The following is a 54071-nucleotide window of genomic DNA, read 5'->3' on the forward strand; positions in this document are numbered from 1 at the left end:
CCAGCACTTGTTATAAGTCTGGCTCATAACAGCTCTGGCGGATGGGGGGCCACATGGCCCCCAAAGAGTGCCAACCAGAGGTAAGGACCTGTGACCAGATGTCTTGTTCTAGGACAGAGGGCTCGCACTGCCTCCTGCTCCCTTTGCTCTGCAGTCTGTGGGACAGCTGAGTGCTGGGACCACCACGCAAATCTGGATGAAGCTTTGCAAAGACAGCTTTCAATTAAGTATCAAGGAGAGTGAAACGACCCAATGTTTTCAAAGATGAGTCACTTTGGGATTGGCCTTTGGACTTGCCTTAGAGGTCTGATCTCTCTTCTAGTACCTGGTGAAGGAAAGAATATACTCAGAATGTGGGCAAATCCCTGAGTCACAGGATTTGAAAGAACTTTTGCAGTGAGAGCAGAGACCTGCAGGGGAATGCTGGCTGCCCACTGCCAGGCGGCTTCATTACTTAGAAGACCTCTCCCAGTTCAGCTTTGGGCCTCGGTAACTAGGTGCTGGCACTTCCCCAGGATGGACTGGCTTGTGGAGGCTGATACACCATGTAACTTAAGACATCAGACACCAAATACCAATTGTCTGATTCAAAATATGACGAGTTTCATTTAAGAAAGGATTCAGGAGTCAGTCTGATGGGCATGTCTCTGCCTTTTCCCAGGAAAACACCTGGACACTAGGCGCCCAGTCAGGCTGCAGGTAACACTAACCGCCTCCACCTCCGTGATAAAGAGGTCCCCTCAGGAATGTGGGGACTTGACACACCTTTTTTCAGGTCCCCCTTGGCACTGTCACATTCTTTCTTTACACATGTTAATACCATTTACTCAGCAGAGGCTTTACACATGCTAACAGGCTCCTGGAGGCTATACTTAGATCTCAGAACAAGAAGAAACCTTAATCATCAGGTTACATTTTAATTTTCCATGACAGTAAAAGGTACAGTAACCCTGGAACAGTCCTCTCCTGCCTTACTAGAGCTAGCAATCATGAAAAACTTCTTGTGGGGCCAATGCAAGTTGAAAATGTCATCATTCATTTCAGTAGGAAAAAATTTTACACGTTCCCTGACTCCCAAAATTGATACCCACTCATGCTAAAACACCAAATCTCATTAAAATGGACACAATCACATCAATAATTGACATTGGCCATCATAAACACACACCTCAGGCATTTTCCCTTCACTAGTTATGACTAATTATATTATTATTCTATAATATGGTAATTTACCTGTTGTTTCTTAGCTTTCATGCCCTGTACATATAAAATTAAATTTATAACATACATACAAATGATACCCAATATTTATACAATTTAACCTTTGTTTATGAAAAGAAAATCAATGAAAACCACGTAAACGATATTACTTTTACTGAACAAGCTGAAATACAACAGACACATGTATAGGATTATCCCTGCTATAAATAAGCACAACTATGAGAAATCTGATGGGAGATCTTCAGGTAACATAGGCCAGCTACATTAGGATGACACGCGGTGGCTCTCTTCTTCATGTGCTCAGCGGCTCCAAGAAGCACACCCAACCAAATTCAGCCTGGCAGATGCAGAGAACTCCTTGGGTATCAGTTATCTTTGATTGCAAAACAAACCACCTCAAAACTTACTGAGTTAACTCTAAGACAATAAACATTATTTTTCGCTGGTCTATGGGTTCACTGGGGGTTGCTACTGGTCTGGGCCAGCACAGCTGGGCCTAGAAGGCCTATAACAGCCTGGCTCATGTACTTGGCAGGTGAGCTGGTCTAAGGGGCCACACTCCAGTCTGGCAGTTGGTTAGAAGTCAGACGGGATGATAACCACGTCTCTCATCGTCCTTCAGGTTAGCAGGAATTTTTCACAGCTGGTGGAAGCGTTCCCAGCAGCAGGAGAGAAGAGTTATAATTGTAAGCACTTTTTAAGATTCTCCTTGTATCAAATTTGCTAATGTCCCACAGAACAAGCACCGGTAAGGCAAGTCACATGGCCAAGCCTACATTCAGAGAATGGAGGAATACACTCCACCTCTTGATGGGAGAAACTGAAAAATACAGTAAGCACACACTTAATGTTCTGTGACTTTAAGCAAAACAATGTATAGCAAAACCAATTTTACCACAGGCTAATAAACAACAGTTAAGTTCTTACAGCATCTCATCAACGTTGTAATGAAACCTTATTCAAGGACCTGTTGTACTGTGGTTACTATGTTCAGTCTACCATACGTTGGAAGCCAAGATGGAGAGATTAAATGCTTTCCTTGTGACCAGAATGGGTGTATACCTTGAGGTTTAAACATATTTCTATGAAGGGGGTGGGGGCTCTTCTGATTTAACTACTGAGGTCATCCAGTAAGGCTGCCCTCTTGAGTCCTCTACTACACCTGCAGCAAAGAGATAAAACCAAAGAGGTAGGCAGAGGCTAGGGCTCTAAAGACCACGTGAAGGAATTTAGGTCTTGATCTCAAGAGCAGTGGGAAGCCACAGAGTGTTTTAAGGAGAGAGATAAGATCACTTGGGCTGCAGTGAGGACAGTAATTCTAGAAGCTTTGCTAGGAAGGGAAACAGTGAGATAAGGCTTTAAGTACAGAATATAGGGTCAAAGGACAGGCTTTTTTGTGGGGTTTTTGTTTTCTTTTTCAAAGCAAAATATGGTTGAAACTAGAGCCTGTTTGAATACTGATGGAAGGATCCAGTATTGCAACAGCCCTTAGAATTGGGAAGGGAAACTTCAGCACACATGGAAGTTTGGCTTAAAAAAATAACTATAAAATAAAACTGACTGCATTTTTGTTTTACAGTCCTATTAATTTGCCTACATGTATAAATTCATGTAACTGACACCACAGCCAGGATACAGAGGAGTAATCAACCCTGAAAAACCTCTTGTGGCCCAAACCCTCTGCTTTGCTATCCCCTTGTCACTTCACCCCTCACTCCTAGCAACCACTGCCTTATTCTCCATCGCTATAGTTTTAACCTTTTCAAGAGTGTCACTTTTCTTTCACTCAGCATAATGCCTTTATTGTTATGTTGTTGAGCATAATGTCTTTATTGTTATTTTCTTGTAATCCCAAATTGCTGGGTATATCAATGCTTTATTTCTTTTCATTGCTAAAGGATCAGATTCTGATCCGGGTCAATAAATGGTATCTTGATTCTACCAGTTACCTGGGTCAAACCTGTACATCCAATCTATTAGCAAATTCTGGTGGCTTTACTTTCAAATAACACCTGGAATCTGATCACTTCTTACCACGCCCACGGCTGTCATCTAGTTTAGGCCACCATCATCTTCTGCCAGGACTAGTGCTTCCACTCTTACCCCTCCACCCTCATTCTCCACACAAGACCCCTCTAGGGTCAGACTTAAGAGACTTAAGTCTGATCAAGTCACTCTTCTGCTCAAAACTCTCCAGTGGTAACAATCCAAAAATGTCATCACGGCCTACAAGGCCCTGAATGGCTGGGCCCCTGCCTACCTCCCTGATCTCCTCTCCTACCTCTCCCCTTCACTTACTCCCTATCAGCTACAGTGGTCTCCTTGCTATTCGTATAGCGTGTCAAGCATGCTCTTGCCTCAGATCATCTGCGTTTGCTGTCACCTCTGTCTGGAACACTCCTTAAATATTCACATATATTGCTCCCATCAAGTCAGTTCTAGTTTCTGCTTAAATATCTCATCAATGAGTCCTTCTTTAACATCTAAAATAGCAGCTTCCTGACACCACTCTCTCACCCTTACCCTGCTTTGTTCTTCTTCATAGCACATACAGATATTTGTTTCTGTCTCCCTACACTAGAAAGAGCCTTTAGGACAAAACATTTTTTTGTTCAACACTCAGCAAGCACCTACATGAATGCTTCACCTGGCTTAGAGTGGGAGTTTAATGAATACTTTTGATTGAATAAATTATAGGAAAAAAGGACAGGATGGGAATACATGTAGCTATTTAGACTTTAGGGCATTCAACATTTTCTGTCACTTATACGTACAGTAAGATAACCCGGGGAATGGGTACTAGAAGGGTCAGGTTAGAGATTTGCAGAGATAGAGGAGAGCGAGTTTTCTATAAAAATATAATGAAATTTCCAGACACTGTTCACAGCCCATTTAAGGTTGAAATCATTAACTTAGTGACGTCAATCAGTTCAGCAGGACAATTTTCTATGACAAGGTACATACAGGCACGGAGAAACATGTTGGTCCATCCAGGGTGGGAGACTTAGCTGAGAAAAAAGGAGTGTTGGGTAGGCTTAAGAATAAGTAAGAGCAGGATTGTAATGATCTAGCGTTGAATCTAAGATGAAATAAGGAGGGAAGAGAGAGGATTAAGAGTGAGGCTTTCAATAGGTTGGAGGTCCTGATAAAGTGCACAAGACAGCCGTGGTGAAGTTCCTGAGCAGTCAAGCTAAAAGGATACGGGGCTGTAGTTGGACAGAGGGCTGTTTCTATTATTGATTTGTGACGTGATAGCGGGCCCTGCTTCGAAAGCGTTTCTGGTGATATGATCCAGGTTTTTAACTGGGCTTGGGAGGCTGCCGTGAGGGTCGCTGGAGGTGAGGCCCAGATGTTAAATGGGTTGTCCACATTGACTATGAAATTAAGAAGACAGGAGACGGTTAGAGAGAAAGTAAGGCAAAGAGCTGGATGCACAAAGAAGCAGGTGCTCTCTACAGAGGCCGTTAAATGGCGGGCAGTCTTGAGAGTAAGCGTCGGAGAAGCAAGGGGTTTTACGAGGTGACACTATTCGGCAAAGAGTCCCCCACCTTTGGAACCTGGGAAGTGAGAATACTAAACCATGTGAGTGTGTTCCAGGGGATGCCTCAGCGTACAGCCAGCTCTGTCCATGGCTGATGTGGAAGGGGGAATCTCAAAAAGGCCGGTTTAAAGGTTGTTGGTTGGGGAGGCGACCGAAACCCTGACACTCCTTGTCCTTTATTTATCTTCCTCCCACTCTACCGCCCGCGCCACACCAACCTCCGCAACCAGAAAACGCGCAGAGAAAACTACGAGACCGGTTCTCTTCAACTCCCCGCGAAAAGCGCTCACACCGGAACTCCTCCGTGTCTCCACCTTCCCATTGGTAGAAGCCTCCGCCAGCTTCGACCCGCTTCCGCTCACGACTTAGGTGGGCGGGACCGTCCTAGGAGTCACTTCCGCCTGACCCCGCCCCTCGATCCCTTTTTGGCCGCTTCCGGCGTCAGGCCGCGCCCCACCTCGTGCGGCACCGCCCCCTCCCCGCCCAGGGCCGACTGACCGGCCCGCGGCGCCGCTTCCGGTGCGGGCCCCGCCCCGGCTGTGGCCCCCGGCTGCGGAGAAGTCCGAGACGCAGCTGCGGCGCGGGGGCCAGAGTGGCAGCCTCCACATCAGCCGGCGGACCCGGCGCGCCCCGCACAGGTAAGCCTCGCGGGCCCGGCTCCGGCAGCCGCGGCGGGAGCGGGGGCTGTGGCAGGTGGAGGGGACGGGGGTTGGGAGGGACGGAGGCAGGTGTGCTTGGGCAGACGTGAAGGCGCTGGCCGGCGGAGCGCGGGGGCCGCGGAGGAACAAGTGAGCGCTGGGAGGAGACCGGAGACGCCCTGTGCCCTTTAGGGTGGTTGGAGATAAAGGGATGCGCTGAGTAAAGACCCCCCGCCCCCGGGAACTGAGCGGGTAAGGATAGGCGGGGATGGGGGTTCAGAGAAGAGCCGGCGGGCGGGCTGGGAGAGTTTGGTAGAGGTGAAAGTGATAGGGCGGGATTGGGGGTGGTATAAAGAATGGGGGGTGGAATAACCAGATCTGGAGGTGTGGGGCTGGAAGGGGGCCGAGGCTGAAGAGATCCCGCAGCAAAGGTAGAGGGAATGTGGGCGAGGCCGTTGCTCCGAGCTCGGCGGTCGGGAACTTTAGGAGAAATGGGGGAGGGGGCCTTGTGAAGGGATGAAGTGGCTTAGATTTCTGAGACAAGTTTTCTAAACGTAGGCAGGTGGCATTGTTCGCATCGACCGGCTGCTTAGGGACGGGGAAGACGGGCTTTTGGAGGGCGGGTGAGTGTATGGAGTCGTAGAACTTAGTCATCTCAGTCGTGCTGAAGTGGTTGTGCGACACCTCGTCCTCTGCGGGGACAGCAGACGGAGAAGATGGTGCCAGGAGACAGGAGGCAGTTGTTCAATGACTGGCAGGACGTGGCTGAACATTTTCCTGCTTATGATTGATTGACTGTAATGATTATAAGGACAATGAAAATGACCACCGAATCATTTGTTTTATTCTTTTGTTTAATTTTCTCTGACGCAGATTGTTTTTATTTTAAATGAACACTTCAGCCAACTAACTGCGGGTGTAAATCTTTTCATGCTTTGTTGCTCTATAAAGAGGGCCAAAGCAGAATGAAGGTATTGCTGTGGGCATTACTCAGTTTCTGAGTGTTAAGAGAGGAAGTAAAGGCAGTAAGAGGCAAATTGGAATTTGAATCCCTCACAGAATGCAAAAAGGCAAAAGCAGTGCTTCTAAGATAAACAGAAAGTTAGAATTTTTTTTCTCTCTACTGTTTTGCCTACCATTTTTCTCTAACCCATTAAAATATTTATAAATCCAAGCAGTTTTTCTTGCTAGGGATGTGATTACTTCCCCCATGAATTTTTGAAGACTTTAAAGACATTTAGTTTTTTTAAATCTTTCTACCCAATGCTAAAACAATGGAACAATGCAAATATCAAGTCCCAACCTGTGCGTGCAGCTTCTCCTTTCCTGGGATAACATTGTGCGCCATATTGCAAGTGCTGTTCACCTAGAATTTGCCCAGGCATAGAGGTAATCCATTCAGTTATGGAGACTCGCGGAGGAAACGTAACTCAAGTGAGGGCGTTGGGGGTGGGGACTCGGAGAGGAGAAAGGGAAGGGGGGTTGTGAGAGGAGGAGAGCCTGTGAAAGGGGTGTGTGTTTGGAGACTGATTGGTAAGAATGCTGATAAACCAGCCCCCAGAATACTTTTGGCCTGAAAGCCTTTTCTTTTTTGTATTCATCATAGAATATAGTAGAAGTGAATCAGAAAGAAAGGGGATGTGAAGAGATTTACTTGGCTGTTTATAAAAAAGAAGCAGTAACTTGCTATAGAGACAATATTGATATCTGTTTCAAATTAATTAACTTGAAAATCTCCAGAGGAATTCCCCTTGTTTGTTTTTGAGTGACGATTGCAATTTGAAACTTGCCTCCTTGCTGGATTGGGGGGTATACATTCTTTCATGTTGTTGAAATTGGATTCTTTTTGAGGCTATAATGTCCAGTTGGCATGGCCCAGCCCACTTGAAAAGCAGGTTGGCAATTGGATCTGGAAAGTTTGAAAAGTTTAAAACCAAGAGCAGTTTGATAGGTTCTGCTTTTCTGTGAGAGAAATCAGTGTCTGCCTGATTGATAGCTGTGTCTAGCTTGGAGGATAATTTTTTTCTCTGGTGGGCCTGAGAACATAAGCGATGTGTTCTCTTTCATAGGCAAGACCTTTTCATTTATTATTGTGGTTTTCATACTCACAGCCTTTGTACAGTGCAAACCCAGTTGCTTTTTCAGTAATAAACACATTAATGTTTGGTGATGTTAATGGAGGAAGACAAAAATACAGAGGTTTGTAAGCAATATATCGTCTGGATTGACTTCTTTTAAACCCAAGTAGCCCGTCACTGCTGAGATTCATGCCATGTTTCCCCTCATAAATTCTCTTCTTCAACCCCTTTCCTACCCATCCACCCCCGAAAGTCTCAGCACTCCCTCATCCTAAAACTCAGGTTTAGGAGCATATGTTTAGAATTCATGCTTTTTACTGGAGAAAAGAAAGCCTTTTTATACCTGTTTTACATAGTCCCCCCTCCCCCTTTCTCCTTCTTTGTGGTTTCTGTTAATCACTTAAGGTTTAGACCAGTGTGCCTGCTGGGCTGTGCCCAGGTTCAGAGCCATGCCAATCAGTGGGTGAAGCTTGAGGCAGTGATGGAGCCGCTGCAGCAGAAGCCACAGCAGCAGCAGCAGCCACAGCAGCAGCCACCACACCAGGGTCCTCTGCAGATGGATGCCAGAGAGAAGCAGGGACAGCAGATGAGAGAAACCCAGTTCTTGTACGCCCAGAAGCTGGTCACACAGACTCTTCTTTCTGCCACACCTGGGAGGCCTTCTGGCAGCCCTGCCCTGGGTCCCTTAGCCAGGGTGGCCCCGGCCACAGCAGTGACCCGAGTGTTTGAACGGAGCAGCGTGAACTCAGAGCCTGAGGAAGAGGAAGGAGGTTTGGAAGATGAGGATGGGGACGATGACGTTACAGAGGTGGCTGGGAAAGAGGCCCAGGCTGCTTCGAAATATTTTCATGTGCAGAAAGGGGCTCTCCGAGACCCTAGAGCGGCACCCATCTCTGGTCTCCTTCCAGCAGCAGGCCTCCCACCACACGGACAGCAGGCTCAAGAAGACCCTACCAAAGACGCTGCCAAGGCCCCTGCTCCAGCCTCCGCCGCTGGGCAGCCAGGCTGGACCCTGGATGAGCAGCTCAAGCAGGTCAGTCTTTCCGGTGTGGGGCTCATTTGTTCTTCCTTAAAGGCCAGCCAGAGAGGGCTGCCGCACTGCCAGGCTGACACGCAGCCCAGACGTGAATAGACTTATGAAGCTTTTTGCCATCCTTGTTTCCTTGATTAAAGCACTGAAATGTGTAAGTTACTCCTCATATAGATTGTTCCGAGTTTGAAGTGAAAGAATGTCAGTACAATCTCTTTTTTTTTTTTTTAAAGGAAGGATGAGGTTGCAGTAGTGTTATGAGGGACATCTAAAAATGAGACATGGGACTCTAATTCCAGTAGTCACATAAAAGAACAGTCTGCCTAAGACAGTTTCCTGGCTCCAGGCTAACCCAGGATTTTGCTCTTTTAGGACAGTTTTGTTGTTTTGCAGCTAAACGGAACTGATGAGAAGCGCTTGCATTCTGTGTATTTTCTAACAAAGAGCCTAGTAGACATGATTTCATCTTACAGGAAAGGGTAGACCTCAGATTTCCCATTTTAGCCAAGACAACCTTAAGTGATTTTCAAACACAGCTAAGCATTGGTTATGTATGAAGCTTTTTAAAAAATACTAATGCCTGGGTCCTAATGAATTATCTCACAGGGTGGGGCCTACAGACTGTTCTCAGCCAAGCCTCTGACTTCTAGTTCCTCTTCTCTTTATGACCTGCACTGCCGGTTTTCCTCACCCATGAACAGGAGCGATGCTAAGTTGTTCCCGGCTCAGTGGCTTACTGGTGCTTAGGCAGGGCGCTCATGATAAAGCTGGTAATATCTGGGCACTCCCCATAAGCACATGCTCTTCGTGTGGTCCAGTAGTGCTGTTTAGAAATCCGTTGTGAAGAGCTGTGGGTTTTCGCAGGGCAACTAGAAGTCACATAAGAAAACATTTTGGAACCTGACAAATCAGTGTCTTGGTATAAAGGAACCTGTGCAGTTCATCTGAGTTTAAAATAGTCATGTTTGCAGTCGATTCCAGAGCCAACAAAGTGGGGTTCAGATCCCATCTCTTCCATTTATTACCCTTGTGATCTTTCGATGGGCTCTTCATCTCTGAGCCTGTGTCTTCTCGTCTGAGATAAAAATAATGAAGCCTGTCTCCCAGGGGTGTCGTAGGGATTAACAGCGAGCGCAGGGTGGGCAGTAGTGCACTGAGCTCTTTAATATAAACAGTGCCACCTCTGCTGCATCCACATACATGTGCTCTGAGACAGGGAGGATGCTGAGCTGCAGAGGTTTTCCCTAGATCACCAGAGAGCTCGCTAGTGGTGGAGCTAGGACGAGGATCAGAGAAACCCGCTTCCACGACAGCAGCAGCCTGGCCGCCCGCCCAGACCAGCCTCCAGGCTGATTGCTGTGCTTTAGCAAAACATCTGTGGTTGCCGGCAGCCCCCGCACTGCTGGGCGGTTGGCAGGGTTCCATGCCGGCCGCTGAGTCAGCGCCTAAGCTCCCGCCCCAACAGCACTGGGAAAGTTCAGGCCTGGCGGCTGGGCTGCCCCTGCCTTGGCAGCTCGCCAGCCTCTGCGTGTGTGCGGTTGTTCCTAGAAAGTGCAGCCGCGTGCGAGGAACAAGTGGAGCTCCAGAGCCTGTCTGTCTTCAGGAAGTGCAGCAGGTGTTGAGGTCAAGCCATTAGAGCTTTGAAAAAAGACTCTTCAGAACTGGCGTGTGCGTGCACATGTGCGCCCGGTGGCAGGCGCCCAGCGCCCTGCTCCACAGATCCGTGCTCAGGGGACTTCTGTTGGCTTCTGAAACCCTCTGAGTTCGTTTTAGTCTCTGAGGCGTACTCTCTAATTATAGCCTGCGTGGCAGAGCACTGCCAAAATGTGTTATAAACGCCTGCAAGCCGAGGCCTAATCTCACCCCTACATGTACCTTCTTCCTGGATTTGGAGATCAAGAACTGGGTTGGGGGCTATTAGGCAACAGTGACTTAAAACCTTAGATTTGTACCTCCTTTTCCTCCTGAATTTAATTTTGCAGAATCAGTTTGGTGTGTGCCCTCCTCCTTTGATCCTGCTTTTAAAGGAGTGAACAATATGCTTAGGGATTAAAAAACTGGTTTTTTCTTAAGTTGTGCTTTAGAAGAGGGGCTAAAAATTTAATACTGTTTGGAGAGCCTCTACAAACCATTAGGAACCATGAAACTAGCTTCTTTTTATTGTTCAAAGTCTTTTGTTTCCTATGTAGCTAATTTCTAGAGAGCAGAAGAGCAGAAATAGAGTAACCTCCAGGAACAATTACAAAGATTTTTTACAGTTGACACAAAATGACCTTACTGTTGGTGTGTTGCAGTGTCCATTTTGTTCTTTTACACAACGAACTTTTACAGAGGCCTCTCGGGGCCAGGCCTGTGCTCCGTGGGTGAAGATGTGCGTCTCTGGGGGCCTCACCCTCTAGCAGAGGCAGTGTGGGAACCCCACGGGAGATTGGGTCTTGGGTTGCAACAATTTCACTCTGTCCTAAGTCATCTGAAGCCCAACTGCTCAGTCTGAGCTATGCTGCAGATATTTATAAAAGGTTTTGTTTTAAAACATTAACACACCAAGGTAAAAAGTTAATTTTGTGTATAGCATAGCTGGCATAACTTAGTAAACTGACAGGAATACTCAAAAGTATTTTGCAAAATTTGGATGGGGAAGCGCCACGCATCTGCCAACTGAAAAGCAAAATTTGAAAAGCTTAAGGGTTCCACAGATTATCTTTTGTTTCTGAAATCCCTTTGTTAGAACACGTGAAGTCAAAATAATTTCATGGATTCTCTTTGAAGAAACTCTGAGAAAATAATTGCTTCTCAAGCCTGGATCCTCAGAAAGACTGTAGGATTTTCTGATACCAGAGCGATGGGAAGATGGATAACTGAGCCCAGTGTTCTAAAGCCCATCAGATTTCAATGAGCAGAGTAAATAATTGTAAAACAATACAGCAGACAAAGAGCTGAGTGTCCCTTCTCTCAGGAGATCAGCAGAGCTCTGCCAGCGTACAGCCAGCTGGTGGGGAATGTTGCTGGCCTTTTAGGAGTGGTCTTCTGTCCTCCTGAAAAGAGGCAGCATAGGCTTTGTCTGTCTTGAACCCATTCATGGAGCCATGTTTCCACAAGGGCATAAACTCCCATAGAATAGGAAGATGAGCAGTGGCTTGGTAGGCATGTGGGAGGAGAGTGTGCGCCTGATGTTCTGCATACTTTGACAGTCTCTTGGGTTACTGAGTGTGGGAAGGGAGAAGGGTGACTGCTTGGGCTCCAGAATCTATACCGAGAGTACCTCTAAGTAGTAAGGTGTGGTCTCTTGGGCTAAGCTTACTGTTCTTGATACAAACTGCATGTTTGGAACATTAGATGCTTTTTGTAAATACTATGCAAGCTATTGCCTGGAAAAAAATAAGGTCATACGCTTTCCCCACTTTCTTAGTAGGTTTATTTTGCATGCCCATAGTAGTTTCTATAATCAGTGGAATCCATGTAGGTAAGTGGTTCTCAATTAGAGGGATTACCCCCCCTTCCTGCCTCCAGGGAATGTTTGGTTATTACGACAGGAGGCGGGGCGGATATGCTACTGGCAGATAGTGGGTAGATACCAGGGTAGTGCTGAACAGCCTGCAGTGCTGGGGCAGTCCTCCACCACAAAGAATTACCTGGCTCTAAATGTCAGTAGTAGTGCCACGGTGGAGAACCCCTGCTTTAGATTTGTGTAATCAGAAAGGGACTATATGCTGTGCTTTCATCAGACGCTGCCTGAGGCTCTGTTGTTCCTTTGGGTTTTGGTCTCGGAAATGTAGAATCTGGCAGCCTTGAGTTTTTCACTTCTATTTTCAATGTTTGTGTTGAGTTCATGTCTTCACCTGTAGTCATCTGGGTGAACAGACTGTTAATTGGGAGACGATTGGAACCTAGAATTTGCACTTTCTATACGGCCCTGCCAGTGGTTCTCCAGCCCGTGTTCAGTGCTGTCTAAGATGTGAAACGGCTAATTTGTGAGAGGACTTGGTTGCTCTTTTAGGCTCTACTCAAAAAGTTAAGGCATAAATACTGAGCAAACTTGTTACTTAGTAACAGATTTCATTATTAAATCGGCCAAAAGACACAGGTTTAGATTCTAGGTCCATTCCACAGCTTGCTTGCTGTAGTGCTTGGAGCGGGTATCCTAACCTGCTCTTCTCAGCCCCTGCAGAAATCTGCCCCCCGCCATCCTCAGGGAGTGATTTTAAAGATATTGCAAAGGAGTGGGTTTTTCCTTTTGATTTATGATCTCCTTTCCTCCCAAGTTATAGCAAGCAACTAAAAGCCATCTTCCCATAAACACAAATTGTGTAACTTCTGTTTAGATTTGCTAGTACCAAAGCTTGTTGGCCATTTATCTGTACCCTCCCAGAGTCGTTCCTTCTGCATTGGATTCATTTATTTCACTTTCTCTCCCAAAGCTCAAAATTATCTGAAGACTTTGATGTATTTTTCATTTAGCTCTAGACCTTATATTTTAAAAATAAAGATATTACAAAGGTGGAAGAAGAATATGAGTGTGAAAGACCTTCGTAAAATTTATACCATCGTACAAAGTTTAGGTTGAATTGTCGTTAGCATCTAAATACTTTTTTTTTTTTTTTAAAGATTTTATTGGGGAAGGGGAACAGGACTTTATTGGAAAACAGTGTGTACGTCCAGGCCTTTTTTCCAAGTCAAGTTGTTGTCCTTTCAGTCTTAGTTGTGGAGGGCGCAGCTCAGCTCCAGGTCCAGTTGCCGTTGCTAGTTGCAGGGGGCACAGCCAACCATCCCTTGCGGGAGTCAAACCGGCAACCTTGTGGTTGAGAGGATGCGCTCCAACCAACTGAGCCATCTGGAAGCTCAGCGGCAGCTCAGCTTTGCAGGGGGCGCTGCCCACCATCCCTTGCGGGACTCGAGGAATTGAACTGGCAACCTTGTGGTTGAGAGCGCACTGGCCCATGTGGGAATCGAACCGACAGCCTTTGGAATTAGGAGCACGGAGCTCTAACTGCCTGAGCCACCAGGCCAACCCATAGCATCTAAATACTTCTTGAAGCTATAACTTTTCAGTGTTTACTACCTTTGTAGGTAAGGTGCTCCATAAATACTAGACACTGAAACTCCTTTTTTCTAGAGCTGTGACCAAACTCTAGTGTTCTCTCTGAAACATTTCAGGATTATGTAAGTTGAAAACATTGCCCTTTTGAGGCTGCTGCTTTCCATATTAAAATAGAGATATGTGCATATTTCTTCTTTAGGTAGAGGTAAGGTATTTGTTTTTAATATTCTTTTTAAAAAAGATTTTATTGGGGAAGGGGGACAGGACTTTATTGGGGAACAGTGTGTACTTCCAGGCCTTTTTTTTTCCATGTCAAGTTGTTGTCCTTTCAATCTTAGTTGTGGAGGGTGCCATTCAGCTTCAAGTTGTTGTCCTTTCAGTCTTAGTTGTGGAGGGCGCAGCTCAGCTCCAGGTCCAGTTGCCGTTGCGAGTTGCAGGGGGCACAGCCCACCATCCCTTGCGGGACTCTAGGAATTGAACCGGCAACCTTGTGGTTGAGAGCCTACTGGCCCATGTGGGAATCAAACCGGCAGCCTTCAGAGTTAGGAGCATGGAGGTCTAACCGCCTGAGCCACTGAGCCGGCCCTGTTCTTGTTTTTTGAAATTGAAATTTTCATTGGAGGTCATTGTATATTCAGGTGCTATTGTAAGAAATAATTCAGAGAGACCCCTGTACACCTGGTGCAATTTCCCTCAGTGGTAACATTTTATAAAACTATAGTATACTGGGGCCGGCCTGGTGGCTCAGGCGGTTAGAGCTCCGTGCTCCTAACTCCGAAGGCTGCCGGTTCGATTCCCACATGGGCCAGTGGGCTCTCAACCACAAGGTTGCCAGTTCAATTCCTCAAAGCCCGCAAGGGATGGTGGGCAGCGCCCCCTGCAACTAAAATTGAACACGGCACCTTGAGCTGAGCTGCCGCTGAGCTCCCGCTGAGCTCCCGATGGCTCAGTTGGTTGGAGCCTGTCCTCTCAACCACAAGGTTGCTGGTTTGACTCCCGCAAGGGATGGTGGGCTGTGCCCCCTGCAACTAGCAACGGCAACTGGACCTGGAGCTAAGCTGCACCCTCCACAACTAAGACTGAAAGAACAACAACTTGAAGCTGAACAGAACCCTCCACAACTAAGACTGAAAACAACAACTTGAAGCTGAACAGAACCCTCCACAACTAAGATTGAAAGGACAACAATTTGACCATTGTTCCCCAATAAAGTCCTGTTCCCCTTCCCCAATAAAATCTTAAAAAACAAACAAAAAAAACCTGCTTTAAAAAAAAAAGACAGATATCTTTAGAAATATGAAATCACTTTAAAAAAAAACAAAAAAAAAACTATAGTATACTATCACAACTCAGACTTGACATTGGTAAGATCCAATTATTATGTTTCATAATTTGTGCTAGTACGTATGTGTGTATTCTATTTTTAAGCCTATTTAGTTGTATGTTTAACACATCTCCTGAAATTCTTGTTACTTGATAAATGCATTTGAAGTTGTAGGTTTTTGTCAAGGTCGAACTTTTGCTGTATCTCATGAGTTTTGATATGTAATGCTTTTCATTGGTTAGTACTAAACATTTCTTAATTTCAGTTGTGATTGCTTCTTTAACTCATGGGTGGTTCAAGAGTGTTTTTTAGTTTCCAGGTATGTGGGGTTTATCTTTGTTTAAAACATTAATTTATAGTTTATAATTAAGCTCTAATCATTGTGGTTAGAGAACTAGTATGATGTCAATTTTCTGGAATCTGTTACAGTATTCTTTGTGTTGGCCTTGTATATGATCAACTTCGGTAAAATCTGCTTAGAAAGAATGTATACTCTTTATTTGATAATTGTGGGGTTATATATCTGTCTATTGGATCAAGCTTATTGTTGGTCAAATCTTCTTCATCCTTACTAAGTTTTGTTTGTGTGATCAATTTCAGAGAGAGGTGAATCCAAAATATTTTGGTGTAAGACTGGCTTTCTTTTGATTAGTATTAGTATGTTAATACTTTTTTTAAAATTACACCTTCCATTCTTTATGTTTTGAGACCACATTTAAAAAACCTGTAATCTGTCTTTTTTTATTAGGTTAATGTAATCCAGGTAGTTATTAGGATTGGTGATATATTTGGACTTATTTGTGCCCTCTAAATTTTGATTTTTGGTTTAACCATCCTTATTCTTTGCTTGTTTTCTCCTTTCCTGTCTTTTGTTCATTTAATTGAATTTTCTTTTTTCATTCTTTATCTCCTCCACCAATTTAGTAGTTATACTTTCTGTTTCTGTTCTTGGTTACTTTTAGATTTTAATTTGTATTCTTGACTTTTTATTATACATTACTTTCAAACAATGCTAGGACCTTAGAAATTCTAGTTTTACCTCCTGGTTCTTCTATCCCTTTCTTTAGCTCTTTGAACATCTTTAACTTTCCAAAAAAATGTTTTTGTGGAATTGTTGAAATTTTTTATTATGGAAATCTCAAACACACAAAAGAGAGAATGATAATGAACCATCTGTGTTCTTTACCCAGCTTTCAGCAATTACCAACACACTGCCGTTCTTTAAACGTGCTGATTATAAAGATGCTTTTAGGTTATTCTGTTATTATCTCTAATTCTTAGGGTGCACGTTCTCCTTATGTCATGTTACTCTCCCTTATGATGGTTTATTTCCTCTTGTGGTTTGTTTTTGTTTTTTCCCCCCATGTAAGCTCATTTTGAGTTGGGATTTGTTTCCATGGGAGTCCTATGTGCTTTGTCTTACTGAAGCATTCCTACGGGAGGTTTGTTTTCTCCTCGGCTAGGGCCCTACAAGTTTAGCTGGTTGTCATTGGTCGGGAATAATGTGAACTTGGGGTCTACATCTGTGCCTGGTGAGAGCCTGGGTTTCCATTTCTTATGGGCCCTCTTTTTCTGTGAGGACTCTCACCGATGGCATGGTTCCTGGCTGCTGCTGCAGGCTGGTGGGCAGTTTTTCTAGGCCCCAGTTCATAGGGGATGGGAGTGTAGTCCTTTAGGACCTCTGGCTTTCTGCATTTATGTCAGTTCTCGTTCCTGGGGTGCAAACCTGCAGCCCAGACTCCTCTCTCCCTGGTGGGTGAATCCCCAGCCCTCAGCCCTTAAGCCCTCAATCCAGGTCCTGTTTTCCCTGGAGCTCTTCATCTTCAGTGCCTCTCACTGCTCGCTGATCCCCTCCTTTTTGTTTCTGGCACTTTGGACTCTGCTATTTTTTCTTGGTTTCAAGCTTAAGAGGTGTGGAGTGTTAAATTTTATCTAGCATTTCTAAGTGAGGTTTTCTTTGGAGAGGGACAGAGGGCAGTGGTAGAGGACCTCCACATCAGATTATCCTCATTCGTGGGTTTTTTTTGCTTCTTTGTCTTTGATTTTTAGTAGCTTAGACTCTTTTGACCTCTTGTGTGCCAGATACTTACCATGTTTCCCAAAAATAAGACCTAGCCGGACAATCAGCTCTAATGTGTCTTTTGGAGCAAAAATTAATATAAGACCTGGTCTTATGTAATATAATATAATGTAATATAATATGACATAATATAATATTGGGTCTTATATTAGTTTTTGCTCCAACAGATGCATTAGAGCTGATGGTCCGGCTCGGTCTTATTTTGGGGGAAACAGGGTACTTGCCTGATTTCACTAAGTTGTGTGAGGCAGGCCCTGATATTTATCCCCCTTTCCGTGTTTATGTTCTTTTACAGATGAGGAAAGGAGGGTTCAGTGCGCTGCTTGCACTCACAGAAAGCTGGGCTATGAACGCAGGCCGTTTGGTTTCAGCCTCCGTGCATCCCAGGCTCCCTCTCGCTCCATTCTGGTGAGAGCAGGGCAAGGGTGATCTTTTTCTCAATGGTTTCATTGCTCTAAAAGTACTGATACATTTTTTCTCATTGTCAAAATAATTTCAGGCCTTTTAGAAAATATGGAAAATAAAGAAATTTGTAAAGAAGATATATAATTGTAACTTAGATTTAACTGTAAACGTTTTCTTGTATTCCCTTTGTGTTTTTTGAAAAATGCCTATTACAGGCATATTTTTTATTTTTGTGTCCAACTTTTATCATTTAACAGACCATAAGCAATTTTTATCATTAAAATTTATTTTAAAGTAGTTTAACTTTTAAAAAACATATTATAGAAGTTAATATTGAGTCAAATAATTTTAGAAATATAGAAATGTATAAAGTAAAAGCCTCTCCTTCCATCAGTCATTTTTAACAATTTGGTCTAAACCTTTTCAGAGCTCTTTCTCTTCAAAAATATGTATTGTTTGTTTTCAACAAAAATAGGAACGCTACATATTATTCTACAACTAGTCTTTTTACTCAGTGTTACAGCTACCCATCCATGTTCCATGTTCATAAAGATCTGTTTATTAATGTTTTTATAATCACTTATCTCAAAATCACATAAGTAATGTGAATTAGATGCTCATGAAAAATGGAAACAGTACAGGAAAGTACAGCGTCACAATGTATAGTTCTGAAAATACACCCTGCTGTCCTCTCGCCTGCTCCCTCCCTCCTACCCCCTTGCCCAGACGAAGCCAGTTAGGCATGAATCAGCTTCTAGGGTTGTTTGTGTGTGTTTACCTATTTAAATGTGCAGTCACGGAATATGTGAGAGTGTGTGTGTGTGTGTGTGGCATAAATACAGACTCTCTTTGTAGATGCTGTGCAACCCTGTGCCTTTCTGTCTCTATTTCTCTGGTAGGATAGATTATTCGAAAGGTTGAAATTTGCTGTATCATCATATTACTATCTTTTCATATGTTAACTTGCCTTTTTTGTTCTGTGCCTTAGCTGCTTGTAGCTTTTGTCTGTTTTCCCTTCTTTTTTATTGTAAAAAACACATGGGGTATATATACTCTCTTAACAGATTTTTAAGTGTACAGTACATGCTGCTAACTGTAAGCACAGTGTCGTATAGAAGCTCTCTAGAACTTTTTGCCTATGACTGGTTATTTCACTTTATTTATGTTTATTTACATTTTTGTTTAAATATTTAAATCATTTGGCATAATGTCCTGCAGGTTCATCTGTGTTATCACATATTTCAGGATCTCCTTTTTAATGACTGAATAATATTCCGCTGTATGTATATACGTTGTCTGCTTTATCCATTCCTTCATCGGGGGCACTTCGGGTGCTTCCATGTCTTGCTCATTGAGAGCAACGCTCCAGTGAACATGGGGTGTAGATATCTCTTCAAGATCCTAAGTTCAGTTCTTGTGGATAAATATCTAGAAGTGGGATTGCCGGATCATATGATAGTTCTGTTTTGTATTTTTTCAGAAACCTCCATACTGTTTGCCATATCTGCTCTACCACTTTACATTCCCACCAACAGTGCACAAGGATTCCAGTTTCTCTACAACCTCTCCCACACTTATTTTCTGTTTTTTGTTGTTTTTATAATAGCCATCCTAACACATGTGAGGTGATATCTCATGTGGTTTTCGTTTGAGTTTCCCTGATGACTAGTGATATTAAGCATTTTATATTAAGTTGCTATTAAGTTGTAGGAGTTCCTTATGTCTTTTGGATATTAATCCCTATTCAGATACTTGGTTTGCAAATATTTTCTCCCATTCTGTAGGTTGCCTTTTCATTCTGTTGATTGATTCCTTTACTGTGCAGAAACTTTTTAGTTATCCCATTTGTCTGTTTTTTGCTTTTGTTGTCTGTGTTTTTTGATGTCATATCCAAGAAATCATTGCCAAGACTAATATCATGAAGCTTTTACCATATGCTTTCTTCTAGGAGCTTTACAGTTGCAGGTATTATATTTACATTTTTAATCCATTTTGAGTTGATTTTTATGTATGGTGTAAGGTAAGGATCCAATTTCATTCTTTTGCACATGGATATCCAGTTTTACCAACATCATTTGTTGAAGAGACTGTCCTTTCTCCATTGTATATTATTGTTGGCTCTCTACTAAAGATCAGTTGACTGTATGTGTGTGGGTTTATTTCTGGGCTCTGTATTCTGTTCCATTGGTCTGTATGTCTGTCTTTATATCAGTACCATATTTTTGGTTACTGTAGCTTTGTATTATGTTTTTAAATCAGGAACTGTGAGGCTTCAGTGCGCTGCTTGCACTCACAGAAAGCTGGGCTATGAACGCAGGCCGTTTGGTTTCAGCCTCCGTGCATCCCAGGCTCCCTCTCGCTCCATTCTGGTGAGAGCAGGGCAAGGGTGATCTTTTTCTCAATGGTTTCATTGCTCTAAAAGTACTGATACATTTTTTCTCATTGTCAAAATAATTTCAGGCCTTTTAGAAAATATGGAAAATAAAGAAATTTGTAAAGAAGATATATAATTGTAACTTAGATTTAACTGTAAACGTTTTCTTGTATTCCCTTTGTGTTTTTTGAAAAATGCCTATTACAGGCATATTTTTTATTTTTGTGTCCAACTTTTATCATTTAACAGACCATAAGCAATTTTTATCATTAAAATTTATTTTAAAGTAGTTTAACTTTTAAAAAACATATTATAGAAGTTAATATTGAGTCAAATAATTTTAGAAATATAGAAATGTATAAAGTAAAAGCCTCTCCTTCCATCAGTCATTTTTAACAATTTGGTCTAAACCTTTTCAGAGCTCTTTCTCTTCAAAAATATGTATTGTTTGTTTTCAACAAAAATAGGAACGCTACATATTATTCTACAACTAGTCTTTTTACTCAGTGTTACAGCTACCCATCCATGTTCCATGTTCATAAAGATCTGTTTATTAATGTTTTTATAATCACTTATCTCAAAATCACATAAGTAATGTGAATTAGATGCTCATGAAAAATGGAAACAGTACAGGAAAGTACAGCGTCACAATGTATAGTTCTGAAAATACACCCTGCTGTCCTCTCGCCTGCTCCCTCCCTCCTACCCCCTTGCCCAGACGAAGCCAGTTAGGCATGAATCAGCTTCTAGGGTTGTTTGTGTGTGTTTACCTATTTAAATGTGCAGTCACGGAATATGTGAGAGTGTGTGTGTGTGTGTGTGTGGCATAAATACAGACTCTCTTTGTAGATGCTGTGCAACCCTGTGCCTTTCTGTCTCTATTTCTCTGGTAGGATAGATTATTCGAAAGGTTGAAATTTGCTGTATCATCATATTACTATCTTTTCATATGTTAACTTGCCTTTTTTGTTCTGTGCCTTAGCTGCTTGTAGCTTTTGTCTGTTTTCCCTTCTTTTTTATTGTAAAAAACACATGGGGTATATATACTCTCTTAACAGATTTTTAAGTGTACAGTACATGCTGCTAACTGTAAGCACAGTGTCGTATAGAAGCTCTCTAGAACTTTTTACCTATGACTGGTTATTTCACTTTATTTATGTTTATTTACATTTTTGTTTAAATATTTAAATCATTTGGCATAATGTCCTGCAGGTTCATCTGTGTTATCACATATTTCAGGATCTCCTTTTTAATGACTGAATAATATTCCGCTGTATGTATATACATTGTCTGCTTTATCCATTCCTTCATCGGGGGCACTTCGGGTGCTTCCATGTCTTGCTCATTGAGAGCAACGCTCCAGTGAACATGGGGTGTAGATATCTCTTCAAGATCCTAAGTTCAGTTCTTGTGGATAAATATCTAGAAGTGGGATTGCCGGATCATATGATAGTTCTGTTTTGTATTTTTTCAGAAACCTCCATACTGTTTGCCATATCTGCTCTACCACTTTACATTCCCACCAACAGTGCACAAGGATTCCAGTTTCTCTACAACCTCTCCCACTTATTTTCTGTTTTTGTTGTTTTTATAATAGCCATCCTAACACATGTGAGGTGATATCTCATGTGGTTTTCGTTTGAGTTTCCCTGATGACTAGTGATATTAAGCATTTTATATTAAGTTGCTATTAAGTTGTAGGAGTTCCTTATGTCTTTTGGATATTAATCCCTATTCAGATACTTGGTTTGCAAATATTTTCTCCCATTCTGTAGGTTGCCTTTTCATTCTGTTGATTGATTCCTTTACTGTGCAGAAACTTTTTAGTTATCCCATTTGTCTGTTTTTTGCTTTTGTTGTCTGTGTTTTTTGATGTCATATCCAAGAAATCATTGCCAAGACTAATATCATGAAGCTTTTACCATATGCTTTCTTCTAGGAGCTTTACAGTTTCAGGTATTATATTTACATTTTTAATCCATTTTGAGTTGATTTTTATGTATGGTGTAAGGTAAGGATCCAATTTCATTCTTTTGCACATGGATATCCAGTTTTACCAACATCATTTGTTGAAGAGACTGTCCTTTCTCCATTGTATATTATTGTTGGCTCTCTACTAAAGATCAGTTGACTATGTGTGTGGGTTTATTTCTGGGCTCTGTATTCTGTTCCATTGGTCTGTATGTCTGTCTTTATATCAGTACCATATTTTTGGTTACTGTAGCTTTGTATTATGTTTTTAAATCAGGAACTGTGAGGCTTCAGCTTTGTTCATCTTTCTTCAAGATTGTTTTGGCTATTCGGGGTCCCTTGTGTTCTATGTGAATTTTACAATTAATTGGATTTTTCTATTTCTGTTTAAAAAAATGCCATTGGGATTTTTTATAGGGATTGTATTGAATCTGTAGATAGCTTGGGGTAGTGTGGACATTCTAACAATATTAACTCTTCCAATCCATAAACACAGATGTCTTTCCTTTTATCCGTGTCTTTAATTTCTTTCAGCAATGTTTTGTAGTTTTCAGTGTTACAAGTCTTTCGTCTCCTTGGTTAGGTTTATTCCTATGTATTTTATTCTGTTTCATGCTATTATAAGTGGGATTGTTTTCCTTAGTTTCCTTCTCTGATTGTTTCTTGTTAGTGTACACAAACATAGGTGATTTTCGTATGTTGATTTTGTGTCCTGCAGGTTTCCGGAATCATTTATTAGTTCTAACAAAGTTTTTTGTGGAATCTTTAGAGTTTGCTACATATAAGATCATATCATTTGCAAATAGAGATCATTTTACTTTTTCCTTTCCAATTTGGATGCCTTGTATTTCTATTCTTACCTAATTGCTCTGGTTAGAACATCTATATGTGTTAGATAGGAGTGGTAAGAGGAGGCATCTTTGCCTTGGCCCTGATCTTAGAGCAAGAGCATTAGTTTTTCACCATTGAGTATGATGTTAGCTGTGGGCTTTTCATATGTTGCCTTTGTAATGTTGAGGTTTTTTTCCTTATATTCCTACTTTGGTATTTTTTGTCATGAAAGAATATTACATTATGTCAAATATTTTTTTCTGTATCAGGATAATCATACGATTTTTATTCTTCATTTTGTTGATGTGGTGTATAATGTATGTTGAATCATTCTTGCATCCCAGGGATAAGTCCCACTTGATCATGGTGTACGAGCCTTTTAATGTGCTACTATGTGGTTTGCTAGTACTTTATTAAGAATTTTGCATCTGTATTCATCAGGTCGTTTTCTTGTAGTGTCTTTTTCTGGCTTTTATATCAGGGTAATGCTGGCTTCAGAAAAACGAGTTTGGGAAGGATTGGTATTAATTCTTCTTCAGATAGTTCGTAGAATTCACCTGTGCAGCCATCTGGCCCTGGGTTTGTTTGGGTTTTTTGTTTGTTTGTTTTAGATTTTATTGGGGAAGGGGAATAAGACTTTATTGGAGAACAGTGTGTACTTCCGGGATTTTTTCCAAGTCAAATTGTTGTCCTTTCAGTCTTAGTTGTGGAGAGCGCAGCTCAGCTCCAGGTCCAGTTGCCGTTGCTAGTTGCAGGGGGCGCTGCCCACCATCCCTTGCGGTAGTCGAACTGGCAACCTGGTGGTTGAGAGGACGCGCTCCAACCAACTGAGCCATCTGGGAGCTCAGCGGCAGCTCAGCTCAAGGTACTGTGTTCAGTCTTAATTGCAGGGTGCGCTGCCCACCATCCCTTGGAGGGAGTTGAGGAGTCGAACTGGCAACCTTGTGGTTGAGAGCCTGCGCTTCAACCAACCGAGCCATCTGGCCACCTGGGAGCTGAGCGGCAGCTCATTGACTTCATTCTAGTTGCGGAGGGCGCAGCTCGCTGGCGCATTATGGGACTCGAACCGGCAGCCCCGTTGCCCAGAGCTCGCGCTCTAACCAGCTGAGCCACCCATCCGAGCCACCCATCCGCTCCCCTGAGTTTTTATTTTATTGGGAGATCTTTGATTACTGATTCAATCTCCTTACCAATTATAGGTCTGCTCAGATTGCCATTTTTTCATGACTCAGTCTTGGTAGGTTGTCATGTTCTAGGAATTTATCCATTTCTTCTAGGTTATCCAATTTGTTGGTATCTAATTGTTCGTGTGGTCTCTTATGGTCCTTTTGATTTCTGTGGCAATTGTAGTGTATCCTCTTTCGTTTTTGACTTTATATTTGAGACTTCTCTTTTTTTCTTAGTTTAGCAAAATGTCAATTTTGTTGATCTTTTCCAAAAAACCAACTGTAGTTTTGTTGATGTTTTTCTATTCTGTTTTGTTCATTTCTGCTCTAATCTTTATTTCCTTCCTTCTGCTAACTTTGGGCTTAGTTTGTTGTTCTTTTTCTAGTTCCTTGAGGTGTAGTGTTAGGGAGTTTACTTGAGATCTTTTAATGTAGGTGTTTATTGCTGTACACTTCCCTTTTAGCGCTCCTTTTGCTGCATCCCATGAGTTTTGGTGTGCTGTGTTCCTGTTGCCTTTCCTCATTTTTCAATGCTGTTACCTTTTTCCTACTGATCTGTAGTAACTCCTGTGCATAGGCCCTTGTCTTTATGTTTTTACCGTGTTTCCCCGAAAATAAGACCTAGCTGGACAATGAACTCTAATGTGTCTTTTGGAGCAACAATTAATATAATATAATATAATATAATATAATATATTAATTATATTTATTATTTATATTATATTTACTACATTATATTATATTATACCTGGTCTTATAGTAAAATAAGACCAGGTCTTATATTAATTTTTGCTCCGAAAGACACATTAGAGCTGATTGTCCGGCTAGGTCTTATTTTCGGGAAAACACGGTAGTATTTTTCACAGTTATTGGTCTTTCAACTTGATTTGTAGTTCTTTGTCAGGTAGGAGTTTAAATTTTGATGTAGCTGAATCTATTGCTCTTTCCCTTTGTGGTTGCTGTCATACTTAAAAACACCCTCCTCTCTCCAGCATTTTTTTCAATTCTTATTATTTTGTAGTTGTATTTTTTATGTAGACCTTTACACCCTCTTGAAGTAATGGAAAGCAGGGATTGAACATTTTAAAAAAGCCGTATTATTTTAATTCTAGCAAACGGATAGCATCTTAATGTGTTGCCGATTCCTTCAATGTCAGAACTTTAGGCTATTTCTAAATTTTTACTGTTATAAATAAAATTGTGCCGTATTTCTAGTAATTTCCTTAGGGTAGATTCATAGAGCAGAATTACAATATCAGGAGGAGACTAAGGACGGGAGGCAGCTCCAAACAGACTTGAAGCTGTATTGCCTGGTCTCAGCTCCACTGTTCGGTCGCTTTGCATCCTTCTGCTGGCAAGTCGCTGTTTGCGAGGCACCTTGTGCCTTGGTTTTCTCATCTGAAAAATGGGGGTAATAATAATATCTACCTCAGAGCACTGTGCTGAGGTTTAAATGTTTAATACACATAAAATGCTGGAACAGGGCCCAGTACATAATGAGTACTCAATCATCATTAGTTGTTGCTGCTGCTGCTGTTTCTATTGTGGTGTTCTTCTGGAAAGGTCATGACATTTTTATATTTCCATTATGGGAATATAGGAGATCCCATCGCCCCAACACTTGTTATCATTGAATATTATCATTTTTTAAAGCTTTGCTAATTTTACATCTGAAGAATGAACTTTTTTTAACACATTCCTTTTACCCTCTTGAATCTTAAAATAAACTGCTATCTTTAGGAAATGCTTTATATTTTGTTCTAGATCCCTTTTATGGATTTGTACTTTAGAACTTGAAGCTCACCTTCTTTTAATTATGTACTTTTCCCCCAAATTTATCACTTAGCCTGCGGTGATTCTCCTGGGTTTGATCTTCGGTTACTGACATTCATTTGAGCCCGTCCACCGTGTAGCAGGCCCTGTGCCGGCCACACAAGCTCACAGAGGTGTAAGTCACTGCCCCTGTAGGAGAAGCTCATAGCCTGGGAGACACAGTGGCAGGCGGCACAGGGGCAGCTGGCGTCAGCTGAACTATGTGGACCGTGGTCCCACCCCCAGACCGGGGACGTGGGCTTGTGAGAAGCCCTAGGAGAAGCTCTGCACGTCGTAAGTTGTCTGAGTTAAACACAAAGTGCAACTGTGTTCTTGTTCTGCCAGAGGAAACCTCTGTGGAATCCCAAACTTGAAAATGAAAGAGGGATGGTTTTTAACTTTAAGAAATAACTCATCATAGCATTAAAAAAAAAAAGTATTCTTCCCGTACATTTAAAATACGTAGTAGTTTGAAAAAAAGGAGTTCTGTGAAACTTTTCTGAAGCATTGACGTGAGGTGGGTTTCCTGGCCTCTTCAGGTGTCAGTTTGCCCCTCTGTCAGGTGAGGTGTTGCCCTGCCCAGCCTCCACCTCTGCCTTCCTGAGCCTGTGGTGTGACTATGTGTCAGCAGCCATTGTGGAAGCTCAGCTGCTAGGCCGCTCCCAGGATGGAGTAGGCAGTGCTGCCAACTCAAATTCTTCAGCGAAAGGGAGCTGGGACTTTCCTCTGGCTCTCGGACTTGGGCTTGGCTGGGCCAGTCACTCTTTGGCATAGAGGTCTCCTCATCGCCAACACTGCATTTTAGTTCTTCTTCTTTTGTAGGAACAGCCCATTTCTGGGCAGTCTTCTTGGGCATTGCACGCAGTGATTGTGTGCCGAGGTAGGACTGCGCCCTCTCCCCTCCCCCACCCTCCTCCGTTCTGCTTAATCAGAAAAGTGTCCCTTAGCTCTTTTTCCAAGCCACCGGGTTTGAATTGATCTTTGTTGCTAGTAAGAGGTGGGAAGGCGCTTTCCGGTTCCTACTAAAGTTACCTGACAGCGGAAGGTGTGCATCTGATAATTATAACTCTGGTGTTTCCAAGGCCTGAGTGATTTAGTTAAGAGCAATAATCCTGATCTTATCAGGAGGGTTTTGTAGTCCAACAGTGTTGCTTATACCAGGATCTGTTTTACTTCCTGGGGCTCCCCTCTCCTAGGATTCTCCTAGAATCCTGCCCGTTACCCCCTTGTGCACGTCTCATTAGCTCCTGGAATCACTTACAACGGGGGGTGGGGAGGGTAAAGGTGTTTTTCTTTGCTTCCTGCCGAGATCTGGAAATTGGATTTTAACATTACAACATCATCAACCAGACAGCAGTGGGGCAGCCCCAAGTGTGGTTCACACAGTACCTGCACAACCACTGGTCTAGCCAAAGAGAAGGTGGTTAGGCATTGCTTATTTAAAACCAGCAGTACCAAGGACAGCAGTGTTTAGCCCAAACACTTTAGTTCCAGTTTGTATTTCAAAGTAAGTAATTGGTATCCATGAGCTTGGGAGCCCCTGCGAAGTCCCGTGGTTTCACTCAACACGACTTTGAGGTTCACTCCTAGGAACTTGCCCGGGTCCTTGACCGCGGTGTCCAGAATCTGTTAGATAGGGAGTCAACAGAACACATTACTGTTCTGTGCCCTCAGAGAACACTCAGGAATCTCTGTAAAAGTTGTCCAGGGCCAGGACAGGCTCCTCGAGGTTTCAGAATACTGGGCGTCCACTGGAGAGTTGGTAGCTGAGCCTCCGCACTTTAATCCTGAGGAAAGGGTTAACTCTGGTCTGGCCCTGGGGAGGAGTGAGCAATGGGGACTGAAATTGCTTTGGACATCTGAGCTTTGCTTTAATAAGATATTCCAGGTGGCCAAGAGTAATCCTAAAATAGCCTAGATACTTAATTGCTTTTAAAGTCAGGGCTCCTGTCTCTGGGGAGGTACAGCTCTAAGGAATGTGCTTCTGGCTCCTAAGATCTTAGAGGCGTGGTCTGGTTGGCCTTTTTTTTTTTTTTCCAAATCCCAGTAAAAAAGAAAGGCTGAAGGCAGCCTTCGTGGGTCAGGAGACACTGGTTAAATTTCTCCTTTTCTCCTCACTGGAAGGTTGGCAATAAGACTTTGGCTCCTGCTGTTGCCAGATGCCATAACCTGGCTTCCTCCAGAGCTCTGGGGTTGGTCTTGTCACCTCCCCTCACCCCCTTGCACACCCCCAGAGACCGTGGTCTATTTTCGTTAGTGCTCAGAGGCTTCCTTCCTGCTCTGTCCCCTGCCCAGTGTCTGTCCGTTCCCATCAGAACATAACCTTTATCGTAAGATTCAGATCCCTCTTTCTTTTTTTCTGTCATGCCCTCAGACTTAGCTGCGTCTTAAGACAGTCGTTTCTCCCTGGTTTGCTGCCCCTGCCCTCCACCCAGACTCAGTGTAGGCTGGCTTTCCCTCTCAAATCTTCAGTACTGTTTACAAAAGTAATATATTGACATTGTAAGTCATTACTGAGGAGCATTAAAGATAGTTTTTAAATGAAGAGTCACACTGCTGTGTTACTTGAAAGACTCAATGTTGTGAAGATGTCAGTTCGCTAAAGACAATTTCAGTGCAATCCCGGCTTTCCTTGTTGGGGAGAGCAAGTGATGGGTCTTGACAAATGATTCAAAAGTGAATCTAGAAAAAATAAACTATTGTTTTTTAATTCTCTCCATTAAACTGTAAGCTCCATGAGGCCAGATACTCTTATCTGCCTTGTTCCTTTTCCCTCAGAACCTTTCACAGTATCTGGTATATCCTAGGTAATCAAATGTTGGTATATGAATGAATATAATGAAAAAATCGAAAAGTGAAAATCCCCCATAATCCAATCCAGTTAGGTGTCTTCATTTGTATGTGTATATATATTTTTCCAACAAAAAGGCGTCATTGAAATAATCTGAAATGCTGGTTTAATAATTTGTTTTGCTGTTGAGAAAACATCCACTGCCTCCTCGCTGTTCACAGTTCAGAGTTTCAATTTCCTCCTGGTATTCAAGGCATTTCACAGCCTGTTGCCACCTTAGCTGCTCACACTTGATCCTCCCTGCCAAAACATACCTTGTTTATCCTCCACTCGGCACTCATTTAAACTGCACATTCCCCTCAACCTGTTCTTCCAGGCCAGCTTCGGCTCCCTCGCATCCCTCCACCCCGTCCTGGGCACTTTGTTTTGGTACTTGTTGCCTTGCTCTGTTAAATGCTGTGTGTGCTCAGCTTGTTTTTCCGACTCCACGGGCAGGGCAGCTTGCTCAGTGCTCCACTGGATGCATCCTCGGGAAAGCAGTTCTGAGTGGCTTTGTCCTACCGGACGCCCTCTTGTCCAGCACTGTCTCAGGGTGGATCCCACACAGGCCACTGCAGACAGATGGTCATCTGGGGACAGGAAGCTGCCCACCCCCAGAGAAGGCCCACTCCACTATCGGGCAGTTCTGATGATTAGAAAAGTCCTTCTGTCGGCCTGACATCTTCTTGGTAACTTCTGCCCAGGGACTCGAGTTCTGCCCTTCAGGGCTTTAGAGAAAAACAAAAACAAAAACCAGAACAAAAGAAACGCTCTGCTTTCTCTTCCACGGGGCAGCCTTTTAGATTTTCAAAGATAGTGGATCCATCTCCCTTCTTTTCCATCTTCCAGGCTGAGGTGTTGAGCAAGCACTGTTGTAACTGAGTAGCAGTCAGCTTAGACTTAGCTTTTTGGATTTTGAAGGCCTTTTATGTGCATGTCACAGTGCTAGGTGCCATATTCTCTGGTCCCCCCAGAGGTGTAACCCGCGTGTCTCTCCCCTTTCCCCTGGGGAAGGCGGGGTCCCACCCTACCCAGGTTGTCCTGTTTTGGAGTTAGTGGTACAGGTTAGGAGTTTATACTCCAGTACCCTGAGGAATTTCCTGAGCGAGTGTGTGTGGGCTGATTTTCTGGTTGGCTCCACTTCCCCAAGGAAGCCAATGAGATGACTTAGGACTAGAGAGTCTCGCGCTGACAGGAGCCACCCAGGCCCGTGACTCGGCATTGTAGGCGCTCTGTGGACAGAGGATTTTCTTCTTTCTTCTTTCCTCCCTCTCTCCCTTCCTGGTGTCCCCACCCAGAACGCTCTCTGCTGTTCTTTCTACCCATGAGGCAGCATGGTGTAACACAGAGTCAGGCAGGCCTGGCTGGAAATGCTGAAGCGGCTGCTTAGACGCTCTGAGAACCTGGGCAACTCACTGGAGCTTTTTGAGCCATTGTTTTCCCATTTCTAAAATCACCACCTCCACATTGTAGAATTAAGTAAGAAAATACTCTGTTCAGTTCCTGGCACAGTCTTTGCTGCACAGAAAATGCACAAACACTAACTTCCTGCTTCCCTTTTCTCCTTTCACCACCATTTTTGAGGGATTTAAAGGCACAGTACTCTGCGGCTTCCCTGGGGAAAATGAGCCCAATGTGGGTATAATAAATAGCCAAAGCTAGACGTGGTTGGGTATTTGGGAACAAACTGTCAGTTTCCTGTGAACTCCTGGTGAGATCAAAGCTGTTAAGAGAAGAGCGTTCTCAAGTGGGAGAGGCTGAGAAGGTTGTAAATGGCAGTAAGCACCGCTCTGGCTACTGTTGACTCGCGCACACATTCTGGGCAGTTGGACACTGCCTGCTGCCTGTTCCCCTGGCCATTAGACTTGAATGCAGTGACCTTTCAACTGGAACGCCTTTCTCAGGGACCCCTCTTGATCCCTAAACTGTTGAGCTGGCTCTTGTGGCTGTTGGGCGCACTCGTTTCTACTGCTCCCTGCTCTCCTCCACTCCAGGGTCTCAGCCAGCCAGCTCAGCATCCAAGAAAAAATCATTTCTGGGCTGATGACTTTCCAGCAGTCACATCCACACCCTGTTGACAGGCCAGGAAACCCCCTGCCCGCAAACTTGACTTGCGTAAGTGAGCCGTGTTTTGCGGCAGTTGATCAGAGTTAAGAACCAAGAAAATAAAACTGCTGGAACCTGTAACCCTCCCAGTGAAAGGAGGAGGGGAGAACAGAATTGTGGGGTTGGAGGCCCCGTGGGGGAGCCCATCCCTGCCTTTCAGCAGATGTGCCAGTGCTTTCCATGGGCTAGAGGTTGGGGAACCCTTGACAGGATGCTTACAGACTGAGGACATCAGCATGGGCAGAAGTCACCAGATCCCGAGTGACAGCCCAGCGGAGAAAGGTGTTAATTCTGCTTGGTGGGCAGAGGTGGAGGCTTCATGGAGGAAACAGCATTTCAGCTGGGCTGTGAAGGGCAGGCAGGGTACAAGAATTACTCTTACCTGAGCCAGAAAATCCTGTGAAGCAGGGTCAAAAGCTTAACTGCCCCAAAACAAAGAATAACGCGAAGAAAGTGGACATTTCCCTGTCGGCCCCAACTGAATATTTTAATTTAAGTAAGGGACCCTCCTTGCCTGGAACTGGACAGCAGGAAGCATCTCCACTCACAGGCAACTGTTTACCCGTGTTGTTTTTAAATAGTAACTGACCTTCCTATCTGGAATGGGTCAAACAGTGGGATTGCTCAAAGAATTTAGTGTCCCATTTCTGTCCTGTTTTGGCAGGTCTCCCTGTCCTTTCTGGTCATTGAACTAAAGGCGTTGCAAGCTAAACTATCACTAAGCAGATCTGTAAGCTAAGTGGTTCACACTTGGTGGCCATAGTTAGTGCAAGTTCTGACCATCCTACTGCTTGGTTCCGTTCCGGTTCCCTGGTGGGTTGGTTCCGTGGTGGGTTGGCACAGCTGGAGAAAGCATGGGGTCCATGCTGATCCCCAGCCCCCATCCTACAAGGCATTCTCTGTTCCCAGAGCTGAGCTCTCAGCTCTCGCACTTGGGTGTTTATTTTCACACGTAGTCACACAATAGTTGCACTGGTGTGCTTGTTTACACTTCTCTCCTGCTGTGGAGAACCCTGTCAGAGATTCTAGGTTGTGGATTCTGTCCTCTCCACCTAGCTGAGTGTTAAACAGTTTCTGAGTGAGCATTGAGAGAGCTGGAAGTTACTGTAATTAGCAAAAAAAACTGTGTTTTCATGTCTCTGGGGAACTGACAGAGAAAGAATCCTCCAGTGAACAGAACCAGCTTCAGATCTCCAGCTAGAGAGAGTTGGGAATTGAGCCACCACAGTAAACAGCTGACATAACAGAAGCGGCAGTGATCCCCCATTAAATGTCTTTCAGCCGATAGGGGCTCCTGGGATAATTGACTTTCCAGCAGGAATTAGTGGCTCAAACGAAATCACTGGGCATTAGGGCGGCCTACTGCATCTTTGAAAGGGGGACTGGAGCTGTCTGGTTTTGCTGACCTGACAGGCATAATTCATCTTGATTATTCATTGTCCTAGCTGCCACCAGATGACACCCGATTTCTGTTGACTGTAATTACAATGTGGGGTGAGTTTTAGCTGTTTTTTTTTTTAAAAATAGTGTTCCACCCCCTTGGTTGTTGGCCTCCCTGAGCTGAAGGTGCTCGCTGTAGGGTGATTTGTGCAGCATCTGCCTCGGGGGATGATGAGCACACAGTTAGAGAGCATTTGCTGAGCTCTTCCTTATACACGTCTTTTACTAGATAAGCAGGGAAACTATTTAGTGTAGCCTGTTTCATTTCAGCTGACAGGGTGTCACTTCTTGGTTATGCTTACCTCCCTGTGTGCTAGATGGCTGCTGTCAGAAAGTGGTTCTGCATCTCAGAGCCCACTTTGAGTAAGCGAATCAAAGGATGGCCCCCAAATAAATGTAACTGATACGACCTGCTTTCAGGCAAGCTTTATTAAAGGGAGAAGGGGAAGAGAATGGAACTAGGCTTTCACTTTATTGGCCTGGTTTCACGATGAGATCCCTGTGCGGACCAAAGAATGTCCTCTCAAGAAACCTCTGCTCCCCGTCCCCAGATGCCCTCCAACCTCTTACACACCCAGCCAGCTGGGTGGCTTGTGCTTGCGTGCGTGTGTGTGCGTGCGCGTGCACGCACCTGTGGTCCTGGGGGAGAAATGAGAGAATGATGGGCTCAGTGCATCCAATTCCATCCACTGGGTCTTCCACTGACCAGTGGGACAGGTGGGCAGCAGACTTTTTATGACATTGTATATACCCCAGTAACCGAGGGCCTTTTTTACTCTCCTGTATGGTATGTGTGTTGGTATGTGTTTTTTTTTTTTTAGGAGGTGCTCCTTTGGTTCAAATAGCCAGTTAATGTCTTGTAACAGTAATTGTAGTTCATCAAGCATTGCACTGGGGCCTAATAAGTGCCAGGCAGTGTGCTCTATGCTGGAGATACAAAGATGAATAAGACCCATTTGTTCTCAAGTTGCTTATAGCTCAGATAATTCCAAAATAATACGTTAAATTCTAAGTTCCATATGTGCCGAGATTGCTTCCAGAGTACTTAGCACGGGCCAGGGTGATGAGGAGGCCGCCCGTACAAGACGATGCCTGATTGGAGGAATAAGTTGCCCAACTGAATAAAGGTAGGAAGCACATTTCAAGGTGTATTTATAGTTACCATTTCCTCCCTTCATTTGAGTGGTGTTGGTTTAACCTAATCAATCAAATTGGGATTAGGTTTTCATTATTGCTCTAATGAAAATGAACTTCAACTTGGTGGCAGAGTCTCTGTACCTTGGGAAGAATCTCGGGCCCCGGGGGCCCTCGTAGCACTAGGGAGTTCTGAGCACTAGACCTGGGGCTTCTTGTGGTGAGTCTGGGGTGAGAGACCACAGCTTCCGGATCTGTGTTCTACACCCTCTGCACCCTTATCCCCCACGGAGAGTGTTGTCTGGAAAGCCAGGCGAGCTGTCTTCACAACAGACCGCATGATACACAAACACACGCATCATGCAGAACATGCTAGTGCGTCCCAGAGTGGTGGCTCCCGGACGGGCAGCTGGGGATGAGCAGGTTCCCGTTGTGTCGTCCTCCTCTTCCAGGGGTATCAGGTGTAAGGAACGCCCACCCTCCTTCAAAAATGGAGCTGATTCTTCCACCTGTCCCCCTCACTTTGGAACCATAAGCAGAAAAGAGCCAGCTCTCTCTGGAGGGTGGCGGAGATAGCAACCTGAGCAGCCACTTGCAGTCCGTCGGCAGCACAGTTGCTAAGGGTCTTCCCCTCCCCCTGAATGATTCCCTTGCCTCTCAAGTTTGCCCCCCACTCCCTCTGAACTCTGTGCTTTGTTCCCCTTTAGAATGGTGGTTTGGCCTGGAGTGATGAAGCGGATGGTGGCCGGGGAAGAGAGATCTCGCGAGATTTTGCCAAGGTCTGTAATGTTTCCTTTGTGATGGCGAAAGGGCGCTTCTACGGTGGGTCATTTTGTCTGATCCCCAAGGAATAGAGCAGCAGTGGCCTATGAGTCACATCTGGAGTCATTGAAATGGTTGTATAGCTCTGGTGTGAGACTTACTGCATAAGGCGGAATTTTTCATTGTGTTTTTTTCTGGGGGGATTGGGATTGCAGCTGTATGAACTGGACAGTGATCCGGAAAGGAAGGAGTTCCTGGATGACCTCTTCGTCTTCATGCAGAAGAGGGGTGAGTGCCCACTGATGAGTCCGCTCATCATTTCGAGTCTGTGAATATTTATTGAGGGCCTACTGTGTGCAAGTCACACTTTGGTGTAACACCTCCTGGCAAAGTGCCAGCATCTTAGCCCCAGAAGGTAAGAGGCGCTGACTCTGATTGGTTCCGAACTCAGCTGAACCACTGACGAGCAGATTGAAGAGGGCAGAGAGGGCCTTGGCGGAAAATGAGTGGAATGACCATTCAAATTAGGTCCTGCCTTATTTGTGTCCCTCTTCTGATTAACTGGTCTCTGGAGTCATTTCAAATTCAAATGTACTTTTTTCTTAGCCTTACAGCTTCCCCTGGACATCACTTATGTGGGGCTTCCTATTGCTGCGTCTAGCCTTATCGAGACCAAGGAAGGCCAAGGAAAGGATAGAGACTTCTCAGGGTTTGTTGGGAGGATCTGAAATGACCCATAAAAGGAAAGGCTAACTCTTTTATTCTTACCCATTGCCTCTTTGATTTTTGCATCCACTGGCTTGGTTGGGGACATTCCTGCTGTTTAACTGTAGGGTACATGGGTGTCTGCTTTATAATGCACCCTCCCCCTTCCTCTCCCTCTCAGTCCCCCCACCCACCCCTAACCATCTCCACTTTGGCCTATGGCATGACTGGGCTTTGAGCCAGTGACTCAGCTTCCCGGCTTTATAGCCTGTCATAGCAGCGGGTCTCCCAGCTGGGTTAGCCCTCTGAAAGCACAGCCAGAACCCCGCCTCCCTAGGAGAAGGTCCTCAGCAACCACCACCTCTATCATCGTCAGGACAGAGCCACGGGAGAGAGCTGCTGCCCGCAGCCTCCTCCCAGGACCCTGCTTCCATCTGCTCATGCATGCCTTGGTTTCTGTGTCAGCTTCTTCATGGAGGGCTGGCAGTGTGGCACCCCTCTTCTCCTAGGCTGACCTGTCCTGTAATGGCAGCCCTACTTGCTGAATATTCTGAGTGAACTCCTCTTCTCCCTCCCTCCCTCTCTGCCTCTCTCCCCACCACCCTCATCCCTCCATCTCTCCCCCTTCTTCCCCTTCCTTTCCCTTCCAAAAGGTATTGCTTTCCTAGTAGTATGCTTATTACTGCCTGTTTGCTCACCAAGGCAATCGAAAGTGTTGAGGCTCTGTGTCCCCCCATCTCCAAACATATGAAAGCAGTCTAGGCAGAGCCCTAATTAGTTTGCTCCTCCTATTGTTATCTGGAGCTGCATGTGTCAGTGAAAAACAAGAATATAATCCCAGAAGATAATGTGACTAGCAGCAATGAAACGCCCTGGTTGCTGAGAGAGAGAAATCCACTTAATACTTTGGTCTCCCTTTCCAATTACCTTTTAATTATTTACAAGCTCCACAGGCCCAGCTGGTGCAAGCCCAGGAGCTGGGCTCGCCTCAGAGGGGCTGCCATAGCAATATAGATTTTAATCAGTAGTACAGCTCCACTGCTTTATTTTCTGCTTTATCACTTTTCTCCCTTCCCAGAAGGCTTTTTAAAGGAAAGTGGAAGTTGTATCAGCCTAGCCAAGAGTGAAGATCCATAATTGTTTGTTTAGGACTCTGTGTCCCCTCTAGACTAGGAGCTCCTTGAGGACAGCCACTTTGTTGTTTCTTTGCATCCCCAGTGCTAGGGCCAGACGGGGGTGCCCAGGCCGTGTTTGCTGCGTGAGGAGGGAGGCCGAGCTGCCCTTGTCAGGCAGTAGTCGGAGGTCAGCGGTGTGTCCAGTCTCCTGCTGCTCCACAGCAGCTAGGGGTGGCCAGACTGCCCTCTGGTTATTTCTGGGTGAACCCAAAGCAGGAGCAAGTGACTCCCTTTTAGGGTGTCAGCTGATGGCGTATTCAGGCCTGAGTCACCCTCTCTGTCTTCAGCACCTAGGTTAGGGATTTCACTGTTGGTTAGCATCACCATCGGAAGGGAAACATAGCTGAGGCAGTTTGGCTCGTTACTCTAATACGAGGTTTCTCAGCCTTAGCCTATTGACTCTGGGGACTGGATAATCCCCAGTGCCCCCGCCATCGTGATAATGAAAAATGTCTCCAGGTATTGTAAATGTCCCTAGGGGACACAATTGCCCCCGCTTGCCGCCTCCCCCCATTGAGACGGCGGTAGAAGGACAGAAAAGAGTGGAGATCTAAAATTTCCTTGCCAGAGAAACTCTTTATGGAAACCGTCTTCCCTCCACTCAGGTAGCAGTGCCTGAGGGCAGTGAGGCCTGTGTCAGACCACATTGCCAGTGCCCCCATCCTGGGCTAGGGTGCGGGGCAGGCCTCAGAGAAGAGCGGCAGCCCCCGCGTGTCAGGGTCACAGAACTGGGGGGGGGGGGCGCTCAGGGCTGTGAGTGGCGCGGGTTCAGCTAGGAGAAGCCTTGTCTGTGTCCTGCATGACTCAGCTACCACCAGGCTGGGAAGAGTTTGGGCCAAGAAGTTAGCACTCCTGCCTGTGGCCAGAGCGGAGTTACTGAAGTTACGGGGAGTGTCACCAGAGCTGGGCCTGCAGGATACTTGCTGTGGCAAACCGTGTGTAGTTGGGCAGGAGAGGGGAGACAGAGGCAGCGGGACAGAGTGGAAGTTGTTCCCTTAAATTCACAGTGCTGTCCCTGGCAGAACTGAGTTAGGGTGGGTGGTTCAGGAGGGCGGGGGCAGGGTGTCCCCTTAATCCCAGGAAGATTGCTGTCTGCTTTTCACAGCACGGTGAGACCAAGGGCCCCTAGACATTTGTGACTATTTATCACCCCAAGTTGGGGTGTCTGAGGCACTCAGGAGCCAGATCTCGTTAGCTCGGTCCAAGGAGAAGCCTCACCGACCTCAGCAGTCGCTCATCCGGCTGTTTCCCAGGAGCCACTGAAAACAGCCGAGTTTGAAAGGCCTGGGGGCACCCACCTGGACCATGAGTGGGGCCCTGAGTGGGGCCCGGTGGCATTGACACAGCAGGCTGCCCCGCAGAGGAAGTGGACAGGGCTCCCAGGAGGTGGCACCCAGCAGGCTGCCCCAGGTGACTGCAGCTGCAGGTGATGAAGTGGCACCCAGTGGGAGTGGGGCCAGGCTGTCGCTGCTTCCTGCTGCCTCTTGCTCTTGTTCACACATTTGGGTGAATTGACTCCTACAGACGCGCCTTTCAGCTCCCGACACCTTGGTTTGGCGTGTGTAGGCCAGACTGCGGTGACTTGTACCCTGGTGACCCATCCCCCACCAGAGCAACCTGCCCCAGAGGAGCCTGAGAAGAGGCCGCGTGGTGCCCGGTCAGGCTCACTGCCTGCCTCCTGCCCCAGGAAACAGCGCTGTTGAGAGGCATGTGGCGGGGAAAGAGCTCCACATGGATAAGTGTAAAGCCAGGGCTACCATCCCCCGCTTCTCCCTGATCTTGAACAAATCCTTCCCTTTCTGGGGGCCACAGTTTGTGTATCTCTAAAATGAGAGGGTTCCAGAGGCAATCTGGAAGTTTCTTCCAAGTTCTATGTTCTGTGTGCAAGATTGAGAGACTAATAGATAAGAGCCACATTCAATGACCAAAAGAAGAAAAGCTCTTTTTTTTTTTTTTTTTAGCAATTTTCTATCAAAATAGTGGTGTAAAAACCAAACCAAAGACCACAAAACCAAGTGTGTCTCCACTTTCCTTGCTGAATAAGGTGCTTCTACTTTTGCTGGCTGAAGCCAAATTGAATTAAACAAGTTGCCTTGATTCTTTTCCCCCAAATGTTTCCCTAGAATGATTGTTTAGATTTCAGAACTCTGGTGCTCCTTTTTGCTCGCCTTTTCTGCATATACATGCGTGTATATGTAAAATACACGTTTTCTTTGCCAAAAATAAAGCCGAATAGTTTTTTAACTCACTGTGGGTGGCTTCTGAAATATCCCCTGGTTGGTAGGTTTTCCAGGAGGAAATGGGGGGAGGGGCTAATTTGGAAGTCTGGTAAACTAAGGCTTATAAACAATTCCATTCTTCCTTCATCAGTGAGGAAGAAAAACTTGTTCTCTTGTTCCCTAGGCTGGTGAAACAGAAGGAAGTGTGGTCTCATCAAAGAGGAGGATCATGGTTTGCTGTGGCTTTTATTACTATTATCCCACGCACTTTACAGAACTCTTTCAACCCATTATCTGACCTGCTGCTCCCCACAGCTCCAGTTCTGTGGGGTAGAGAGAGCAGAGGTGGTCAGTTAACCATGAAGAATCAGTCCCCAAGTTAAGTGACTTACCTGAGGCCACAGAGCAGACTTAGCACTTGGTTTCCTAACCCCCAGACCAGTGCTCTTTCCCTGTCCTGCACCGTCTTTGTGAAATGTGGCCTCCAGCACCAGCAGCTCCATCATTTCCCACTGGGCAGTGGACAAGCCTTGTCTCTCCTTCAGCCTTCTAAGCCTGTCTCCACAGGCGGCTGTCCGGTAGGGCCTGACAGCATCTCGCTGATTAACATGGGGTAAAACTCTTTGTGCAAGGCCCATTTCTCAGGGAAGGGCAGATGTGACAGTTCGCAGTGGCACAGAGACTGCCATCTGTCAAGGCAGGATGGGGAGGGGGTGGGGGCACAGGAGCCAGAAGCCCTCACAGCAGCATGTTGCGCACGAGTAGGGCTGTCCTCTCCTGCCCCTGCCCCAGCCGGGCGCACCAGGCTAAGGAATCGCTTGGTCATGTGGAGAAGTTTTGCCAAGACTTCACCCAGAGAGCTGCCCTCCCCCCCACACACACTAGTTCTGTTCAAGGCTGCAAACTGACCTTGGTTTTCCCAAATGGATTGTTGGATCTGTTTTTGATGTGTATATACAAAGAATTTACTGTGGGAAAAGGGCTTGGTCTGCCTCCAAGTGCAATTTGAGTGTTTTTCCTTCTGTTGTGTGCTTATCTATCCATCTCAGGCAAGGAAATGTTCATGACATACATTGCTTTGCCTTTTGGTGGAGGCAGTTTCTGTATATATTCTTTGTATCTTGCAGTAAAGGTCTGTGCTGTGGACACTCTTCCTGATAGACTAAAATGTATTGTCTTTGTCAGATGAAATAGGCTTTGGGGATTCATTTTCTAACCTTATCCCCAAATGAAAGTCTAAAATGCAAATTTTTGTCTCAGGATTAGCCCTTTGTCTGAAGCCTGGTCTTTTTCTCTCCCCAGGTGATCCAACTACTGTTGATAATACTGTTTTTCTTTTTCCACATTTAGTAGTCATTTAACACCCTATAAGTATGCAGTTATCCATGATAGTGGGAAGGGATCCTAGTTTTTGAAAGGCATGATTCATTTGAATAACCCACTTTTATAATTAAATCCAGCTTCCTCCCCTTCAAAATCTTTTATTGGTAAACGTGGGTTATTAGTTTTGCCTCCTTTGTCCAAGATGAGCTAATATTCAGTAAATTGTCCAAGAATTGGTATAATGGGAATGTTTGAAGGGAGGGTTTGTTCCATTTACACTGAGGGAATATCTGCTGGGTTTGAGAGGCAAGTGGCATGGGTTGGCAGTGGAAGCTCAGACAGCCGTGCACTACCCAGGCCGGAGGCGCTGGAGTTAGGCCTCTACCCTGCCAGCCTTTCCCACTGCCTGGCATGGACACACCAGCCAGGTCTGTTGATCAGCAGCGGACAAAGCAGAGAAGACCTGCCAGTCCGCCTCTTCCTAAGTCCTGCACCAATTTCTCTGAAGTTTTAAGGGAGGAGATAGCACAGCCATGCCATAATTTTAAGCCGTCATGTGTGGCATTGCACGTACTGTTGGACTTCACCTGAAGCAGTTCATCTGAGCTGGAGTATCAAATGGGGATGAATTTAAAATTAGCCTCTTGGGTTGTGGTACCTCCAGAACTTCAGTGTATTGCTGGACATTTTGGAAATCTGTTCTGTAGTATTTACTAAAGCTAAACATATGCCATCCCTGTTACCCAGCAATTCCGCTCTTAAGTGTATGCCCAATAGAAATGAGTGCTTCTGTTCACGGAAAGACGCATGCAAGAATATTCATAGCAGTGCCATTCAGTGAAGCCAAACCCTGGAGAGAACTCCAACATGTACATCAGCAGTAGACTGGATAAATAAATGGTGAATTATCCTGTGATGGAATACCACACAGCAGTGAAAAAGAATGGGCTGCTGTACACAGCTGGGGTGGCTGTCACACACCTGTGAGCAAAGAAGCCAGACACAAAGGAATATATGCTACGTGATTCTGTTTATTTAAAGATCTAGAAAATCAGCTGTGGTGATACATGTCAGGATGTGATTACCTTCTGGGAGCGCTGGAGTTGGGGGTGGGTATTGATTGGGAACAAGGAAGTTTTCTGGGGTGCTGGGAATGTGCTGTATTTTCATCTGAGCAGTGGTTACAGGGCTGTACACAGAAGAGAAAATCCCGTGAGCTGTGTACTTGAGATTAGTGCGCTGTGCTGTGTCGGTCATACCCACGTGGTGGGAGAGTCGGAGACGGAGGGCTTGGGGCCACTCCCAGGAGGTTCATACACCCTTGCCCCGCGCTGTCTGTCGAGCGGAGCAGTCGGCCGCACCCTGCACTGCTACTCTGTCTCCCAGAGGCCCCGGTGCCTTTCTCCACAAACAAGTGGGAGAAATCACCAGTCATTTCTCTGCTTATTCCTGGGAACAGGACTGGAGCGGGGAAAGAATTAATATGCAGAGGAATGGGCAGGAAGCCTGCCTGCTTAACATGGCTCTTAACTCTTCCAGCCTCCCTGATCAGCCGCCCAGCTCTCTTGATAGGCTATGCAAGTGATTAATGATCTTTTTCAAAGCCAGGAAAAAGCAGCAAGGGTCCCTGGCAGAGCCACACCCTGGGTCCTGAGCCCTCACCCCTGACCAGTAGGCAGGAAGGCAGCCATGTGACTCTGTCTGGGGTCCCTGCCCCCTGCACCCCCCGTTACTTCTGGTCTTCAGTGGAAAGTACCCATTCTCTCGTGGGGAGGAAGCGGCCCTCCCTCCAGCACTCCTGCCATCTCCATCTTTGTTTCTAGTGCTAAAGGAGGTCATCTCCTCCCTCTGCCCTCACCCCTACCCCCTAGCTCTGTTTCCTCAGGAGAGCAGAGTGCCAGGGAACAGCTTTTGTTTAGCTCCATCTGCTCTGGAAGCTCTTGATCACAGCTTAGGCGTGCCAATGCCGGTGCCCAGCAGCATTCCCACCACCAAGGGTTAAAGCCCAGGAGCCCCGCAGCCTCACAGGGTCCAGGCCCTCATAAAAGCCTTTTCCACACAGCCCCTGGGCTGCCCCTGGCTCCCTGCCTGAAATCTGATAAGGGGCCTCTTTGTTGGGACTGTCAGTCTCCTTTATTGAGGAGGGAACTGGAGACCAGCGGCATTTCTTGGGGTACCGATAAGGCCCTGGATTCCTGTCAGAGGGAGCATGATTAATTACCCTCAATCCTGGCTCCTGCTTTGATAGCAGTGACTGACAGTCCACAGGCTTCCCTGTTAGGTGCTCACAGTCCAGCAAGGCCAGCACCAGTGACCACAAGGAGCTCTCTTCAGTGGCTGGCCGCCTCCGTCTGGGTCCTAGGCAGGTTGCTCTTGCATTTGTTGTGGGCAGAGGCCTGTTCCCTCTCAGGTAAAAAGCCTCCTTAGAGGAAGATGTAATCCCACCCAGAGAGCAGGCCACAGACACCCCTTCCCCCCAAGACTGGGGAAAGAACTGGTGTCTGTGCCCTTGAACTTCACATCCAGTCCTAAACCACCTAGGGCAATGCAGAGAAGATTGCAAACCTTCCGTCTCAAGGTCACTTGGCAACATTATTCTATAATTCAGGCAAGCTTCTAAAACCAGCTCACACCCTCCCTTTGGTAATAATCATGACTATTAATTTTTTTTAAAGTTTTTATTCATAGACTCTTAGGACTTTAGAACTGAAAGTCATCTAGTCCAAAATCCTCATTTCACAGATGGGGAAACTGAGGCATGAATCTGTCGTTCTCCCACCCCTACCCCCAGTATGATGTATTGTTCTCTTTTATATACAGGCCTCTCCCCTCTCTCATCATAGAGTCTCCTTGGGACAAAGGAGGTGGCTACCAGGTCCCTTAGGGACAGACGGCAGAGACAGACCAGCTTGAGGGTCTGACTTCTCTCTTGGTTGTCAGAACGTGAAGCCAGGGCAGGCTTTGTGTCTGGATTGTCTGGATAATGTGAGAAAAGCAGGCAGTCACCCAGAGCTAGCACTCAAATATCCTCAGCTTTGTTTCTGACCCCTCCAGGGGCCGCCTGCACTGGGAACTACTTTTAGCTGCTTTGCAGAGGGCCAGCCATGATGAGCACACGCATCCCCTTATCCACTGATGTGGAAGCACATGGGGACTTGTGTGAGGGGACCCAAGGGTAGGACTGCAGGGGCCACCACCAGGGCTCCAGGATGGACCTGGCCGGTGGTTTCTCTGCTGAGGTGCTGGGAACAGGTCGCTTTCTGGTTCGATTTACAGCCTTGACTTCAAATGACACTTTGCCTCTTGCCTTCCCAGGTCCAGTGTCTGCCTGTTTCCTCTGCCTGGAGCAGTTCTTAGCCTAAGGCAGTCACACTCTACGGGACTATAAGGGGGACTTTTTAATGGAATTTCTACATCTGTACTATCTCAAATGGCTAGGCATTTAGTCCAGTGAGTACTCAGGGTGAATTCACGTATAATTCCTCCAGGGAATTGACCTTGAGAGGAGGCAGTTTGAGCCACACTAGAAATCTGGCTTGGCTTTTGGCCACACCTCTTCAAACAAAATCTATAAACAGCCTAGTCACTTCATCCTATTCTGCTGGCCTGCCTCCATGAATGACCTTTTCTAAAAGTAAAATACACCCTTTAGGTTTGAAGATTTACCATCACTGGAGAGATTCAAATGAAAATAGTGCAAACTCTGAAGGCTCTTTGCAGATGAAGTTACAAAACTCGTGGTAACTGGCCCTCCAGGGGGGTGACTGTCCTGAAGGCCGGCACTCCCTCGGCTGGGCAGGCCCTGCTTGGCGCTTGGCTGCTCTGCGTGCGTCCCAGGTCCAGCCCCTCCCCGGGTTAGCAGGGGTTCCTCTTCTCTGGGGCCCCACTGTGTAAAGTTATGTGTTCTTTGCTCTCTCAGAATCTCCACCTTTCTGTCCATTCTTCTGCTCTGCTGCTCATCCTTTTATTGTGGGACTTTTATGCAGAAACCTTGACCACTCTGGACCTCAGTTTCCCGCTCTGTTTAATGAAAGTCATGACCCTGGTGAGCCTGCTAGGGCCTGAGAGGAGAAGAGGACGTCTTTCAGGGCTACCAGCTCTAAACACTTAGCACTAGTGACGGGTCCTGGCGGGCACACCACTCAGGAGGAAAATGCAGTTAAGATTCCCGGTGCGGTTACCATGGAGCTGGCTGCTTTGACTTTGAAGAGCTTTCTTTTTTTTTTTTTTTTAATCTGCACGGTAGTTTAGTTTATTAAACACTGTCATTAATATTGAAGACATGTGAAGGAAAAATAGTCTCTGCCTTCGTGGAGCTACAGCCTCCCTGGGATACCAGATGAACATACATGAAACAGTTAGAAAATAAGTCTTTGCTGAGCTTGGAGGGGTTATGATAGAAATTCTGAAAGAGAAGGCATCCACGTGAACTGGAGCAGTTAGGAAATTGTTCCTGGAGGGAGTGAACATCCAAGGCCATTGAAGAGGGTTTGAACAGAGGCGGGTCATTTTGGCTTGGGGAGGAGGGAGAGCACAAAGCAAAAGAAACGAGCTTGGTTTGGGCAGTAAAAGTGAGGAGACCCAGCTCATTGGAGAGCGAGTTGTTGGGGTGTGCTAGAAATACTTCACGCTCTGAAGGCGCGTTGGGGAACTGGGTCATGACATTGAACATGTGCGGTGGGGTGGGTGGGCAGGAAGAGTCTTGGGAGGTTTCTGTAGCCTCCGTAGGAGGTGAATAATATGGTGAGAGTAGTGTTTTAACAAGACTGTCTGGCAGTCGTGTGCAAGGTGAGTGCATGGGTAAGAGGCTGCTGCACGCGTCTGATGGTGAGCCAGCCAGGGCCTGGTCCAGGCTGGTGGCTGCAGGCTGCAGAGGGAGAACTGGAGACGTACCTCAAAGGGAGAATCAGTGGGGTTTCCTAACAGCATAAAGGCTGGTGAGGCAGGAGAGGAGAGGAGCCAGTGCTGCCCCTGAGGCTCCTGCCTAAAACCTCGAAGAATGATGTACTGTTGGAAGGAGGAAGTGATGGGAATGAGGCTGGCTTAGGGGACAACGGCTCAGTGCGGACAGTGATGTGGCGTGAATAGGCCACACATGTGAAGATGTTCTGGAAGCGTCTGGAAATCAAGCTTAGCGGGCTTATGTGAGGGGGCCTTGGGAGTGGTCCCCGTGGAGGCCGTTTGTGTGCTCAAGCAGACAGGTCTCAAGAAGGTATGGCCCTTCGTCTGTCCTGCCAGGAGACTGGTTCTGCCGCCTCAGGCAGGAGTGAGGGTGACCGTCTAGAGCAGCACGGGTAGTGACAGCTAAGCAGCGTACGAGCTGTATTGCCAGCGTGTCTGAGGAGCAAACCAGCAGTCCTCTGATAGTTTACCCATGAATCTGAAGCTAACTCCATGAGCCCTTTGTCCTTGACCCTTCAAAGACCAGCTGGTCAAGACAGAGGCCTTGGAGACCTTTTGCTCCCTCCGCACCCTGAGGCCTCCTGCCATAGCACTCCCACGTGTTCACAGGCACGCTGCTTCCTCTTCAGAAACTGGGGAGCCTTCACTCCATTCTCCGGCTTGAATTACCCTATAAAAAGAGTTGGTGGGGCTGACATTCCAAGGCTGAGAACAGAATGCCTTTCCTTGAGGGGAAAGAAGCGGGAGGAGCCGAAACAAACAGCCCTTCTCTAGTCAGGCTGGCCTAACACGTCCACCAGGCAGGCGGTCAGTGAGATTGGGGCATTGGGAGGGGGCCAGGGAGAGGAACAGCCTGTGTACAGTACAAGGAGTTTGCCATCAAAAGGCAACAAGTCTCATACCCTGCCCTGCACGCTGACCCTTCCCTTTGGAATTCTCCCCTCTGACCTCCGGATCATTAATCCCGAGGCTGCCAAATGACAATCATCCATCACGCCTCCTGATGAGCATCCCAGCCGCCTGTGAAAGGAGCCCAGCCCCACCCACCCTGTGTCCCCTGGTGCTCATTAGTGGGCCTTCCTGCTCGGTGCCAGGTTTCCTAATCAAGGCCCTGGCTCCGCTCACTTCCCTTCGGGGGCCAGTGGGCGGAAGCTCCTCTGACCCTCCCTCTTTCAAAGGCCAGGGAGGGAGTGAAGTGATTAGAGGAGAGAGAATTGTTGAGTGGCTTTTCATCCCCCTAGAGACCTGTGTTTCCAGCAGCTCCTTTGACATAAGAGAGAAAAACCCATTTCTCTCTCCTGTAGCCAGAGAGAAGGAAGCAGGCAGTTACCCAGGCAGGAGCTCCCCTGTCAAGGGAGTCTGAGAAAGCTTCCCTCAAGAGGCAGGTGAATGGCTTCTGAAGGCTGCAGAGGAGTGAGTTGCCATCTCACCAGGAAAGAATCTGGACTCAGTACTGCTAGCAAAAAAAAAAAAAATATTTGAAGTCATCTGGTCCAACCCCCTTGTTTTTATAGATGGGAAGATGGACCCAGAGAGCCTGCATGTTTTACCCAAGGCCACTTAGCCAGTTAGTTGGACCTGTCTTTCTATTTGTCCCAAGAAAACTGGCAACTTGTATGATAGCTCCCAGGCTTTGGGAGTTTGAGTCAAATTGCACTTCTAAGCAGATTTGTGGACAGCCTTCGAACTCAGCAAAAGGTGGGTATACACAGGGGTCTTGTTTTCTCTGCTTGAGGATAACGCAACCCTGTTTCTGTCTTGGACAATCACAGGGACCCCCATCAACCGGATCCCCATCATGGCCAAGCAGATCCTCGACCTGTACATGCTGTACAAGCTGGTGACGGAGAAGGGTGGCCTGGTGGAGATCATCAACAAGAAGATCTGGAGGGAGGTCACCAAGGGCCTCAACCTGCCCACGTCCATCACCAGTGCCGCCTTCACCCTGCGGACCCAGTGAGTGGGCAGGGGGCGGGGCTGGAGCATGGGGCGCTTTAACCCAGAGCAAAGGAAGTAGGAAATTCTGTTGTCCAGTGAGCACGATGAGTGTGGCTCCTGAGACAACCAGGAGCTTTCTAGATGAATCTCTCCCTACACTAGAGTAATCACGAGAGCCGCTGTTCCCCAGGGGTCCTGTGTGCTGCTCCTTCACCGTTCTGGTGCATTCGCCTCACCATCAGCTGTCACCCCCCTTTTCCAGATTACCAAAACTATGTCTCAGGGTAGTTTGGTGAAGGCCATGCAAGCTAGAGAGAGGTAGCGCTGAGATTCACACCTGGGCCTGTCTCTGAAATCTACACTCTCCAAGACATTGTCTGCCACACAGCACCTTCACCCAAAGCAGGCCCTTCCTACCTGACACACAGGGCCTGGGAGAAGGCAGGCAGGCAAACCTCCTGCGGTCGGTGACTGATTTTTGTCATTCAGTTAACTGGGCGGTAGAAGCAGTGAGAGCAAGAACAGCATTGGAAAATGAAGGCCAGAGGGGATTCTCTTCTTTGGGAACACTCTGGAGATGATGGAATGAGCACCTGACACATCAGTTAGGTAGCATGCCGTGTGCTTACTGAAACACGAGGGTTTTATCTATTGGAGCCGCTCCAGTAGGAGCAGGGGATGGAGCTGTAACCAGTGTCACAGCCCTTCTCTCAAGCTGCTTGGGTGGAGAGTTGCTTCCTGGGACATGGGACACGAAAGGAACAGCATTTCCGGCTCCACCTACAAGGAGAGGGATGGTCCCTGTCTGGCCAGCCTGACTCGGGTGGTTAGGAGATCAAGGAGCCAGGCAGACATGTCACAGCACAGCCTGATTTGCCGCCAGAGCACTAAAAAGGCACCAAACAGCCGTGAACAATAGCGGGGATGTCTCTTACCTCCCTTAGTGAGCGATGCTTGCACTTTGAGCGGTGCTCAGAATTAAGTAGCAGTTAGAGGGGCCTGGGCCGGGACGGGCAGCGGTGCAATCCTGGACTTTTCTCTTCCGTCAGGCGTGCCAGGTTGTGGCCTCTGTCCTAGAGGCCTGTCCACAGAGGCTGCTTCCACAGACACAGCAACTTAAAATGGGAGGCCTCTGATGCCATGTTCTAGATGCCTCTCCTTGCTTGCTTCCTTCCAGGTACATGAAGTACCTCTATGCCTACGAGTGTGAGAGGAAAGCCTTGAGCTCCCCGGCCGAGCTCCAGGCAGCCATCGATGGCAACCGGCGCGAGGGCCGGCGGCCCAGCTACAGCTCTTCCCTCTTCGGCTACTCGCCTGCTGCTGCCACTGCTGCTGCCGGAGCCCCTGCCCTTCTCTCTCCACCCAAGATCCGCTTCCCCATCCTCGGGCTGGGCTCCAGCAGTGGCACCAGTGCCAGCAGCCCTCGGATGCCCCCAGCAGCCACACTCAGGAAAGGTCTGCAGGGTCCTGTGGGAGGAAGGGAGCCACGTTCCTGCGTCCAGGACACTGGTGGGAGGGTGGGTTGTGCGTCGGTCCAGCTCTGGTACCTTTGCCAGGTGATGGAGTCCCGGTGACAACGGTGCCTGTGCCAAATCGCCTGGCTGTGCCCGTGACCTTGGCAGGCCAGCAGGCCGGCACCCGGACTGCCACCCTGGAGCAGCTGCGGGAGCGGCTGGAGTCGGGGGAGCCCCCTGAGAAGAAGGCATCCAGGCTGTCAGAGGAGGAGCAGCGCCTGGTACAGCAGGCTTTCCAGCGCAGCTTTCTCGGCATGGCGCGGCCGCTGCCCATGAAGATCCGCGTCAATGGCAGGGGTGAGTGCCTGGCCCAGGAGCGCCCGGCCACGCTCCGCTTAAGGGTCTAGAGGCCAGAAAGCCCCTTGGGGCTTCTGTGGCCACTGAGATCTCAGTTCACCAAGCTGAGGTCATTTTCTAGGGGACCAGAAATTGCTTTGGGCAGTGCCCTGTTCTGTAACAAAGAGGAGAAGCAGTTCTTCGAGGGGTGGGGAGAGCCAGAGACCTTCAGGGACAGCTGCTGTGTCTCCCCCACCGGCCTTTTGATCTGTCTAAATTAAAGGGCTCAGCCTTCCCCTCAGGACCTGACCGGATGCAGGGATGTAGGCAAGCGTAGGGCAGGTCTGGGAGGAGGACAGCACCTCATTCCTGAGGCTCAGTGAGGGGCCGAGCTGCCTCAGGCCAGGCTGCCAGTGACCCTCCCCACAAGTGGGAAGTAGGAAATACAAGTTTGGCCGCATAACTGGCGTCCTTTGCCTTCCTCTCACAGTTTTTCAGGTGCCCCACTTTCTTGTCCCCTGACACACACTCCAGTCTCCTGTCCCTGTCCCTCCACATACACGTTTTCTTTGCCATTCTTGCCTGTTGTTCGCTGTCTCAGAACAAACATGAAATAAGTGTGTATGGGGAGGAGATCAGGTGTGGAGGGAGCTGTGCATATTCCCAGCGGCCTCTCCCTGTCCCACTTGCCCCTGAGTGAGGAGCAGAAGGAGGCTGGAAGTAACAGCCCAGACTTCAGGGTTCTGCTCTGGTACCCACTCAGGGCCAGGTCCCGCAGTCCTGCGCAAGCCAGAGGCTAACAGCAAAGGCACTTCCACTTGGAAGAATCTGTGGCCCTGCGTATGAACGGGCAGTCTGGAGTTGCTGGTCAGAGGCCCTGTGTGCCAGGGCCCACAGCCTGCCACGAGCCCCAGGTGCTCAGGCTGGGTTGGAGGGCCAGGTGCTGGACAGGTAGACCCTCTCCTTGAGGACCTGCGAGCGCAGGGAAGGGGAGGAAAAGACAGGGAAGTGCTCAGAGGCAGACACGGGTTCCTCGTCGGCCCCCCAGCCTGATGAGTGGGAATGCTCAGTTAGGGTTGCCTGATGGCGTTGACAGCGCCAGTGCACAGCTGGGAGCCGAGGCCGCCTCCTCACTGACAGATCCCTTTTCTGTGTGGGCAGAGGGAGTTGGGGGGAAGGCAAGCAGTGGACACAGGCAAGCCTGGCTGCTTCTGCCAGACCTGACGCTCAGGAGAAGGTCAGATAGGTGCTTTGTGACCGTGGGCCTCAGCCTGCCGTAGCCAGACGGGGGCATGGAGAGCCTCAGAACGGACGAGAGTGCCGGAAGGAAAGCTGAGCAGGCCCGCTGTCTCCCTGTCCGCAGCAGAAGACAGATCGGAGGCGTCGGCCACAGCGCTGAACCTCAGCACAGGTGGCTTCGGGAGCATCAGCATGTCTGTGGACATCGATGGCACCACCTATGCAGGTGAGGCCCTGGGGCGCCAGGAGGCCGTTGCAGTGCGGCAGCCCGCCTCCCTGTAGCCCCCGGCCAGTCCCGCTTGTCGCCCTCCTGTCGCACACTTTCCTGAGGAGGGCTTCCTTTTTGGTAGTCTCAAGCTTCCACAGGTACAGTGGTTCTTCTAGAGCATTGCTAACAGGATGACACAGCCCCCTCCACCTTCGACAGAATGATAAGACGCCCTCTTCAGACCCTTTTGGACCAGTGGTTGACCCGTTAACTAAAAACGTCATTTAATGCGAAGAATCATAATTCTATATCCATTCCTGAAACACTGTATTATAAGTTAAATTGGTGTCCGCTGTTACGGTCTTCCAGTGCACAGTGGCTGCTTTCTTTGTGCTTCGACTGTTCTCTCAGACATCTGCCATCCCTTTTCTCCTCAGTGGATCAAGGACAAAGACAGGAATCTGAGTTGTAGCAGAATCAGCCTATATTTTGATGATTTTCCCCCCAATCATTTACAATTATTTCTCCCTAAATCTAATTTGACAGTAGTATTTTTGTTGGTTGGCTGAGCCCCTCTACCAAGTCCTTCCCAGGCAGTCAACTTACTTTCATAGCGGCATTCTCTTCCCACTCCAGTTTTGATGGTTTAGGGATGAGCTTGGGAACACACTCAGCCGACTCTTACCAAGCACAGGTTGGTGAGTGGAGGCAAGAGCCCAGGCACACTAGCCAGGGGCCCCCTGCCAGGAGCCTGGGCGTCGGCCACCTGTCTTACAGAGGGCGTGGGACATGCACCTGCCATCAAAATGGGGCATTCCCCAGGGAGTGCTTCTAGCCCTTTAAATGCTCCTGTGCTGTGGGCTCAGGGCACTGCCCACAGGCCTCATACTCTGGATCTCTGCTGGGCCACCTGCTGCAGGGACAGGGACCATTCCTGGAAGCGGCCTGAGAGAGAGGCAGCAGTGCCTGGTTGCCTCGCCTGTCACGCATAGCCAGTGCTTCAGAGGCCACAGGCACGGTGCCTGCCATGGGAGGCCCTCAGGAGACCAGGCGAGACGGTGGGAGGGGCTGGACGCGCTCTTCCTTCTGCAGTGCTCTGGTGGTCTGGGAGGTTTGGGGGTTGGGAGAGGATGCGTGGGGAAAGCAGGGAAGGAGATTGGGGCCTGGTCTCAACCTCTTCTTATTCTCTCGCGAGAAAGGAGGAACTAACACCTCCTCTCTCCCCGTAGGGAGCAGTCAGCAGAGAGGTGAAGACTCCCCAAACCTCACGTGCCTCAGTCCCTGCCCCACCTGTGCCCTTTCTCAGTGGGTGTGCAGTCACCCAGGCCAGGGACCTGGACGTCGCCCTGACAGCCCCTTAAGCCTATCCTCGCCCCCACAGTTAGACCCCACAATGCTGTCTCCTCTTCCTGCCGTCCGTGCCACTGCTGCCCTGGGTCAGGCCTCTTCCCTGTCAGAGTAGCTTCCTTGCAGGTCCCCACCCATATTCCTCCCAATTCCACAGGACATTCCAAAACGTACATCTCAGGATGTCTCTCCCTTCTTAAAACTTTCAGGGGCCTCACGACCTCTACAGGGCGGGACCCGGGCTTCCTTAGAGGCCTACGGACCTGTTACCTTGCCAGCCTGGCTCTGCAGCCTCATCTGCCTCCCCACCTTGCCCTCGGCAGCCCCTAGTCAGACCACATGACTGGCGGCCTCCAGCATGGCTGCCACCTCTCTCTGCTCTTCGTTCCCCCAGATTCCTCTGCCTGGCACACCATCCCCTCCCTCTTCTTCCTTTGGCCACTTTTTCTAACAGTCCAGACGTGGCCTCCCCCTGGAGCCTTTCCTGACCAATTTTCCCCTGCCCTCCCATAACCTTTTTGTTCCCACAACACCCTGGGTACACTTCCCTCAGCATTTGTGATATTGTTGCAAAATTACTCTGCCCACTTGTCTGTCCCCTCACTGGCCTGGAAGCAGCTGGAAGCAGGACAGTGTTTGGGACTTGTGTCAACACCTAGCACAGCGTCTGGAGCGGAGCCTTGTGCGGTTAGGCAGCATTAAATTGGTGCAAATGCATGGAACTGCCCCTTCCCCTGCCCTGCTCACACCTGCTTCTCCTCCCCACCCCAGGGGTGCTGTTTGCCCAGAAGCCTGTGGTCCATCTCATCGCAGGATCTGCTTCCCAGAGCATTGGCAGCAGCGCCAGCAGCAGCAGCAGCAGTTCTCACTGCTCGCCAAGTCCTACCTCATCCCGGGGCACCCCCAGTGCAGAGCCCTCCACCAGCTGGTCCCTCTGAGGGGCAGGACCCAGCTTCCCACCCCACTCCTGTCGAGAGGGAAGGAAGTTGATGCACAGAATTTACCTCATCTCACAGAGCCCACGTCAAACACCATTTGGCCAGATGCTGAGAGTTTGGATGTGTCCGCCTGTCCGGGCTCAATTCAGGTCCTGCTGTACTCTGGGGACAGGGAGAGGCTGGAGGGGCAGGACAGGGCAGCGTTGTCCAATCAGGGATTCTCCTGGAGGGCTGGGTGGGGTTTGTGGGCAGCCAGCTTCCTTGGGGGTTCCCAGGCCACCTCCCATCCTGGGCACAGTGTATCGACAATCTGTAAGCCGACACAGGGCTGGAGCCCTCCATATCCCTTCCCCTTTAATTTATTTTCCCTGTCCTGCCTTCCACCATGACCCCAGGGTCACTGGTCTCTGCTCAGTCCCCCGATCTGACTCATGGGGCTGCTAGGAGCCAAGAGCATGCCTTTGTGGCCCTTCTCTGCTGAGCGTGAGATGGGGCCCTCCCAGCCCACCTTCCCTACCGTGTTTGGTTCCTGGGGTGTGGGTCCCGAAAATTCAAGTCCTGAAGCCTGAAGTCCTCAGGGTCCCTTACCCCTTATAATGATCCCAAGAAAGGGTGCCTGAGGGCAGCCCTCCGGTGCCAGGGCCTGCTGCGCATCTGCCGAGGGAGAGGCAGCGCCTGGGGCTGCCCCCGCAAGCCCTGGCACCCACCTCACGCTGACCCTTCTCTCACCCCCCCAGACCTTGTGCTGCCCACTCGCCCTCTTGGCCAGCTCTCGCAAGAATAGCCCACTTGTCCCTTGGGCCCCCCCCCCTTTGTAATGGGGCCATCGCAGCCCCAACATCCCCAAGCCTGCCGATGTCAGGTTCATTGAAATACCTCAGATTTGTAATTGTTGATGTTTGACTCTTCAGGAAGTATTTGCATCTCTGAAATCTTTTTTATATGTGTTTTGCTGACTTGTTTTTTATTTTTAAATTTTTATTGTTGTAGCACCAAAGAAATGAGCAGATCACCCCAAAGCCAAGCAAATGATTTGGTACCCCAGCCCCTCTGGCCCTTCCCTGAGACCCCAGTGAGGAGGCGAGGAGGCAGGCAGGGGACGTGACTCAGGGATCACGGCAGCGGGAGGCAGAAGGGAGAGGCCCGCTCTCGCGCAGGCTGGGTCCTGAAACCACACCGGCCCATTTCCTGCCAGAGCACGGCTAGTCCCAGCCTCTACCCCCCACTCAGCAGTGGGGGCAGGACGTCTCCCCTTCACTCAACACTCCCACCTCAGGAAGGGCAAGCCGTGGACCTTTCGAGGTGGAGCTGCCCCAGAACTGAGATGTGAGAGAGCTCCGTCTGTCCTCCTGGCCCCCGGGGTGGAGCAGGCTGGTCCGTGCTGTAAAGGACTGATCTCGCCGGGCTCACTGTGCAGTCCAGTAAGCCCTGTACTGTGCAGTGGGAGACCACGCGGCACGGGCCCACGTCAGTCCTGTCTAGGGAAGGAAGGGAAATCAAGAGCTTGAGCACAAAAGGTACCTCAGCCCGGTGAGCTGCAGCTCGCGGGCCTGCATCCTCTCTCCCCTCCCCCAGCCCTCCGCACCCACTCAGCCCCATCCACTGGGGCTGACCCTCTGCTGGCCTCAGAAGCCTTCCCACCTGGCCCACCCGGCAAGCGCAGGGTGTGGGCACGGGGTGCATCTGGGGCCTGGTGCCAGGGAGGAATGAGCCCAGTTGGCTGGCGCTGGGCCTGCTTGAAGGTGTCACAGACATTTTGCCAGTGTGTTTTTCTCAGGGGTTTGGTCACGAAGGATGGACTCTTCCCACCCAGAGGACGCAGGGCCAGTGCACTGTGTCTTTCTGGTCACTGGACCCTCTCCCATTCCCCAGGCAGCTTGCCCACCTCCCCTCCCTCAGCAAACTCTCCGTGCCCTCAGGACAACAGCAGCCCTGGGCCAGGAGGAGCTTTCCCTGAAAGCGCAGTCCCGAAGGCCACATGGCAGGCCGGGCCGGCCAGGGCAGCTCTGTCCCCTCGCCCTCTCCACTTTGTGTGTGTTCTAACCAGGAAAAACACGATAGCACATGGGTAGCCCAGGCAGTGGAGAAGTACCTCAGACGTCCTCTTGCAGCAAGTGTCTGTATATGTTGTGGTTATTTTCTATCTTACATATTCTCGAATGTTTATATTTCAATAAACCTCTACCTCTTCACAAGCAGCCAGGTGTTCCCAGTGACTTTTCCATTGGATGATACGGGAGAGGCAGGAGCCTTCAGAGTGAAAAGGAAGTGAGTGAGCTGCTCTGATCCTGGTTTTTCCTCACCCTTCTCCCCTTCACTCCTTTCCCCAAAGTACTGGCTCTCAGCCTGTCTTCTTAGCAGAGTACCTCTGGTGTCGCCTGGTCACCAGAACTGACCAGTGGGTCACCTCAGTGTCCCGCAGGCACAGGGCTGGGGGGTGGCCTGCATTTACCAAGCCTGTTCTGAGCTGCTGCTCATTAAGTATGGTCCCCGTGCACATGGCCCT

The 54071-nt window shown here is 47.6% G+C and overlaps 1 protein-coding gene and 1 long non-coding RNA gene across 5 annotated transcripts; one reads left to right on the forward strand and one right to left on the reverse strand.

Moving 5' to 3' along the window:
* Positions 1-1357: 1357 nt before the first annotated feature.
* LOC109457801 (uncharacterized) lies at positions 1358-5208 on the reverse strand. 2 transcript variants are annotated; one of them, XR_002139101.2, is made up of 2 exons: positions 4981-5208; positions 1358-1864 (listed from the first exon to the last, which is right to left on the reverse strand). It is a non-coding gene; the product is annotated as an uncharacterized LOC109457801 (long non-coding RNA). The 2 variants fall into 2 exon arrangements; XR_012494873.1 differs by having other exon boundaries at positions 1358-4595.
* Positions 5209-5243: 35 nt separating this feature from the next.
* On the forward strand, positions 5244-53763 carry ARID3B (AT-rich interaction domain 3B). 3 transcript variants are annotated; one of them, XM_074328279.1, is made up of 9 exons: positions 5244-5400; positions 7884-8511; positions 33727-33798; positions 33997-34069; positions 45878-46061; positions 47221-47498; positions 47600-47854; positions 49197-49298; positions 51399-53763. In XM_074328279.1, the coding sequence occupies exons 2-9, from the start codon at positions 7960-7962 to the stop codon at positions 51563-51565; spliced, it is 1683 nt and encodes a 560-aa protein (XP_074184380.1). In that variant the 5' UTR covers positions 5244-5400; positions 7884-7959; the 3' UTR covers positions 51566-53763. The 3 variants fall into 3 exon arrangements, with proteins under 3 accessions (XP_074184380.1, XP_074184378.1, XP_074184379.1); XM_074328277.1 differs by having other exon boundaries at positions 5269-5400; positions 49200-49298; XM_074328278.1 differs by lacking the exon at positions 51399-53763 and adding an exon at positions 49423-51392 and having other exon boundaries at positions 5269-5400.
* The last annotated feature ends 308 nt before the right edge of the window (positions 53764-54071 follow it).

This window comes from Rhinolophus sinicus, linkage group LG03 (assembly GCF_036562045.2).
Source record: "Rhinolophus sinicus isolate RSC01 linkage group LG03, ASM3656204v1, whole genome shotgun sequence".
NCBI classification, from domain to species: Eukaryota; Metazoa; Chordata; class Mammalia; order Chiroptera; family Rhinolophidae; genus Rhinolophus; species Rhinolophus sinicus.

Bases quoted from the DNA above. Each gene is read 5' to 3' on its own strand.
- ARID3B (XM_074328279.1), top strand. From the start codon at position 7,960: ATGGAGCCGCTGCAGCAGAAGCCACAGCAGCAGCAGCAGCCACAGCAG. The intron at 8,512-33,726 runs GTCAGTCTTTCC...GTTCCCCTTTAG, and splicing joins TGGATGAGCAGCTCAAGCAG to AATGGTGGTTTGGCCTGGAG. The intron at 33,799-33,996 runs GTCTGTAATGTT...TTGGGATTGCAG, and splicing joins TCTCGCGAGATTTTGCCAAG to CTGTATGAACTGGACAGTGA.